Raw genomic sequence first — 72,089 nt, 5'->3', positions numbered from 1 at the left:
TAATATATAATCTATAGCAGCCATTGTTGGCCTTTTTAACATGGGGGGAACCATGGTTCCTAGGGAGCCTGTGCTATAATTACTAAACCCAAAGCTTACAGTACATTCACCAGGTGTTGAAAAGAATCTCATCTACATTGCTGGTCCATGCAAAGAATGTAACCCTTACAGATAGTCATCGTTGTTGTCAGCAAAACTGGGAGTCACAAACTGCTCATTGTTCAAGGAACACCATGCAACCTGTGGAGGAACCCCAGGATTCCACAGACTCCCAGGTTGAGAAAAACTGATCTATAGAATAACCCTGCTTATAAAACAGAAGGACACTTACAGCCTTGACTTCTGACTTTGTAATTCCAGCATTCACATTGTGTCTTTTTAAGTCTGATTTGATAAAAGCTGTAACACAGAAACACAAAAAACAATGACCGATCTATCTAATTAAAGCCAAATTGGATGATGCCTGGTAAAGGTAATATCCCAAATAATATTAATATTATTCCCAGATGGTGCTGAGAAACCAATCAGATTTCAAATAATAAAGGTATAAAACCAGGCTAGAAACCATTGGTGACTGCACACTACATACTAATATATAATCTATAGCAGCCATTGTTGGCCTTTTTTTATGGGGGAAACCCCTGAAATGGTTTTTGGTTCCTAGGGAGCCTGTGCTATATTTACTAAACCCAAAGCTTACAGTACATTCACCAGGTGTTCAAAAGAATCTCATCTACATTGCTGGCCCTTGGGAAGAATGTCACCCTTACAGATAGTCATCGTTGGTGTCAGCAAAACTGAGAGTCACAAACTGCTCATTGTTCAAGGAACCCCCAGCAACCTTTGGGTGAACCCTAGGATTCCACATACTCCTGGGTTGGGAAAAACTGATCTATTAAACAACCCTGCTTATAAAACAGAAGGACACTTACAGCCTTGACTTCTGACTTTGTAATTCCAGCATTCACATTGTGTCTTTTTAAGTCTGATTTGATAACATTACAATGGCTCATAAATTGTTTTAAACAAACACTTGTTTGATCTTTCTTCCATTCTTTGCATATTGCAGGAAGCCATGATACTATTTACACAAAACATTTGATTGCGGAGGCATGGTCAGAGTTGTGCAGACTTGTTTGTTCTCATATTTGGTGAGTGGAAATGAGAGGTAGAAATTCAGAGTTGTACAGATTTGTTTACTTCTTATCACAAACAGGAAGCAATGAAGGAAAAAATTCAGCAATGAGCCAGGATTAGAGAGGAAAAAAAACCCTCGATCCTTATAACCTGAACCCAACACCAAAAATAAGCTGCATAATTTCATTATCTAAACCAGGGAACCAGGGACTGGCTGCACTTCTGCATTTTCATATTGAAGTCAAATAAGGTTCATATGATATGATATTTGTATAAGTACCATGGGCCTTGGAGGGAGGATGCAAGGGAGTAGGAAAGTGTGTAACAACCACAGTTATACATTCCCATGCCTTGGATAGCAAGCTCTGGTGTCCAATCCTTGGGTTTGTAAATATGTGCCAAGCCAGGAGGCCACAATGCCTCCTGGCAATAATATGAACACTACATGTAAATGACCTGTAACAAGCACACAGGAGGTCAAGTCGGGATTCCTTATTGCTAACGATTGTATTATACACAAAGCATTTCCTTGAGAAGCAGGGAAATAGTCTTCATAAAAGCAAAGGCAGCCTACCTATCACACTCATGATTTTCCCTTAAAAAGAGCAGAAGTCACAATGTAAGCATTGAACGTGATGATGTGGAAAACCTCATCATTGCAGATCATGAGCGAAGAAGACTGCAACCAGCAGCCATGAGACCTGCAAGTAGGTTTAATATTTGCATCTACTTCATACTAAAATACCATTACATTACAATATGTGAGTATGTAAGGAGGCTGGAAGTGGCCAGCCTGGAGAAGGCTCTACCAGCACTAACCCTTGCTTGTGATCGGTATGGTAATTGCAGCAACCACTTTATTAGTCAGTACAATACGACATTCTAGTAATAAGGAAATATCCATTACTATGCTCCATGCCTGCAGATTTCCTAAATGTCATTGAGAGTTCTCTCCACTGGCTTTAAAGCACATGATGATCGCCAGTATGAAGATTCTCTGGTGCAGAGTTCTGATAGTAAATGGATGTCTGTATGCAGAATAAGGTGAATCAAAAATCTAACAGAGACCGATCTGTATTACAGCTAGGAGTAAAACCACACAAAGCGACTTTGTGAAAGGAAAAATTAAGTTAGGTTATTTGTCTTCCTTCAAAAATTGACCTTAGACTATATTAATGACATATGACTATGGTAGGGACATTAGATTGTGAGCCCATTTGAGGGACAGATAGTGACATGACTATGGACTTTGTACAGCACTGTGTATTATGTCAGCGCTAAATAAATACTGTGTAATAAAAATAATATATATATATGGATGCTTTACTTATTATATACCCTGGCTCTGATTCCTATTTCACAGTTCTACACAGTGGTTGTACTTTACTGCCCATTGTAACATCACAAGTGTGGAAAACAAATGTCCTTTCCTTCTGTGTTGATGACTTATATTATCAGTTGCCAGGAAAATGTGGTAAAGAGAAGCAAGTAACATGCATTTTACTAATAATTAATTTAAATTATTGAGTTTCTATATGCTAATATTTGCTTTTATATAAAACAACAAGTTTCCTTGTTAGAATGACTTTGCCTAAAGATGTTAATTAGAACAAATGATTCTTCTCTGAAATATGGGAATGTCTTGTTGTGCATAGATAATCTCCTTGTAATTCATGGGGTATCTTGGAGTCTGGAGGTCAACCATGAAGATACTGTGCTCAAACAATAACAATGGTTGTACATACAAAACTAGTCTTAACAAAAAAGTGATTAGAAAAAAAAAATGATTTGATATGAATTTTTTTAAGAATACCTGATGACCCTGACAGTGATTCCCTGGCAATGGTCTAATTTGCTCATGCATGCATTGCAAAAGCATTGCTACTGATTTTCCAAAATAATAATAATAATAATAATAATAATAATCTGCAGCTATGGCTTATTCTGCACTCACCAGAATAGCCTAAAAGGTGGCTGGGACCAGCCCATGCAGTAGGCAGGGGTGGTGTATACTGCTGCAAATTGCAGTGACAGAAGGATTCACTCTCAATCACTCTTACCTGCAATTATCAGCCTATAGTGGGGCGAAAACGAGGAATTAGAGTACTTATGAGCATTTTTGTATACACGGCAGCCATATTTGGTTTGATTCACAATTTAGCTTTGTAAATCTGCCCTTTAGAATTACAATTACCTAAGATCTTCTGTAATCAGTGATGTGTTGTCTGTGCAATTTAGTAATTATATAACCTCATACAGACGCTGAATCCCTGTTACTCAAAATGCACTTTTGTGAGTATTTTAGGTTACAGTAGGAATGAACAAGCAGCCTGTTTGTTCTTTAGTACCCTTCTATGTCCTTTTCTGTAGATAACAATACCTGTGATTTGTGTTGGTCATATAGTGACCCAGATCACTTGACAAGACAGTATACCTAAACTCACCTGTTAAAATAATTCCTACAAACATCCAGGCACAGAGAAATATATTCCCAGCTTGAGGATTGTAGTCTGTTGTCAGCTTTCCCTGAGCCAGGGTGAATAATATTCCAAATATCTGAAAAAGATGGAAATACACACTGTGAACCACTACAAAATACTTAGCTAGGCACTAATCACATGAAAACTCAGGAAAAAAATCTTTACAGAGCATCTACCATCATTCATACATCATCTCCCCTCCTACTGTGTGATACTTCCCCCACCTCCTAGATTGTAAGCTCTTCGGGGTAGGGTCCCCTCATCCTCCTACGTCACTGTCTGTATCTGTCTTGTAATTTGCAACCCCTTTTTAATGTAGAGCACTGCAGAATATGTTGGCACTATATAAATCCTTTTTTTTAAATAATATTATTATTAATAATAATAATAATGATAATAATTTATCCATGTAGAAAAAAAGCTAAAGACAACCAGTCAAGACTGGTTGATACACATTTTACCAAGTTTTGTTCTTATAAGTACACAAAAAGTCAGTTGATCTGTCAACTATTTGGTACTTGTACTTGTAAAGACCAAGCCTGGTAAAATGCATAGGAATCACATGGGAATACATGATAGTGCTGGCTCTGCACTAAAAATCCAACCTGAATAGTCAGCCCTGTCTGCTGGACTATCCTATCCTCTACATGTACAATGTATGGAGCTCCAAGCGGATTCAGGAATTTAGAAAGTCTGGTATTGTTTTAGACTATGTACACATGTCAGATGACTTTGTCCGATTATTGCACCAGACCTTGACGTGTACAGCGCACGTCATCCATCGTTTATGGATCTGCCAGGACGGACACATGAATGACGGATGACAAGTGAGAACCGTGCTGAAAGTACGGCGCTCGTTCATTCTTTTGTCGTTGGATATGATTGTGAAAGATCCTTTCCAACGACAACTACTGGGCATATGTACGCAGCTTTAGAGAAAAGTGGAAAGCAATGAAACGCTAGGACATGACCAAGAAAGGGGGAATTTCAAAATACAATTAAGCAACAAATAGCAAATGGGTTTTAAATAAATGTATGCCAGGTTTGCTGGATCTCCCAGCTTCACTGATGAAAGTGTATTCCTTCCAGCCTTGACACACTATATTAATTTTCCCAATTAGGGAGGACTCATCTTTTCCTGAAGCTTAGGGCCGACAACTGACACTATGTCCAGTCTGCTAGAGGAAATTAAATCAAAAGGCAAAGCCCTTGGTCTTTTTTAATGTAATCCTGACAGCTCCTTTGCTATTTGACACTGTTCTGCATTGTCAGTTTACAGATAATAAATTCAGACAGGAGACAGGAAAATCTGACTTTTCGGCTTTCACATGGAGAGAATACAAATAAAAAAGCAATAACATAAAAAGCATGACTGCATGATTTTAACTATATTAAGAGTTCAGATTAGGATTACAGATAATTCCTATTAGTGACCAATTCTTTTCTAAAAGTTATGGGTTGTGCTTGACAATTTTTCAGAACGCAAAAATAACCTAAAAGAAAAAAAACTTGGATATTGGATATTTAGACAACATTTGCTACTTTCACTTGCTGAAGCTGGTGCTGTATTAAATTGTTCTTCATCCTTCCTTCCTCTAAATGAATCTGAAACATTACAGTACACTTTTACATGTTTATATATAAATATTTGAGTACAAATTTACTAAACTACAATGCTTCACTGTTTTGTTTAGAAATCAGAACTTAAACAGGATCCAGATATTCATTCCTCCATCTGTCTTTTTATTGCAGCATTTGCCCATTGTCAACCTGTGAGTGTGATGCAAATTCCTGCTTCATCTACCACACGCTTCTGAATATTTATCAAGGCCATTGTGCAGTCTGATTTTCCTAACTCATTTGCAAAAGCTTTCGAGTAGATAAAACTGCCTTGCAGCAATATCTCCCAGTGAAGCTGTTTGATCTAGAAAACCTGAAATGGATCTGGTCCAGGATTGAAAACATTTTCTAACAAATAGCAAATCACTTTTAAATACATTTATTCCAGGTTTGCTGGATCTCCCGGCTTCACTGATGAAAGTGTATTCCTTCCAGCCTTGGAGAGCTTTCATGAATCAAGCCCTGTGAATCCCAGCTAGAGTTCTTTAATAGGCAAGCATCATGAAACCTGCTGATTAGAGAGATTTGGCATAGTAGTGAGATATCAGACCACTGCTCTTACAAAGATGTCACCTATACTTTCTGCAGCATTCAGACTGGAGGTCAGACTTTACCTGTCTTATTGTGGCTGATTTATCCCCACTGAATGGGGGAGCTTCAATGATTTCCAGGTCTTCAAGGAGATTTTCACTCTCACCTAGATAACACCTAGATAGCAGCAGTCCTCATATTGCACTAAATAGCAGATTTTGCTACACCTAATATTTAAGCAATTTTTCGGACGGGTTTTTTCTGTTTCTGCAGCTTAAGGATGGCTTGTTTCACCTGCAAGGATAGCTCTTTTGACCCCTCAAATCAACAGCCTTTTATCTGCTTAATTGATAAAGACATAACGAAGGAATGGCCCACAGCAGCCCATGAAATAGCCTTTGAGTCGATTGATTAATTACTACGAGCCCCTGAAAGTGATTGTGTAAAAAAGGCTTTAGTTTGTCACATTTTTATGCAATCTTTTTGTTCAACCCACTGAATTAAAGCTAAAAGTTTGCAGTTCAACTGCATCTGAGTTGTTTGAATTAAAATTAATTGTGGTAATGTACAGAACCAAAGTTAGAAAAAAGTTGTCTCTGTCCAAACATTTATGGACCTAACTGTATGGTCGGGCATTCTATCCAAGTTCCCACAGTTAGTAGGGCAGATATAGCACCTGGCAGAGAGCTTGTAGTTATAAACAAATTAAAGGCAGAAACCAAACCACAAAATAATGTTTATGATTGGTTCCATCTAGGCTAGAGGTTGCTACCTAATTATTCATAAAAAATATATATATTTACCTGGGCAGAGGCATTCAGAAGGCCAGAGGAGGTACCTTCAGACTCTGGATAAGTGATTTCAACAGCAAACTCAAACCCCAGAGGAAGATATCCCGTCATAAAGAAGCTGAGGGGGTAAATAAAAACATGGGTTATTCACCTGAATAGGCTGTTCCTCCAGAAGGTAAAAACTTGATCAATATTAAGTCATTTAGTGGTCAAATGCTGGTACCTTATTATTAATTAGCATACATTGAATTACAAACATTTTATCAATAGATGTTTTAAATTTAACTGACTGAGTTTCTTTTGACTCTGCACTTGATATTGATCACTCTTGGTTGAGTGAATTCAGAAGTAAAGGATTATGCACACTCAGAAGTGTCAGGTTCAATGTGAGTATAGCTAAATATTAGGGATAATATACATCTTTGTCCACCGTTATAGTACCCGAATGAGTAAGCATTGCAGGGGAGTCTATGAGGACAACATACAAGTTTTAGCAAGCAAAAAAAAAGAAAATAAAAAAAACTTACCCAAGTGCGCCTCCCGTCACAAAGACAACATAGAGATTCCCCAGATCCAGTGTAAAGGTAAATACCAACATCCCAATAAACGATAAGATGTACACAATTAAAGTAGTTTGTCTGTAAAAAAAAAAAACAAAAAAAAAAAAACATATATGATGCAGTCTGCCATCAACATACACACAAGTCTTTGTCACAAATTCCACCCCCCCGCCCCACTTCCATAAACTGATTTTGTTACTTATTGATCCTGCCAAACGATCTGCTATTTTCCACCTCTAGAAGAGTAACACTCCTTTTCAACACTACAGCAAAAGCATGCATAAAGTTGTTACCTTGTACATAAGGTATCCTTGTATTTAGAGACAGGTGTGTATTTACAAATCTGCTTTAGGCAAGCAATAAACAAAATGAATGCCAACTCCAGCTACCAGTTACAAGGGGTTCTCCCTTTCTTTTTTTTTTTTCCTTTCAATAGGTTTAAACCACACGAACGAAAGCTGATCCCTGGAAAACATACAGTAGTGTTATATGATTTCCTATATGGTTTGTCCCAACTCTATCACTTATGCCAGACAGCTTGGTATATAGCTATATATAAATATATATATGAAGGCATATAACATAAAAAGACATTCATATAAATATTATCATTTCAAATATATAACCTACAAACCCAAAAAACTGGGCAGACACTGAGGATTTCAACATATTGTTCTAAGTAGTACACGTTCGAGAAGTCCCATCTTGGACCTCCCCGTTTCACATGAATAGGCTTACTTGTAGAAGTAATCAAACCCATTCAGTTACCAGTGTACTATACATTTTGCTGTGGTGGTTTTACAAAAATTTCTAGTTTTCAGATAGACATTATAGGTCTTGGTTTACTGCAATTATAACCAGATATCTATTCAATAAATGGGCAAATAACCAGTGGTTTAGAGTTTACCTACTTGTAAGTTTTAGTATAATCTAGCCACACACCACAGATGACAGAACCAAGCATTCCAGCTATGACCAGGGTGAGGCCAATTCGTCCAGCATTCACTTCTTCTCCCTGTGGGCAATATCATCCAGACAGATTAGTGCTCGTGTCAGCCTTGCTCATTATCAGGCTATGACCAACACACATCATATAAACCCTTTGTAAATGAATAAAACATGGCACGGTTATTAGTGCTTTGTGGCCACGCATAAAGCATGGATTTAATGAACGTGTATTACCACAACAGGTGTGAAAGGGCCCGGCATAGACAAGCAACTATTCCACACATCCAATTTGAAACATTTTACAACTTGATTAAAAGAACCCCTCAGGCCACAAAAATGTTGTTGGTGAAACTGGTAGGCTACGTATGTCAGTGATATTTATATGTTTGTGTGATTCAACAATTGCATATCCCCATCATAATTCCCGCCTTTGTTGCTGCCCACCTGAGAGTTCTGATTGTTCCCATCCATATATGTGTGTGCTAGCTACTCTTATTACATTCCTATTATTATTATCTTACATTTGTATAGCACCGACATATTACGCAGTGCTTTACAAAGTCCATAGTCATGTCACTAACTGTCCCTCAATAATCTAATGTCCCTACCTCAGTCATATGTCATTAACACACTCTAAGGTCAATTTGGGGGAAGCTAATTAACTGCATGTTTTTAAATGTGGAAGGAAACCGCAGTACCCAGAGGTAACCCACACAGACACGGGGAGAACCTGCAAACTCCATGCAGATAGTTTCCTTGCTGAGATTTGAACTTGGGGCCCAGCGCTGCAAAGGCCAGAGTGCTAAACTGGCAGGAAAAGTGTAAAACCCCTCTCAATAGGCAGAATTGGTGTGCAGAAAAAAAATCTAAAACTATTATGGTGTAAATCTTAAAAGGTATTGTAATTCAAATAGAGGCAGCATCACATTTGGGCGTTAGGGCATGCTGCATGATTGATATATATACCTTTTTGGAACTTCCCACAGTCTAATTCTAAGGGTTCCTCCGGAGGTTGCTAGGGGTTTCTTAAGCAATGAGGAATTCACACCTCTTAGGTCACTTACCACTGGCACCAATGATCTTTTTGGCTATCTGTAAGGGTGAGATTTTTCCCAATAGCCAGCAATGCAAGGAATTCTTTCCACTGACCACCATGCTAATATACTGTGAGCTGTGGATATAGTAATTCGAGAAGGGGTTCGCTGAAGACCTGAAAGTTTTTTCAAGGGTTCCCCCATGGTAATAAGGTAAAATTATTTACAAGAAAATAGCCACCAGGGTAAAAGGGGTCATCAGCAATAAAATTGAGCAATATCTCTTAAAGTAAGAGTGCTTTTTAATGCAGCAATTTTACTTTAAGTCTCAAGAATATGCCAATACCAGATCATGTGTTTTTGGTGAACTGACTCTTTAAGAGACCAAAAAAAAAGCATTGCGATTATAATGCAAGTTAAGTTTTTTTGTTTTTAATTCTTCTTTAACAACCCCCAACAGACAACACAGATGTGTGTACATTTAGCAGTGATGCAGAGGAGACTGACCTTGTAATGATGTGTGATCATTTGGTTTAGCAGCGTGGACACGGAATAGAAGGAGCCGGTCATGATCCCTGCAATAAAAGAACAATTTCTTATCTTATGCCTGAACAAATATTTTGCCAAGGCTGATGAGGAACTGTACGTGACACTGCAAATACCTAGAACATGATTCACTGGAGATGAAGGACTGAATCCCTAATCACCAATTCCTCTTTCAGGGAGATTACAACATGGCATTTTTCAAGGAACAAGTGAAAACCTGCAGCCCCTATTCATGGATAACAGAAAGGTATGGATGCCAACAGAGAAATCTCTACAGAAAGAACAATGATGCGTTTGTTCTGTCTTCCTTCTCTTGTGCATGTCACATGTTTATTGTCTAATTTGTTCCAACATATTTTGCTGTGATCATTCCATGATTCCTCCTCCCTGCTTTCACTTCCTTCCTCTTAAGGTTCCCATCCTTATACTAACTCATTTTAAAGGGAATCATACAACTCATAGAAAAGTATTGTGCTTGGCGAATATTCAAAGGTCTCTTTGGTCACACAAACATATATAAGTATAAAGAATACACATGCTGTATAGAATATAAACGCAGGGCCTGATTTATTAAAGTTCTCCTAGACTGGAGAAAATACACTTTCTGCAGTGTAGTTGAGTGATCCAGCAAACCTGGAATGGATCTGGTCCAGGATTCAAAACATTTGTGAACAAATAGCTAATGACTTTAAGGAAATCCATTCAGGTTTGATGGATCGCCCAATCTTCACTGATAAAAGTGTATCCTCTCCAGCCTTGGAGCTTTAATAAATTAGGCCCATAGTATGATATTATTGTTTCAGATGTATAATATGTTAAAGAGACTTATCTAAATAGAAAGGTGCTTATGTTTTTGCACTGATGACAAATGTGCAAAACAGTTTTTTGTTAATGTATTATTCTAGTTCTGAAATTGCATCTGACAATTACAGTATAAAATCTATGGTACCACAGAGGCCGCTGTAGCCTGAAGGTGATCTGTAAGCTAAAGGTTCATTTTGATAGAGAAGGCCCCAGCCGGCATGTGATTACCAAGTCATTGCGACATAGGGGGCCAGATTTATTAAAGCTCTCTAAGGCCAGAGAGAATGCACTTTTATCAGTGAAGCTGGATGATACAGCAAACCTGGAATGGAGTTCTTACATGCCATTTGCTAGTTTTCAATCCTGGACCAGTTCCATTCCAGGTTTGATGGATCACCCAGCTTCACTGATGAAAGTATCTTCTCCAGCCTTGGAGAGCTTTATTAAATCAGGCCCAGGGATTAAGTGATCATTCTGATTGGTTACCAATAGTCAGTGTGGCCTGGACGGTCAGTGACAGCTGGAATTAAAAGCTAGCAATCTCAAAGTATCAAATCTTCTCTCTCTTGCAGTTAGAGGCACCATTAGAATCTTTGGCACCTGATGCATTCTGTTATAGAGATACCAGGGTCTCCTAGCAGTGGGCTGCTATAGCTGGTAACCCTTAAAACTCAATTTACAAAGTGAACACACCAGGCCATAGACTAGTTTTCAGTGCTTATCCCATTGTGATTTGATTATTAAAGTTACTACTATTATTAGTTAGGCTACGTACAAATATGCAATATTTGTCCTTTTAAAAGGACCTTTCACAACCCTTTTCAATGACAAAAGACTGAATGAGCGCTGTACATACAGCATCATTCTGCTCTATAGAGCACCTTCACTTTCATTAAGATTGTTCATCGTTGGTGAATCCACCAGGACGGACCCATGAACAACAAACGCACTGTACATATGCAAGATTCTCATCCAATATCGGCCCTGGGGCAATTATCATCAAGACGAGAATCATCTGAGCCTTATAAAGCTTTCAGGCGAATTTGAGTTTTAAAATAAAAGTTGATATGCGATTTGTTTCTAGGGGATCTAAGCATTAATTGTTGCAGCATTGTGACAAACACACTAGGTTTATCAATATTTATCATCCTACTATATGAGAGGACAAGCGGACAAAGACTGGCAAAGGTGAATAAAACACAGAGCAGTCACAAATAAAGAGACAATACAAGACTTGACTGTATCTTACCATAACTAACCAGAAGAAGAACAAAGGGAACGTTTTTGAAGAGATTCATGATAGAGACTTTGTAGGAGTACTCCTCAGGGGAGGTATTCTTCAGAACTGCTTGTGATTGGCTGGGAGGGATCTTCGGCCTCTCCTTAAAGACTAAAATAAATCAATGAGATTGTCAGAATATGAACATTGAGGTAGATAACGTTTACTGAGAATACAATGGTGATGCAGCACGATCAGTTGGTTGCTGCTTTCCTTCAGATTAATTTTAGGTTCAATTGTTTATTTGGTTTCAGAAATCAGAAATTAAGATCTTGCCTCACGTACCAGCCCTTAGTTATAAAACAACCAATCTGCCTCACTTACGTAGTATGGGCATCCTGGAAAGCAATTATTTGTTAATATACACATTGCAATAAAATACACATTACACACACAACCTTTATGTATGCATTATTCCTATTCATCCCAGCCCTACATTTTACATGTGAACAACCTCTAGATTGGCGAACACCAGATTTTTGCCCCTCCAATATTTGGGTCATAGCTACACATCACCATTACACTATTAAGAATTGCAAATGCTTATAAACTATGCCGAATGTAATTTATCAACACTGACCCCAGAATGTTAGATTTTTGTACACAGAAGATAATACCAACCATCACGGGTTAGCAAGGAACATCAAAGAATAACTAATAATGGCTCACAAATCAGTATCACTCGTAAAATTGTCCACACATATTGATGTAATCCAGATTTGTTTGTCTAAGCTAATACCAGATTAACCCCAATACCTGGATTATAAAAACCTTTAAAGATTTCTCATGAGAAGAGTTAAAATACTTCATGACTTCTCTGCTATTCATGTCTAGGTCAGCAAGAATCTATTATAGTTCCCCATAGATATGAGATAAGGGCCAGGTACGGCCGATAAATGTGATATTGCCTCTATGAATAGCTCCAGCTGATTTATTTATAAATGTGAGCAAGTGATTGGCTGGGTTGGAATTGATTGATGTCAGCAGTGACATCAGATTCATTAATGGATGGAACTGTGGCTAAGTGGTTGACATTTTTGACTTGCAAGGCGTTGCATGGATTTCCTCACAAAAATATACTGTTAGGTTCAATGAATGGATTGAACTATGGCTAAGTGGCTGGCATTTTTAATATGCAGCATCAGGTCTGAATATTACCCAGCTCAATATTTGCAAGGAGTTGCATGGGTTTCTTTACAAAAATATACTGTTAGGTTCAATAGCTTTCCCCTTAGATTTGGTTAGGGACTAAGGAATATGGCTAGGACGGGGATATTGGGATGTAAGCTCCTTGGACAATAAGTGATATGACCATGGAGTCTGTAAAGTCCTGCATATTATGTTAGCACCATGCAAATACATAACAAAATTTGCACAATGTAGAGCAGCCTTTCCCAACCTTTTTTTTTTTATGTGGGGGAATGCTTGAAATAACTTTCAGGTCTTCGCAAAACCACTACTATAATTTCAGTATCCACAGCTCACTGTATATTAGTGTGGTGGTCAGTAGGAAAATGCTTTTTATATGCTGGCCAATGTGAAGAGTGTCATCCTTATAGATAATGAAAATAGATCATTGGCGTCTATTAAACTGACCTGAGAGGCACAAACTGCTAATTGCTCAAGGAATCCCTAACAACCTCTGGGGATCCACAAAACCCTGGTTGAGAAACACTGGTTAATATGCAAACCGTAAATTCACAAATCCCCCTGTATAAATGCTGAATTTTGAAGTGTGAGATTTGGAAAAAGTTTCCTAAAAATATATTTCTCTTTATCTTCCCTGTCACAAAAAGGAGAATGTATAAAGTGACATTGTGATTGTGATTTATGAAAGCTCTCCAAGGCCGAAGAGAATACACTGAACCTGGGTGATCCAGCAAACCTGAAATGGATCTGGTCCAGGATTCAAAACTTGCTAGCAAATGATTTTTAAAAATCTATTCCATATTTTCTGGATCACCCAGCTTCACTTCTGAAAGTGTATTCCCTCGAGCCTTGGAGAGCTTTCATAAATTGGGGCCTGTGTCTTACATTAGCAGTATGGACAGCTTTTGGCCTTGAATAGGCACCCTGTCATCTGACCTCTGACAACTTTCTGGGATCATGCAGGGCATTCACCTGCAATATACAACAGCTACAACAGCTTGCGTCATGCAGCGCAGTGTTTACATTGGGCTTGTTACAAAGATAGCTGGCTGACCTCATATAACGGAGCACATTGCTTAACAGTGGCAGCGTGAAACAGCAAATTCTACAACTCCTAAGCTCCAACAATCAGGAGATGTATGTCAGGCAGGTAGGCGGAGGAGTGCCTAATCCTCAATTACATGTCAGGAGAGATATTCAAATGACAGCAGGATATCCATTTGTAAAATACACCAATTAGATTGCATTCTCAGAGAACAATCAGATGTTTATTTCTAAATAAAGGTTACTGTGAATTCATCACTCCACTTGTGATTAGAAATCTGTGCAGTCAAAAAGACGAAACACACCTACACCTCCCATATGAAGCAAAGCACTGCATATCCAACTGGTCTTTATTGCAACTGCACTGTTCTTCTTTAATTTGTAACAAAGCAATATTAGATCATATAGGGTTACTATATTACGCCTGAACTAGGAAAAAGCATGGCTCTCAAGCTTCGTAAAAGATCTCTATGTTTTAGCACTCCTGCCTTTGCAGCGCTAGGTCCCAGGTTTGAATCCTGGCCTGGACACTATCTGCATTGAGTTTGCAGGTTTTCTCCGGGTTCCCTCCCATATCCCAAAAACATGCAGTTAGGTTATTTGGTTCCCCTCTAATTGACCATAGACTGTGATAATGACATATGACTATGGTAGGGATATTAGATTGTGAGCTCCTTTGAGGGACAGCTAGTGCCATGACTATGGACTTCGTACAGTGCTGAGTAATATGTTGGTGCTATATAGATACTGTGTAATCACAATCATGTTATCCTTTATGGTAGGTGTTCTGACAATTAAAGTTAAATATAGAGAGGTGAACAGATGAGGTGTTTTTGTGTCAAGGCTGTTAAATGTTACATATCACACTGCATGTTCCAAAAACACAAAGTGCATGGTGGCTCAGAAGTCTCTGGGCTTTGCAGCAGATTTGAATTTCGGCCAGGATACCATCTGCATGGAGTTTGCAGGTTTTTCCTATGTTTGCTCCCACATTCCAAAAACATGCAGTTAGGTTAACTGTACTCCCACCAAATTGACCCCAGACTGTGTTAAAGACATATGACTATGGTAAGGACATTAGATTATAAGCCTTTAAGCCTTTATGGGACAGCTAGAGACACGACTATGGACTTTGTACAGCGCTGCGTAATATGTCGGTGCAATATAAATACTGCATAATAACAATTAGATATGTGTTGCAATTTAAAAGGACAATAATAAAGCTGTTTAAACATTCCCCTACCAAATAAATTACCTCACTCCTGGCACTGTATAGCTAAAAGAAATCACCATCAATATCCAGTAATACTCCAACCTGTCATTCTTAGGAAGTTTTCCTTTAATATACAGAAGCACCTACCCATACCCACCTGTGTTTCCAAGAACCCAGGGAACACCAAACCCCTCGTCATCCTAAATTGTTCCAAAAAAACAAAAACAAAAAACAAAACACACTTTTAACAAATGGCCAATCTGGCAGTGATTTTTGCAGAATGGGGCAGGCGATGTCCTTTCTGCAATAATCCCTCCTAACTGCCTCATTGTTCCAGGAAACTCAAAAAAGCTAAGCTGTGCTTTTGGATACCCAACAATCCCAGCTTCCCCTGCGGGTTCCAGGAATGAATGAATGTCAACCCAGCCCAACCAATCAGGATGGTCGAAGATTGTATCCAGAAGAGAAGAAGAAAGATGGCAGCACCCTTCGATGGAATAGGGACAGGTAAGCATAACAGGCTTAGTTCTGCTTTTTAACTTTTTTGAAAGTCACCAAGCTAATTTTGTATGATTTGGGAAATGATTAGGTGACAGAACTTTTTGACATTAATCTACAATATCGCCAATGGCACTGTAAGTGCAAATTGAAGACATTTCACAATGCCACAATAATATTACAAAAAGATTGCTAATGTTTTATGATGAAATTTAGCCACTTGCACAAGACCGAAATTGGGATTCCATCCAGCTAGATCCGTTGGAGTGTGTTACAGCTATGCTTAGATAAAATTATCTATCAAATCCTACAAAGGCCTGAATGGAGAGGTCAGGGGCAGAGGCACAACATGGGTGCTCTGCTACAGTCATTGTGCAGCTGTAAATATAACACCAAAAAGACAGCATGGGACAAAGCTAAGGTAAACATTTCAATTTCCCCTGACAAGGCACAAATGCATTCTACAGTCTGAAGGAAAATGGTTTTGTTTTTCATGCTAACAGTGATTACCTACAACTATGGGTGTATAAAGACTTCTTCCAGGGAAACTTCATCTAATTAAAGAAGTAGTACACCTTTTCCACACACTCTGAAAGTGGTAAATACTGCCAATAACATCCATATTAGGGGTAAGTGGCTTCTATGAGTTTTTAAAGACAAACTGCATTTGCCACTAATATTATTAAACAGAGTATTACAACATATTACGCATATGTAGATTAAATAGGGGTTGCAAATGACTGACAGATACAGAGTTACACAGGAGGAGGAGAGGAACCTTAACCCAAAAAGCTTACAATCTAGGAGGTGGGGGAAGAAACAGACAATAGGAGGGGGAGATATGTAGTGGTGGGGAGTAGTGAGAGTTTTAAGAGACAGAAGACGGGTAGGTGAGGTTGAAAAAAGTACTCTTATAAATGAGCAGAAAGTAGGAACAAGCCCAAAAGGATAAGGAAGATGATTCCAGAGAGTGGGGGCAGCTCTGGAGAAGTCTTGTATCCATGTGTGTGATGTGGTTATGAGTGAGGAAGTCATTAGTAGGTCCATTGGAGGAGTGAAGAGAGCGGTTAGAGGAGGATCAGGTCAGAAATGTAAGTGGGACAAGAACTGTGGAAGGATTTGAAGGCAAAGCACAGGAGCTTGAATTTGATTCCAAGGTGAAATGGAAGCCAATGGGGATGCAGCAGGTTTTTTTTCCCCACTGACCCACAATAAATTGGTTTTAGTAGGGGTTGTCTAACACCTGAACATAATTTGAAGGTTCCTCAGAGATAAAAAGGTTCATAGTCCTTGACAATGAACAGGAACATGGATTAGAAAGAAGTCTGAGGATGTCTGGATGATGACAGGTCAGACCTCTATTCACAGAATTCTAAAAGAGAGAGATATCCTCAGAGGTTAGCACTCTGGCCTTAACAGCACTAGGTCTTAGGTTCGAATCTCAGCCAGGACACTATCTGCATGGAGTTTGCAGGTTCTCCCTGTATTTGCATGGGTTTCTTCCGGTTTCACGGTTTCCTCCCAAATTCCAAAAACATGCAGTTAGGTTATTTGGCTTCCTCCCAGAATTGACCCTAGACCGTATTAGGATATATGACTAAAATAGAGACATTAGATTGTGAGCCCCTTTGAGGGACAGCTAGTGACATGACTATGGACCTTGTACAGCGCTGCCTAATATGATGGTGCTATATAAATACTGTGTAATAATATTATTAATATTATTCCTTACAGGGATTCTTACTCTGACCTTCTTACCCTATGAAAATGGAGGTTTCTTCACTATTTTTAACTAAAATCAAAGATTAGAATTTTATTGGTAGGTCAATTTTAAAACAAACTCCAAAACCAACCAGAAGAGGATATAGGTTAATTACTCCAAAGTGGTTTTCTGCACATTGACTTCTCTTTAGCAAAGAATAAGAAATGCTCTGGATGTATGTACAGCAAAAGAACGCCTTCGATTTCTTATGTAAAGTGCTTTGTAGCCTGCAGTGAAGTGAAAATTAATAAACCATTAGTCATCTCATGAAAGGATTAAACATCTCAGTATATTGTATGACCCAACAGGCAAAAGAAAAATAAACCACACAGGTTAAAAACAAGAGCGTTTCAAATTACATATGTCTGGACCTGCGATAGGAGTGTGGGCGAGATGCTTCACTCAGACACACAAATAGGGTGACTTTATATTTTAGGTTTTTGTATACACATTCTGACATCCTGAAAAACTTGCAACCTGCTAAGACAAGATGTTGGGACATTCTGCCAGTACCTGGTACGCACAGCCAATTCCCACCCTCATATGTACTCATTGTTCCCATACATTGACAGGGATCTCCTCCAAGTTATCTGGTTTCTTCCTATGACTCAAAAACATTTTTATCAGATTATTCAGCTTCTTGCCAACCTACCTTGAGTTTGATTACAAAAGGGCATCAGGAGACACTAAAGGATATAAAAATCCAACAAGCCACCCACAATCATACGACTGCTATAGCTAATCCAGGCAGATGACAATTACACCCACCATGATGTGGGAGATAACTATAACACTCAAAGAAAACCCACACAAAACAAAGTGCAAACTCCATGCAGACCAAGTCCCTGATGTGAACGATGATGACTAAAGCATAGGAACCCAGCTGCAAAAGGAAGAGATAGCATTTGTGTTCTACAGAAGGGAGTCACCCAGGTTTGACTAATTCATTTTTGATGTATGTTCCTCTGAAGGAACGATTTTTAATGTGTCATCTTATTGAGGGTCATACACTAATGGGAAGTGAAATAGGAAGTAGGCCGCATGCCAAGGATGCCAAAGGGTAATATGCCAAAATTTTGGGGCCTCATACGGTCACTCAGTCACCAGCTTCCTACTTTACTTCTCTGGGTTTGCAAAGCACCACCAGTTGTGGTGACTACAGCAACCCTTTAGGACAGGGTTTCTTGATCTTTTCAACATTTTTCAACATGTCTTCAGGGAACCCCTGTGTTGCAGTGCTCAATATGAATGGTATCAAATCAGCACTCATAAACAATCCATTTGGAGATGATGAGTTCAGTCTGGCTGCTTAGTGAACCTCAAAACCAGCTGGTCAGCTGAGTCAGAGGAATTGCCCCCAATGTAACCGTGACATCTCCCGGAGAATAACAGCGGTCACCTGTGAGCAGTGTATTTTCGGAAGCAGGGGGGACACCTGTGTAAGGGGTGGATGCATGGGTGTGGCTGAAGTGGGCAAGGGGTCCTGGAGATATACAAAAAGGGACAACAGGCACAAATTATTATTTTACTCTTAGGCTAGGTACACACGTGCAATAGTTTTCATCCGATAATCGGCTCAGGGCCAATATCGGACGAGAATCTTGCGTGTGTACAGTGCTCGTCGTCCATCGTCCGAATGACCGTCCTGGCGGATCCGCTGATGATGGACGACAAACGATCATAATGGAAGTGAAGGGTGGGAGAATGCAGCGGGGTGCCTCCCCTCTCCATAGAGCAGAACGGTGCTGTATGTACAGCGCTCGTTCATGCATCGTGCAGTCGTTAGTCCTTCCTGAAAGATCCTTTCCAACGACAATTATTGTACGTGTGTACATAGCCTTACTCTTACACTTCTTATCCCTCCTACCTCTCTCTCCAATCTTCTTGTGACTCAGCCAAGGTGCAGGTTACAGAGGACGGACTCTTTGCATAAAGTATCATTTTACTTTGTGTGATCATTATTTAGCCTATTTTGAATAATTGTTGATTACTCGTTGTTATTTTTTTTTTCTCTGATAATAAATATCTTGTCATTTAAGATCTGTGTGATTATTAAGCTAACAGAAACTTATTAAAGATACTGCTCTCAAGAAAGGGGATAACAAAAGGGAAACAGGAATTTTTCCTTTACCCTGCTATAATAACTATATCCACAGCTCAGAGTATATTAGTGTGGTGGTCAGTGGGGAGAATGCCTCTTACATTGCTGGCCATTGGGAAGAATGTCACCCTTACAGATAGCCAAAAAGATCATTGATGTCAGTGGTAAGTGACCTAAGAGGTGTGAATTCCTCATTGTTATACTTATACTGGCCTGAGAGGTGCATATTTCTGGTCGCTCAAGGAACCCCGAGCAACCTCTGGAGGAACCTTGTTTGAGAAAACTCTGCTTTAAGACATTCAATACACACGATTTGTTCTATACTACTAAGATCACATCATGCTACTTACCTACAACAGTAAGAATGAACAGAAGAGTAGATACAGCCGCTGTGCCATAAAACATGATGCTGATGTTGTGTCCAGTCAACTCTACATCATTTGTTCTTGGGACCAACACTGGAGGAAGAAGGAAGCCAATCGCAGTGCCCAACTGTGGAAAGAATAAAATAATATAAGACAAAATAGGTTCATTTTGCAAGAGCCTTTCAGATTTAATTTGCCATACCAGGTTAATTAATATACAGTAGCATTGGTAAAAGAATGATGCAATGGAGATATAGGTCCCTCCAAGGCTGGAGAGGATACACTTTCATCAGTGAAGCTGGGTGATCAAGCACACCTGGAATGGATTTCTTCAAAGTCATTTGCTTTTTGCTAGTTAATGTTTTTAATCCTGCACCAGATCCATTCCAGGTTTGCTGGATCACCCAGCTTCACTAATCAAAGTGTATCCTTTCCAAATAATAAAATCTTGTGGAGGCTTTAAATTGTTTTAAATACTTTGCAAGTTTTATAAAATAATATGCAGTGATCGTGCCATAAAACTCTTGTTCAGGCAATCAGGGTGACACACATGCTCTTGTGTTGTCACACGAACCCCTAATGGAAGGTACAAGTGGTCATACTGACAAATAGGGCCCGATTTATTAAAGTTCCTGGAGAATTGAGTAGATATTATTATTATTATTATTATTATTAATAATAATAATAAACAGAAATTATATAGCACCAACATATTACACAGTGCTGTACATTAAATAGGGGTTGCAAATGACAGACAGATACAGACAGTGACACAGTAGGAGGAGAGGGTCCTGCCCAGAAGAGCTTACAATCTATCGTGGGAGAATCTGGGTCTTTCTGCAATCTTGGAATTAATTTCCTAAAGACCATTTGCTATTACACAAATGTTTTCAATCCTGTACCAGATCCATTCCATGTTTTCCAAATCACCCAGATTCGCCTATGATTATCTATTATTAATAAATCAGGCCTACTCCAGTCTTGTTACTACTAGAAATCCAGTCTGCATCAATATTGTGAAGCAGGCCCTGAAACAAATGTATTTTGACAAGAAGTGGTTAAAAAGGATGATGGTGATTAGCAGCTCTGCAATGTAAAAACAATGGGACAAAAATAAGATATCATGACTACATATTATGCAGTGAATGGGCCTGATTTATTAAAGCTCTCCAAGGCTGGAAAACGTACACTTTCATCGGTGAACCTGGGTGATCCAGCAAACCTGGACTGGATCAGGTCTAGGAATGAAAACATTTGCTCACAAATACCAAATTACTTTTTAAGACATCCATTCCAGGTTTGCTGATCGCCCATGTTCACTTATAAAAGTGTATCCTCCCCAGCCTTGGAGAACTTTAATAAATCAGGCCCATAGTTTCCACCAAATATGAGGGTGACAACCCAGGAGTGCAGCTGGTAAACAGTTGTCGTCCTATGACAGTAAGGCTAGGTTCTCCAGCCTTTGAGAGCTTTAGTAAATCAGACCCAATGTCCCCATCTACTATAAATTGCAATCTTACAGTAATTCAGTTTATAGGAAACTTCTTGCACAAATATACACCAACCTGCCTGATGAATAGGAGATTTATGTAATACTTTCTCCTTTTAGCATCTCTAATACAATCTACTTCCTGTACAATAAACGCACACTGTTATTAGTTCTGCATTCCACTTGATATATATTTACTTTATTATGTAACAGATTCCTTAGCAATTAATTATCACACAAAGCAGCTCCTGAGGCATTAAGAAACTATACATTGTATCTGCACTGATCTAGCAGCAGAACAATGCCATGGCAGGGCCTGTGTGTGTATCGTTACCTCCTCATTACACTTTACCATGTGCGTGCGTTATAAATAATTCATATTACGTCACATGACGGCTTTGTGCTGACTTCCCCACCCCATCACCACATTGCTGCCTTGCACCTCTGACCGTGAACTGATGATCCAGATTTTCATATATTATGCAGATAATAAATATATGACGGATTGTCCTAACACTGAACACTCCAGGAAAAGCTAAGCGTAAATTTTTACCTTAACCACTTACCCGATTCATTTTCAAATGTTTTACAGTAAAATAAATGTCAGAGTAACAATACCCAGTATTGTAAAAACAGAATGTGATAGCAAAAAAACTGGGGTCATTTCTGGATACACCACCCAAAAATAAGTAAAAAACAAGTGCGAGATCTAACTCAACAAAAAATGCGTTCCCCAGTGTAATTTGTTATTACTTGGCAAATGTTTTCAATCCTGGACCAGATGCATTCAAGGTTCACCCAGGATAGTCTATCATCTTCAGTCCTAAAGAGCTGTAATAAATTAGATCCAAGGGGGGAGTGAGTACAAAGAGAAGAGTTCTGGTCCAAGAACGGAGCTTTTGGAAACACCGACACAGAGGAAGTTACCATTTAAAGAAATTTGGAATGAGGAGGTGGATAAATAGGATGTAAATCAGGGGAGCACAGTATCATCATATAATGTACAATATACTATCAGTACACACACCTGGCTCCTTATTTCATACGGCGTGTGTAATATGTGGTCACTATACACACCTGGCTGCATATATGATATATGACAGTGTTGTCCCCAATCCCTTCTAGCTGGGTGCATCACCCGGAACTTTTCAGTAACTATCCGGCTTTTTTTGGGTGGTTTCTAAAAAATTGGGTCACAGGAGCAGGCAACCGCTTACAGTTACTTCCCACCCTGAAAATTTCTGGGAAGGACAATGTATGATGTACAGATGCAGGCAGTAACATTAGGTTGCCTAGAACAAATATATTTTATATTGAATGGTCAATGTACCCATCTGGCTGCCTATAGGATATAGCAGGTATAGAATGCACAAAGGACTCCCTGTATCAGGTATAGTATATAGTAATATACAGCCATTGTACACTTCCTACATAATATATAATATCATGTACAATATACAGTCAGTGTACACATATGGTTGTCTAGGATATATATATTAAATAGTATGCAGGGTAATTCATGGTCAATGTACACACCTGGCTCCCTCCCACACAATACACACCTGTACAGTATATGGTCAGCATACACCTGGCTCCATATATATTGTACAGTATATTTCTGTATGATGTGTAATGTATACAATACACACCTGCCTCTCTATAGAATATATAGGGCGCATTATACACAACTGGCTTCATACGGAAGGCACAGAATACACACCTGGCTCCCAGTATGAGATATAAGGCACACTATACACACCTGGTAGACCATATATTGCACATAACACAAACCTGGCTGCTCATATTTAATAGGGGAATATAATACACACCTGGCTCTATACACATTGCACACTATACACACCTGGCTGTAAACACATTGCACACTATACTCACCTGGCTGTAAACACATTGCACACTATACGCACCTGTCTGTATATACATTGCACACTATAACATAGCACACTTTACACACCTGGTTGCCCAGCACGGCGGTGGCACAGGCGGTGGACACCTCTTTGGGGCCGAACCATACGGAAGCCACCCTGGAGGGGAGGCCGAGGATGAAGACCTGGGCCACCGAGCAGACGATCTGGGCCAGCATGGTGACCGGGAAGAGGTCGTGGCGGGCGCTGGCACACTTCACCCAGGCTCCCAGACAATTGAGCCCGGAGCCCAGCAGGGCGGTGAGGCGGAGCCCCCGGGTGTCCAGCAGCCAGGTGGCCGGGAAGATGAGCGGCACATAGGCCACCATGTACACCACAGACAGCCAGTCGATGTCCTGGTTAGTGACGCCATAGAAGCCGGTGAAGATGGAGGCCAGGATGCTGTATTGGATCCACTGGAAGGCGTTCACCAGCGAGTAGAGCGAGAACACCCCGAGGACCGCAAAGCGCCACCGGTACAGCCGAGTCTCCGGTACCGGAGGGGCCGCCCCGGGCAGCATGGCTTGCCGCTCATCCTGCTGCCCGACACACACCGACACCTCGCCATTGCTGCTGGGGCTGGCCAGCCCGTCCCCGGCTTCCTTAGCCAGCGTGTGCCCGTTGTGCAGGTTCAGTTCTGTGGACACCATGACAGCACAGCAACCCGCAGCATCCCTCGCCGGTCTGAGGAGAAACCACGGCCTGACAGCTCGCCCAACACATCCCGAACCGCTCAGCCGGCACAATATGACCAATCACAGGCCACGTTCTGCACCTTACGAGCCAATCAGCGCCTAGCGCGCCACGCCCACCACATGTGTCGTGACAGAAAAGGGCGATGTGACAGATTCTAAGGAGAGGTACAGAGAAGGGGCGTGGCTACGCAAACACGTGACGCTGGTTGCCTAGCAGTGACGCCCCTTGGTGACTGTCATATGAACCATGTGCCTGGCTGTCTGAGATCTCCAAGCACAGGGCGGTCTCTGGCTGCTATATTAGCCCCTAAATGATACATTTTATACTTTTCATAAAGAAAAGAGTGTATGCACATAAGCATTAGTGAAATACAGCATGCAATGAGCTGCTTTTGAGATGTTTAATAATTGTATGTGTGGCTTTGAGTGGCTTTTAATATAAAAAGGGAATCAGGTAAAAATAAAAGCTCATGTGTAAGAATGTCATTGCAAAACATCAGCCACTCAAGGAGGAAGTAAACCGAAAACTGCCCAAAACAAAAAAAATCCACTTACATTCAATCCCTGCACTGCAGTGGATTAATCCGGAGGTGTCTTCCATCAGTTCCCGCTTCGTCCCGGTATCTGTGTCCGGCGGACCTCTTCTTCCCGGTTCTTCTTCCTACGTCACCCAACCCATGAGTGGGATCGGGTGACATAGGTTGGAAAAACACTTGCCCATCTCACTGCGCATGTGTGAGATTGGCAATTTTTTACCCCTTTCACAAAAAGGCCGAGATGCCCAGGCATGTGCAGAAGGAACACCCATGAGCGTCCTGGGAATGCGTGACATAGATATCCCAGGAGGCTTTGCACTCCCATTCATTCTGAAAGGGGCGGTGCTGCACCCCCCCCTCCCTTTTTTTTTAATGGGTGTTGCATTTAAAAAAATAGAAACAAACAGAATTTTTACCTAAGGGTTGTCTAGCCTTTTATGTAAAGTGAAAATTCTGAGTTGAGGTCACTTTAAATCAGTCCACTTTAATTTAAATATGTAATGCACACCAGAACTAAACTTGTGTACAGAGAGGAGAGCCAATCAGGAGCTATTTCCTTGCAAAATGCTTTCAGTCTGACATGTTTTAGGCTCTGGGGGCTGGGATATTCTATTCATCCAGCATATAGGTGGAGGAGAGCAGAGGGAGGACCTGGCGGCTGTGCTAATATTTATTCACACTCCATTCATCAGGGCAGAAGCCTGATTTTTCCTTCCGGTTCAATTCAGTAACACACACACACACACACACACACACACACGGGTCTTATCCCTTCCCCAGCCTGTGATTGGACAGGGAAGGAGAATCAGCAGACTGATGAGCTCATCTCTCGCTGGCTCTTTCCACCTATCAGAATGCTCCTTTTAGCACATGAGCACCGCAGCACCACTGACTGGCTTTTTGTGCTGCTTCTCCCAGTCAAGCAATGTATTCATTAAGCATTCATTTGCCTTTTTGTTTTGCATTGTCATGGTTGTATATTTGATGCTGATCTCTCGGGACATTCTGGCCGGATCCTTGTGGTCCCATCACATTCCTTTATGCCGGTAGAACCAGTTGCTATGGTCAGGGATTATGTTTCACCGTCATGGCAACGGGACTCATTGTCCTTGCAGGCTAGCGCTCCATAACACTAGACTCATTATCTGCAGAGAGAAGAGAACTCTGATCCCAATGTCTGAGGAGAAAGCAGAAAGATTACAGGAGATGTATGAGCAGCGAGAGAGCTGGTGTATGGTGGAGAGACATCCCACACAATACTGGTGTCGGGCAGAGCGGAGACATTTCCCCCAGCACCTGAGGAGCGTCCTGAATGACCGGACACCCCCATGCTGTGACTCCAGAAGCTCCTGGACTGTGGTAACCCCCAAACACAGGGAGAGAAGGCACTTTGCTGAGGCCGGTAAGTCTATAAAGAAGTGGTTTTGTTATGGAAGGTCAATGAGGAGACATCTACAGACCTTCCAGGTCCATCAACCTACCTGGGCTACAATGAGGAGGACTTCAAGATCTTGGGGCTCTTTATTTGATTGAAACAAAGGATTCCATGCCATGCTGTGATTGTTGGTGAGGGTTTCTTGCTGCAATGTTGAAGATTTTTTTGAGATATCAAAGAAATTTTGAGATATCAAAAATTGGGGGTGATTTAGCCTGACAATTGCCACCCATAATCCACCCCAATGTCACCCCATGACCCACACCAATGTCTACCCCATGTCCTACCCAATCTTCACCCATAATCCACCTCAATGTCCACCCTTGGCCTAACCCAATGTCCACCCATGACCCATTGGCGAGGGTTTCTTTCAGCAATGTTGAAGAGATATCAAAAATTGGGGGTAATTCAGCCATCCTAATGTCCACCAATGCTGTGATTGTTCGTGAGGATTTCTTGCTGCAATGTGGAAGAGATATAAAAAAAATGGAGGGTGATTCAGCCTGCTAATGGCCATCCAAGACCCACCTAATTTCCACCTATAACCCACCCCAAATTACACCCAGGAGCCATCCCAATGTCACCTATAACCTACCCCAATGTCCACCCATGACCCATCCCAATGTCCACCCATGGCCCACTCCAATGTCCACCTATGATCCAACCCAATGTCCACCCATGACCCATCCTATTGTCCGTCCTTGGCCCACCCCAATGTCCTCCCATGACCCACCTATTAGTCCACCCATTCCCCACCCATGACCCATCCCAATGTCCACCCATGGCCCACCCATGACCCATCCCAATGTCCACCCATGCTGAGAACGTTGGTGAGGGTTTCTTGCTGCAATGTTAAAGAGATATAAAAAATTGGGGGTGATTCAGCCTGCCAATGGCCATCCATATCCTACCTAATGTCCACCTATAACTCATCCAAATGTCCACCCCTATAAAATATATATATATGTCCCACTGGCAATTTTGCTATTCTATTTAACCTTTTATCTCGCAATGGCTGACTTTATGTATTAGAATTCCAAAACATAACTCCAAATAGCAGCAATGGCACCACTAAAGGGTTGGAAGGACTGGTTTTGGGATGTGAACAAATCTTGAAATAAATTGCCCAGTGCCCTCCACTTATCCAGGGCTGCAGCTGACAGAATAGTAAGGTTGCATTGGGGGTCTTCACTTCATATTTGCCCAGGAACCCATTTTACCTAAAACGTTTTCTGAGGGTTGGTGTTGGATTTGCCCCAGCATTTGGTAACATAAAAGGCTCCCTTTACATTAGGCAACCCAACTCAATATTTTTCAGGCAAGATTTCATCAACAAAAATATTAGGACCTTATTTACTATCAGAATTAAATATCAGACCATGATAACATAACGTCATTTTTAAAAGCCTTTTTTTGTGGTCCAGTATTCAAAAGGACCATGCAAGGACATGGATATGAAGAGTAAGTTCCACAAGATTGCCATATTACAGTGATTTTTATTATATTTATTATATATATATATATATATATATATATATGCAGAAGATTATACAACACAACAGCCATTGGAATCAGGTCAACCAAGTTCATTCATCCTGTTAAAAATTAAATTCTGTTCCTGGGAACAATTATCAAGCAAAGCCAATAAACTGCCTTCCAGGATGTCAATATTCTCTAGGTAACGGGCTTCTGGATTAAATATTTCCTATCTGTGTTTATTTACAGGTAAAGGACATTTGGTGTAACAGATATTAGAAGCAAAAGGGCGTCGGAGAGTTTGGATAAATGTTCACTGCCATCCACAGACATCCTCCATGGAGATCTTCCAATTTCATTACATGGCTCTCAGCTAATTTCTCTTTCTTTTCAACCATACTCAATAAAGCATATTTGTGTCCATCAGTTGGTTTTATTTCAGTCATAACTGAACTATACCTGAACAGGGTAACAGGCATAACTGAACTATACCTGAACAGGGCTAATTGTGTGATACTTCCCCCACATTCTAGATTGTAAGCTCTTCCTCCTTTGTCATTGTCTGTATCTCTCTGTCATTTGCAACTTATATTTAATGTACAGCGCTGTGTAATATGATGTCGCTATATACATCCTGTTTTTATTATTATAATTAATATTATTAATAATAATATTAAAATAATATCTACTAATAATAACAGCGGGGTGATTTATAGCCCAGAGGACATATTGCTCCTTACTGTACTGCTCTCCATATCGTTACCTGAACTTTATGCACAATTGATTTAAGTCAGACTTTGTGATGGAGCCCAAGGTGTCAAGCAGACTTCTCTCTGCAATACCTAATGGAAAGGAGGTTGGTTGACAGGGTGTACAATCAGTGTCTTCTCCTAGCATTATTTTCGTTCACCTTTGTGAATGGAGTTTTTATACCTGAAGCAAGTGGAGCACAATGCACATTTGCAAAGTATACAGATAAGTAAGTCTATAAACAGAAATAAGATTGTTCAGGTTCTGGAGTCAGTGATGGTTACAGATGGGTTTACCAGGAATTCACTGCAGGAGAATGAGAACATCCAGCCTAGTACGGATGTAGCTGTGCTTTATGTTTGATTCGTGGACTAAGATGTCTACCCAGACGTATTGCTGCTCCTGAAGCATCATTCTATCCGAATAGTCAAGTCTTCTTACTAGGTATAACCAGGGACAGATTTCCATCTTAGGTACCTATAGGCTCAATCCCTAAATTCCAACCTTCAACACATTCTAAAAAACAAGTTATGTTGATTTTCCTCAAAATTTGGCCCTAGACTGTGTTAATAGCATACTGTATGACTATGGTAGGGACATTAGATTGTGAGCTCTTTGAGAGACAGCTAGTGATAGGACTATAGACATTGTAAGGCACTGCCTAATATGTCAGCACTAGGATAGTAATAATAATAATAATAATAATAAATCCACACCACCAAGTCAGGCCACTTTTTTACTCCTAAAATACAGATGTAATTATGCTGAAATGTAAAAAAGGCAAAAAACATGAACATTGCCTTGAGGAAGATCCAGCCCTATACTAAACACCCACATTTCACATGACAACTGACATAATTGTTGTTGTGTAGCAGAACGAAATCAGGAAGGCATTTTAGGGACTTTTTTTTTACAAAGTATTTAATTCACTGGTAGTGAACAGCCTTTTATCTCATTTGGGAGAACTAGAATCTTAGGGGCTTGCTAATGGTCTGAAATACTGGATAAACTATATTGATGTAGAGATTTTTATAACAAGTCACTCAGCAACTATAAAAAGACTGTTTAGGCACCTGCAGTGCTCTCTTCTAATATTATTATTATTATTATATTAATATTATTATTATTAAACAGGATTTATATAGAGTCAACATATTACGCAGTGCTGTACATGAAATAGGGGTTGTAAATGACAGACTAATACAGACAGTGATATAGGAGGAAAGGACCCTGCCCCGAAGAGCTTACAATTTAGTAGATCTCCCCCTAGTCTGAGTTTGATAATATGCACACAGACCTCATTCACTCTGTATGTTGCATTGTTACCTGCATATGTATAGCATTGTTCTTGTATTAGGATAGTGGAACACCACAGCATAAGTACATTGAGCTTAGTAACTGTTTGGCACTGCAGCACATTGGGCATGCTTATTTAAAGCTCTCTAAGGCTGGAGAGAATACACTTTCATTAGTATAGCTAGGTAATCCAGCAAACCTGGAATGGATCTGGTCCAGAATTAAAAACATTTGCTAGCAAATAGCAAATTATTTTGAAGAAACCAATTGCAGGTTTGCTGGATCACCCAGCTTCACTGATGAAAGTGTTTCTTCTCCAGACTTGGAGAGCTTTAATAAATCAGGCCCATTGCACTGCACTGCCATACAGGTACTAAGCCCAACTCACTAAGATAAAGTGGACCCAAACTCATAAAAAACAAAAAGGATGTGGTTCTAATTTACAAAAGAGATATGCAATGCAATAAAGTCCCGGCTCATTGTGTTTTTTTGCTTACGCTCTACAAGGTGCAAAGCATATGCTAGAAACGATATAATGCCTGGACATGCACAGGAGTTACATAGTTAGTATCTATCCAATGGCGGAAGAGGATTGCCGTCTTTTCGGAAATCTTCGCTGGTGAAGATGATGCCTTCCAAAGATGCAGTAATGAGAGGTCTTGGAGCAGTCATCACTGCAGGGCAGCTGCACATTGATATGTATGTGCCATAATCAGCACCCCCCTTTGAGTTTAGTGTCGCTTTAGGATTGCAGGATAACAAAAGAAGTAATGGTCATTTTCAGTGAAGGTTAATAAAACTTGGAAATTACACGGCAAAAATAAAGATCCATATCATTTGGTAAAGCTGTGTAATTTGATTGTGTCCATTTACTACTACTTCCCGGTGTCAAATGGCAAACCCAGCCTGGGGCATAAACCATAGGTGGCACATACTCCCATACTATGACTGCAGGATCCAGGCAGAATATGAATTTCCTCAAAGTAAATTAGTGTAGTTTGACCTTAGAATGACAAGCAATGAGAAGAAAAATGTGCTGTTTGTTTTCAGACACTGCAGGTGATGACAGTGAATTGGAATCAGCACAAAATAGGCGGAAAAGGCGCTATAATGTATTTGACATCATCAGCTATAATTAATCTCTTCCTGGGTATGTTACAGAGAAGATAAAAGTACACAATGACTAACATGAAGAGACCACATCCTTGAAGATTCTAATGGCTAGGCCAAAAGCAAAGCTGAATTCCAGGCAGATAAAAACAAATAAAACACACACAATATTGCAGCTCTGTATAAGTTATCATTAAATATATTTTAGTAAATAAAAAAGTGTACCTCCATTTGATTTAGGAATATTTCTTTTGCAATCTCCCTATAGCAGAATTCACATCGGGAAAATGAGAAGCAGCAGCAGCAGCCAATCAGTTGGTATTATGCACTAATAGGAAACATTCTAATAGGAGGAAAGATCAGATTAATGGAGAAATTAACTTATGCTCTCATTTAACTGTCCAATCACTAGGCTGGAGAAAGGACAAGACCTGTGTGTGTTACATTTACAATTTCCAGGTCTTGTTCATAATGTGTATATAGGGAAATTTGGTATTTTTTTAGTAGATGGCTTGGTAAGTGTTAGACCTTTGTTAGGGTTTATTGCTGTCCATGTCAGCACCCCCTTTTCCTGCCCTGTTAACCATTGTCGCCAAAATAGGGAAAATTATAAAGTGCCCAGGACAAAGGAGAACATTCCCACTTTGGAAGATTTGGAAGTCCTTGTTGTGTCTCTAGGACAGAAAGTGAAGAGATATTTCCTCAGTGGTACACAGACAGCTAAACAAAATGTACCCTGGCTGGGGGTGTAACCCTTTCCCTACTTCCTAATTTTTGGCTATACGTCCACTTTAATTACAGCACAGTAAAATCCGGTTTTCTGACCAGGTAGACAGGGTTGCGCAGTTTGGCACAAATATGGAAATTCTAGCTCTAGAAAAAAGTGTCTGCAGTAAAAACAAAAGCAAAAAATCTGACAACTTATGCCGGGTGATAAATGGCATAACTGATAAAAGGGTGATTTTTAAAGAATAATAAAATAACAATCAGTCTGTACATTCCCAAGCCCAATATTTTGTCATAGGGTTGGGTTATCCATTTTATACAGAAGACAACTACATTCGTTTTGTAACCATTACAGTCTTAGTTACCCAACACGTTTCGTCTAACTTAGCCACCTCAGCGGTATATACTTGGGACTGTATGGTTTGGGTAAAGTAGATTACTAAAGTATGGGAAGAAGTTTAATAATAGTTATTGGATAACATTTGGATAGTACTGAACATTTCTGTAGAAATGTTTGCTTTTTTAGAAAGGATTAAGGAATCCCGGATATTTCTCAGGTAGTTCAATGTAATTCAATCATTCAGGGAATCCTCTGAATACCTAAAGAAATATTTTTTTCTAGGCAGGGGAACTTCCAGATAGAAAGTTGCCAGAGAAAAAAACAGTTAAAGTGTGCCTCTATCAGATGCAGCTGCAGGGACTGTCAGGACGAGAAAGAGGAATAGCAGCCAAAAATACCTACATTAGTCTCCATAGTATTCCCTATGTCCTTCTGGATCTTCCTTGGGCTATTACCCCATATTATACCCAGTCCCTTTACTTCCCTCCAAGTCAAGATGACGCCTCTTCCATTTCAGGCAAAATTCTCTTCGCCATCATTCTATTGTCATGTGGAAGACTCACAATTGTAATTGCAGATACCACAATATGCCTACACTACCACTGTTATATTTTAAACATTCCAAGGCCAGGTCAGGTTTATTTTGAAGGCTTAATATAACAATAAAATCTTGTATTCTTGTAACTGTATAAAGTCACTACATGGTTATATCTTATTCAGTATTCAGATCTGTATTAAAGTTAATTAAAAGCCACATGGTCATCTAAAATATCTTTTCTACACGGTGACAACTCTGCTGCCTAATATCACATTTAAAATTAAAATAGACCCCATAGTTGTTAAAAAAAAGTTTATTTATTCAACTTATGATGCATTTTCTGGAAGAGCCGTAGGGAGTTTTGCGTCGTTACCTCGCAAACTGTCTCTGGAGAAATACCTTTCACTCGGGCAATATATTCACAGGGAATGCGGATGTTCCATGGGACATTTCTTTCCTGAAGCAAATGTGAAACACAGTGTGATTTTTTAGGATTTCGTCCTATGCAGTGAATAAAACTCTAAATGCAATTGGCATGATGGTGCAGTTTGTAGTGCCCTTCATTGCTGAAACTTTACTTTCCACTTTTCTTTACCACTGGCTGATTATGAAGGGTTGGAGTGTTGGCCTGGATCAAAGCTTATATAATCTAAAAATCCTTTATCCTGTCTGTATGTGATAAAGGAGAGGTACACATGTACCCCATACCCATACATATTGGGTATTTTAGGGGTCTATAAGGGACAAATGACACTACATAGCAGGGCATAGACAGCTAATGGTTCCATTTTAAAACTTTGATGCATGAATTTACCAGCATTTACACAGTTGCAAATAATACCTTTACAATTGTTCTTAATAAATGCCAAATATTGTTTTATAATTTCTTAACCTGAATTAAAGTGAAAATACAAAAATGCACCAGAAAGTAGACCTGCAAAAACATGCAATGTCCGCCTGCTTCTGCTGCCTTTTTGTAGTTTCCTCACATTAAACAGCAAATATGCCAAGCGGTGTGGAACCCAGCTCTCTTCCTTTCTGAGAATAGACCTAGATGCTGGAGGCAATGGGCCTGATTTATCAAACCTCACTGGGACTGGAGAAGATAGACTATTATGAGTGAACATAGGCAATCCAGCAAACCTGGAAATGATCTATTACAGAATTGAAAATATTTGTCAAATCTTATTGCAAAATCCATTCCAGATTTACTGGATCACCAGGTTCCCCCCTTGATAGTATATCTTCTCCAGTCTTGGAGAACTTTATTAAATTAAGCTGAAGTAACGAACGGTCGTTAGTCGTTCGTTTCCAACAATAATTATTGCACGTGTGTACGCGGCTTAACACATGCGCATGGCTGCCCAATGGCCAAAGAGGATTGTGTTGGACCAGGGCAAGTTGGAAGCAAAGAAGGCAGCTTCAAAGAAATACAATGGTTACAGGATGCTAGTCATCAGTGCAAGGTGCTTATAAAAATTGCTTCTTTACAGAGCAAATGTAACACAGTTGCCACTAGCAGATTGCTAGGGGTTCCTTGAGCAATGAGCAATTTGTGTCTCAGAGGTCAGTTTAAGTGATACTGAATTTTTTGGTTATCTGTAAGACTGATATTTAGGTATTATCAATACCAATATCAATTTTTCCATGGTATTTAGGTTGAATGTTGAGTTGTCAAGGCATTTTATAGTATATAAATGTATAAAAACCTTGTTTCTCAACCAAGGTTCTATGGAACCCTAGGGTTCTTCTGGAGCTTACTAGGGGTTCCTTGGGCAATGATCAGTTTGTGCCTCTCGGGTGAGTTTAAGTGATGCCAATGATCTTTTTGGCTACCTGTAAGGGTGATATTCTTCCCAATGGTCAGCAGTGTAAGAGGAATTCTTCCACCATGGTAACAAACTGAGCTAGGGGTTATTATTATTATCATTACACAGTATTTATATAGCGCTATCATATTACGCAGCGCTGTACAAAGTCCATAGTCGTGTCACTAACTGTCCCTCAAAGGAGCTCACAATCTAATGTCTCTACCATAGTCATATGTCATTATTGTAGGGATGTGGGAGGAAATCTGACTACCTGGAGGAAACCCATGCAGACACGGGGAGAACCTGCAAACTCCATGCAGATAATGTCCTGGCTGGGAATCAAACCTGGGACCTAGCGCTGCAAAGGCCAGAGTGCTAACCCCTGAGCCACCGTGCTGCTCATATATAGTAATACTAGCCAAGGTTCCCTGAAGACCTGAAAGTTTCTTTAAGGGGTCCCCCATGTTTCAAAGATTAAGGAAGACTGTTATATTGCAATATAAGACAATAGTCATTCTTAGGTTTAGTTGAACTTTAAGCAGATTTTAAAAATAAACAATCAAAAAGAAGACTGTATCTTATCTTTAAAACATGGAATCTTCTGTGTTATATGTTTGCACCAGGTAACTATATATTTTTATGACATGACCTCATGTGGCATTTATTGTACACATGTAATGAGCCACATTGTCACAAGGTTTAATCTACATGTCTGCTGTCTGTTTGTTCTTACCTCTCTGTTTGGCCCGAGCGCTGGTGAATCTGTCTCTAAGCAGATGTTCTCCAGTGGGATCTGCCTTATTAACTTCTCTCTCTGGAGTTCAGAAACAACGAAGCGTAAAGCAATTGTAGCTTTTAATAATCATGGCTTATAATTGAAAATGAGAGCAGTAGCAAAGCTGGATAAAAAAAAAATCACGCCTGATATACAGTAATACATCAAAGAACAATGCGCACAGTAATGTATAAATGATAGGCCACCATTGCTGACACCTTCTGAAAATGACATTCTGTTATACTGACCTAGAACAGGTAATGTTGTATATGAAAGTCAGTATTCAATCAGTAGGGTTGATTTACTAAGGAAATATAGGATATTTACTAGCAAAGTAAATTTTTCACCTTCAAGTGATATTTCACTCAGTTTATTAAATGAGATGAAGCTCTGCTGACATTAACCAAATCCTGTTTTTGTTTAGACTTCCTTGCAGGTGATTGGGTATCCTTTGCACAGTGAATTTTCACCACTTTTACTAAGCTAAGTAAATTATCTTTTGCAAGATGATTTTTCACTTTGGTTAGTAAATGACCTTCAGTAAATCAACTCCAGTGATTACTATAGGGATTATCTACTCTCTCCTATCCCAAGGAAACAATTCATAAAGGTCAATGGGGTCTGATTGTCCCAGGAACAGCTAGAAGAGAGGATCTCAGTATTGTGTGCTACATCCCCATCCTCCTAGATTGTAATCTCTTCTGGGCAGGGTCCTCTCCTCCTCCCGTGTCACTGTCTGTATCTGTCTGTCATTTGAAATGCCTATTTATTGTACAGCTCTGCATAATATGTTGGCACTATATAAATACTTCTTATTATTAATAAAAATATTAATATTATTATTAATAAAATTAATAATAATAATAATAATAATAATATGCAGAAATATGTAAAGGAGGATGGTGGGTTAGGTCTGTATAAGTGAAAGAGGGAAGGGAGGTTATAAGTGCATCCTATATACAAGTGCACATATCCTTTTATGATGCATAGAGAGGCTCTGTGATGAAATCAGTGCTGCTATTCCCTAAAGCATTACATTGTACATGAAAGACACTTCTCAAATGGGGAGGACCCATTGCATCCTGAACCTACCACTATAGTATCAGTCTTTAACGTTAAGCGATAATGAGCATCATTTAACTCAAAAGACTGAGGACATCTTGTAGCCAAAACAATACTGTGCGTAACAGCACCGGAGTAGAGGTCAATATTGCAGCCTGAGCTATACCTATTTACAGTAAAATCAGGATCTATGATGGTGGCCTGGAGGCTGTAGTTTAAAAAGTAAAAAAACTAGCAATGTTAGCCAAAAAAAATTTTTTTTTTTTCTGTCAGTCATGCAGCTGCTTAAGGTATGGAAATCTTTTATAATTCTGGCCCAGAGTAGTGGTAATTCCAAAACTGTACTTAAAATAATATCTTACCTGGTTATTTTTTGTAACTGCAGGAGGAAAGGAGAAGTAGTATCCGGACTTCACACCCTCCAAGGCTGCTGAAGGTCGGCCAGCAAAATTGTGTAGCAAAGCTTTCTCAACACCTGGAATGCATACAGTAACATATCACTACTAACTTTTATCATCATTAAATCCTTTCTCTGACTTTATTTCATTTAAAATTGCTTAATTGGGATAAGCTAAAAATAAAATAGTAGAATAAATGATAGAATATTGCTAATAGTTTGGATTTATCCTTGTGTCAGTAGAAGACTAATGCCCGCCTTGGTGATGGTAGTTGTTTAAAGTCAAGTTCATTCATATATCTCTAGCTATCATTGCTGGTAGTGCTTTCAGGTCTTAGGTCCATTTCAGATTAGCAGTCATATGAAGCTTTGTGCTGCATTTTCAATCACCTTTCCAACCATTGGGAACCATTTATCTGCATAAGGTTGCCAGCATGTTTCTGACTTTTATGTTGCTTTTCCTCTGGAGGAAGAACTGCACAGCAACTGCAAATGCAAGGGCAACATGTGCTAATGCGTTAACCTGCATTACCTGGTTTGCCGCTGGGTGGATAGCAGCACTTTGCTGAAAATATTTGGAATGCATCAGTTCATGTTCACTAGGCTCTGAAGCTCCAAGTATCCCTTATGTGCATAGATTTGCAACTGCCCCCCCCCTAAAAAAAAACATTAATAAAAATATCTAATGAGAAACTCTAGCTGAATTGTTGCTTCTTTTGTCAAATCACCTCCTTCAATCTATTGATTGGATAAAAAAGGAGTAGAGAGTTGTTTCTAGTGGCATTATTTGAGCGTTTGTACTTGGCTGACAGATAAACTGTTATACATTTATAAAACTATTTTACAATTCCTACCTTGTTCCTTCAGAAATGCTATTGTTTGTCTTCCAGCTGAGCGAGAATGGACATTTCTGTCAAATGGTAATGTTAGAAAGAAAAACTCTTCTTAATGCAGAACTGAACTCAAAAAATGTCATTTAAAATACATCAATGGCACGCTTAGTTTTAGTGGTTTAGTAGTTTTATTTCTCTCTGTCCTCTCTATTCCCCTACATTGATCCATCTCCTTGGCGGCACCATGATGCGTTTTATTCCTGCATTTTATATGCCTACTATGTGCAAGTCACAGGGATCTATTTATAAAACAGAGAATCTGAACCTGACATTTCATCAAACATTCCCTGGTGGGAATCAATTGAAATACATGGACCTGGAAGATTCACACCGGAATGTTGCAGAGGATTTCAGGTTCCCTGTTTTTTAACTAGAGCCCGTAAAGTAGTAAAGAGTTTATAATTTTTTTCTACTTTGCTGATTGCTTTCAGAAATTAACTCTGAACTGAATCCCCATAGGGTCTCTTTTTCTACACATTAGGTTTTAGCTACTAAGCTTTGTAAACAGTAAACCTTCTTTAATAAAGGAAATAGGAATACAGGAAAATATACATTTGAAATATTTGTAGGAATTTTGTTTTTCTTATCTAGAAAAGTAAAAAAAAGTTTTCTTTTGGCCCCAAAATAATATGAATACAAGACTATATTTTAGAATTTTCTACTGACACTGGCAGATCCAGTCGTTTGGCAAAATCCAACTGTAGCTTTAAAACTTTTAGCTGCTCTTCTCTCTCTTTAGCAGTTGGCGTAAGCCAAGGAGTAAAGTCTAAGCCGATCTAAGGACAAAAAAAGAGATGGAAAAGTTATATATAAATTAAGGATAAACAGGAAGACATTGATGAGAATTTGGCAAGTCCATTTTTTGAGATGCATTTAACGGGAAACCAATATGTACTTTTAGGTATGAATGATTTTTCCATATCCTCACCTTAATGGCTGTCACTTGCTGCCCTATTGGATATAGGGCAAACAGAAGGAATGTCTTCTTCTTAGTGCCTTCTTCTACACCGGGGTTTCTCTACCATGGTTCAGTCTCAAAGATTGAGCAATGAGCTGTTTGTGCCTTCAGGTCAGTTACCACTGACACCAATGATCTTTTTGGCTATCTGTAAGGGTGATATTCTTCTCACTGACCAGCAATGTAAGAAGCATTTGTCCCACTGACTACCACTAGAATATACACAGAGAATATAGTAATTATAGTTGGGGTTCCCTGAAGACCTGAAAGTTATTATAAGAGTTCCACCATGTTAGAAAGGTCAGGAAAGTCTGATCTACACCATCCAATATGTTTTATTGGCTGTATTGAAACCTATGTAGGGTTGGAATGATGCCTGGCAAAAAAAATCACCAACACGTTTTCTAGTTACTTAGCACAAAAAACGAATTAAACTGTTTAAACAAACAATCTCGAGCTAAATGTCGTTTTTTATGTGCTGACTAGTAGGTGGGTGTTCGATTGCATTTTGATTTTATATTGCGCTGGCTATATATTTGTTAGTTTCAAGACTGCCTGCCATCCCTGCATTGATATATCTACTGGACACATGAAAAGCTGATCACATCCAGGGATCATTGTGCTTCTTATTCACAATATCACACTATTAAAAGACAATGCTATCCAAAGCTGACATTTCAAACTGGAACCATCATGCATCTCATAAACTCCAATGTTCTGCAGTAATTGCATCTTTCTACCTTTCACATTGACATTACACTTTGTTTCAGGTTGTAAACCCAATTATTGGTTTATTAAACCCTAGCAAAAGTGTGTCTGTCCTGGTCACGGAAGGAATCTATGCTGCTAATATCCACACAGCTTGTACTCTTCTAAGTCAGCCTGACAGTGGGCTGCTGGTGCTGCCATTATCAGCTGAGTGGTCGGAACTTCAAAGTAGGAGAAATGTCACCCATTTAGGTTGGCAAAACAAAACAATAGTTTTTGGTGTACACATGGTAAAGACAGGAGCTATATTTCCTATATTAAAGGAAACAGTCCATAAAGGTCATTGGGGTCTGATTGTCCCAGGAGCAGCTAGAAGAGAGGATATCAGTATTGTGTGCTACATCCCTCTCCTCCTAGATTGTAAGCTCTTCAGGGCAGGGTCCTCGCTCCTCCTGTGTCACTGTCTGTATCTGTCATTTGCAACCCCTATTGCTGCATCGCTGCATAATATCTTGATGCTATATAAATCCTGTTTAATATTATTAATAGTAATAATAATATCTCACATTGGCAAGGAGCAGAGCAGGACTTGGGGTCACATTTACAATAGAGAGGAAATAATGCTTTAAAATCTACATTATGATGCACTGTCCTACACACATGATGACCTGTCCCAATTTTTAAGTCAGCTGTGTTTTTGGCAAAGCATTGATAAGATGTGATTGTAGAATAAGATGATATAACGTTTGGTACACTTTCTTACCTCTCCTATAGCAATCAAATCGTTTTGGTGCTTTTCAAACCATTTAAGAGCCGGTTCCAAATCCTTCAAATAAACACACAATATATAAAATGATGACCACATTCATTTAGGACAATTTATGCACAGTCTGTAGGCCTTTTAGTGTTCTCCCCAGACGCTTTTAGCCAGGTGACCACCCAGAACTTTTCAGGTTTTGGATGGTTACTGAAAAGCTAAGTCACAATATAGAGCCACCACCTGTCCACAGCTTCTTGTTACCCGGCTTAAAAAAAAATTCTGGGGCCAATACTGCCTTTGCTGTAATGTTTAAATGGAACTAAGGTCTCTATTGTATAGAGAAGTGAGCTGACTTTACTGTTCTGTCATATGAGATTGTACTAAATGTAGAGATTGGTAAAAAAAAATAATAGAAACTTAATAGAAACTAAAATAGAAACTTAAAAACACTTCTCAAGACCGAAGTGTAATGCGTATGGATCTCCACTGGACAAATCATCATAGGTAAGTGACTTCTGTATTCACAGAATCCACATGACAGCCAGCCCTGCATATATTCAAATTCACATTTCCTAAACGTTGGTATCTAAAGACTTTTACAAATCACAGTGAGGCCATCTGGGATAGTATATCATAAGATTTATCATCACCTGTGCCATAGCTCTCACACCTTTCAGTTAAATAACCCGACAATCACATCTGTCTTATGAATATACCAACCTTCATTGTAACGCTGCGAGGACAATCTGCATCATTCTGAATAGGCTGTACCCCAAAACATGGCATCAGAAAATCAGGATAACTGTAAAATGAAATAAAGTGACACTGTTTATACTTGTTATGGACTTTATCTAATTCTCCATGTACTGGTACTGTGATGCCTTTCACCCACTTATACTATTACCGGTATTATAGTTTGCTCAGCATGTTTAATAAGACAGCATGATAAGATCAATAAAGGAATATATACTGCAATAAATTATGACATCCAAATGTCACTATTCATATAGTAATCTGCCTTCCTAAAATGTAGCACTCATCCCCGGAAGAACAGCTGATTTGTCCCTGTTTTTTTTGGCAGTGTATCATATAGAATCACAGAGGTTCACATTTTGTTGAATCTAAGGGTAGTTTTTTGTAACCCAGCAAGTAGGAGATAGGGTTAGGGCATCAGGGTGTCAGGTACAACAGTTCACAGCCAGTAGAAGTAAATCATAATCAGAGCACACAGCTAATCCGTTGTCCTCATTGAACTCATCCTTTATGATGGCAATTACTAGGGCAATCAAGATGGCCAAAGACTGAAATTAGGAGGAAAAAAAAAGGAAGAAGATGGTTTAATTCCAGAGCCTCCTGGGATACCCACTGTACATCAGAAATCACAGAGGGAGGTTTTTCTTAAATGGGGAAAAAAATGCACAGTGAGATTGACTCGTCACCCGTTCTCGCGTCTGTGCAGTGGGGGATCAGGTGTTGTAGGCAGAAACTGGAAGACAAGAAAGAATATGGCAGCGCCCAGCACTTCCTTCACCCGGGGCCAAGGCAAATAACTGGACGTAACGGTTACCAATCCAGGAAACCCATGGAGCGATGGAGGGATCCGATAGGAAGATAAGGCAAGTGAGTTTTTTATTTTAGTTTGCTTCCAGTTTAAACTGACCTGAGAGGCACAAATTGCTCAAGAAACCCCTAGAAACCTCTGGGCCAGCGGTCGCCAACGTCTGCAAGAAAATATTTGTGGTCAGTGCACCCCCGAGCGGCGGTCAGGAGAAGGACCCCGCTGGGGGGGGCGCACTGCCCAGAGCCGCGGACCACGTCCCCCGTACCGATCCCAGGCTCAGGGAAGTGGGCGGGTTATGTCTCTGGACACAACCCACCCACTCTCCCATCGCAGGCTCAGGCCATCATGATGTCACTATGGGGGAAGTTTCTTCCCCTTTGAGTGACACACCGCTCCCTGCACATGCGAGGTCCGGGGTCAGTAAATTTAGTGGTCCACCAGTCCGAAAGGGTTGGGGACCACTGCTCTGGTTCCACAAAAACCTTGGTTTACAAACACTTTCCCAGAACATTTAACCCTTTCCACTTTAAAAAATGGAGGCTACACCTGCTGTCCTTGGAACCAAAGCACAGCCAATACTTAGCAATATTCTCTCCTTACCTTTCTGATAGCCGAATGAGCCTTTCAAATTCTCCACTGTGTTCTGTAACTGAAACAATAGCACGGACCCCTTCCTAGACAAAACAAAATAAAAAAAAAAAAACCCCAAAGAATTCAATAACTGACGCAAATATTATTCTATTTAGCTTCTGTCATAAAATCAGAGATTTCCTTACCTCCCTTGACCTCTTTAGAATATCCTCTGTGTCCTTAAAAAGGAAATATCAGACATTAGTTTTATAAATACATAAAAAAAGACGCACAGCGGGCCCTTTTGTTTTTTTAGGTTTTCTTGTTCATTAGATCAATTGTTGACCTAAAACAAATATTTATGGAAGAGCTAAAATTGTAAAAGTTCTGAAAAAATGGAAACCAGGGGATTAATGGAAAGGAAATGGTGTAGAACATCCCCGGCATAGCATGAGATTGGAATGTAGACAATGACCTACAAGCAGGTTTTTCCTTTAAACTTCCTGTCTCAGTCATTGGAAGTACAATCCATGAATCGGTGGTCACACCATTGTTTCACTGTATATGATTTATTGTTATTCTGGACTCATACAGAGCTCATAGATTGCTGCGGCTGGGATCTAAAGATGTGCGCACATCAGATGTGTCCCTACCATGCAAACTCCATGCAGATAGTGTTCTGGCTAAGTGTGTGGATTCTCTGCAACAGATAAGCAGATCAGAACTTTTGACTTACATTGACTTTCCATTTCTGCATAACGGCAGGTCAGTGATCCAGGAACTAATAAAGCCCCGGAGTCATTGATGTTTAGGAGGCCAAAACAGCCCCCATATATTATCTCATTGGAATGTTTTCTTTATATTATCTATGTAAAAATAATAATAATGTTATTTTATTGCAGGGATGATTCGGGGAAGGACAATTAATTGTAACATTTTAATGTTGTCATGAGCACAGGAAGTGTTACAAAGCATGCAGTGACAACTGCCAAAAAAAAAAAAACTAAGAAATTATCACTGATTACAGAGCCCTGTCAGCAATCAACAAAATGTGTCTGCACTGTAGGCGCCATCTTGGTGGCGCCCTCTGGCATAGGTATCGCACACTCTAGACTCCACAAAAATGGCGGCAGAGGCAAACTTCGCACACAGTATTGGAGACATATGAATCATATATGTCAGCGTACTGATGAAAGATTTCCCTTTCGTGTAAATGTATATCTCCGAAGTTCCATGGTTACCTGCAAAAACTCATCCGCTGTCACGTGACAGTGACAGTCGACAAAGCCCGCTGCCATTCCTCTCCTGCTTGTTGGTATATGCTGTTATAGTAACGCCCAAAAGGCGTGGCTTGGTTGTGGGCGGAGTTTAAACAGCGCTAGTTATAAAGGACAGGGGCGGAGACACTTTGTGCACGTGGGTTTAAAGGGGCGGGTAGCACGTGGGCCTGAAGTTCACATCAATCACATAAATATTTGATCACCATACATATAATTGTATATATCAATATTATCAATTTATCAATATTTTCACCCAAGATTGCCCAAGAATAAAATAAGCACATTTTACATTGAGTTTATTTAAAAAAATACCAGGTTTTACTTGTCACTCAAACTCACACTTGTCATTCAAAGTGTGAATGTTGGGAGAAGGGGTGAATCTTGGGTAAAAACATGTAAAAATTTACCAACAAGCTTTATAAATGTTATTCTTTTTTCACACAAGATTCAGCTGGAAAAACATAAATGAATTTTGGTAAGAGTTATGTAAATCCATTTTGAGAATGTTGATAAATACAACGTATTCAGGGGTATAGTGGGGCTGGCAAGGGTCGGAACACCATGCCCTCACTTTTTTCAGGAGTGGGCACACGTGCTTGGCATTGATAGTAACTTGACCCCTCTTCTTTTTTTATGACTACACCCCTCACCATATTGTATATTGTATGGGAGGTTGAAGGCTCTTTCACATTGAAAAAGAATATCTGCACATGGTTCGAACCTGGTCAGGAGCCCATAAACCTGCTAAACATATGTAATAAATTGAATGGACTCAATCATTTTTCATACATCACTCAACACTTAAGGCTCCTTAAAATCAATATAGTGTGACCAAGGATAGTGTTTCTCAAACTTTGTAAAATGGGACATCCCTCTATAATAACATTTAGGTCTCCAAGGAACGGCTGTAATAACTGTAACGGCTCACAGTATATTAGTGTGTCGGTCAGTAGGAAGAATTCCCCAATGAATTGCTAATTTCTCAAGGAACCTCTAATGCAGCGGTTGCCAACTGGTGGTCCACAGAAAAATTAGGACATTGGCAATATTTATGTTTTATTAATAATAAAACAAAAATAATATTCCAATAAATTCTTATATTCCGAATGACAATTTTTACCCTTAAATTGCACTCAATTTACAAACTGTAAAGAGACAGAAAAACAAGGGAGGCGCAGAGTGACGTCACTGTAGCTTTAGCTTTAAGTTATATGAGGTAACCGTTGCCGAGCCGTACGCTTCAGTATTGTTTCCACCATTACAACAGTCACCCCGCTCCGCCAATACCGATTCTCATACGATTGTTTTATTCTATTTATTTCCCAAATCCTCTTTTAGGTAAGTATGACCATAACTGTAGTTTCTATAACTGTTATATTTATTGGCATCAAATAGTTTGACTTTGATAACTATCATTTCTTGTTTGGTCTTAGAATGAAATAAACCCGTAATGAGTGAGAAAAGCAAACAAATATTTTGTATTTCCTTAGTAATACCAAAGAAAATACAACTAATGATAATAGTAACAATAGTAATACTTCACCTAACCGTGAGCTGATCAATGAATCAGAGCTGCCACAGTCCTTGTCAGCACCATTAGGAAGATCATTATATTACAAATGTATTTATCTTTTTATAAAAAATTCATATTATTGGTCGGTGGGATTAAAAATTATGAAATGAGTGGTCCGAGAGGTCCGAGAGGTCGGCAACCGCTGCTCCTCTGGAGGAACCCTGGTTGAGAAACACCAATTTAAAAAATGTATTATATGTACTGTAATACATACTGTCAGATGTAAAGCACAGGTCCTTCAATAAAGGTGGAAGGTACCTTAAAGTTAGGGTGGGTGATAGAGGAAAGCTACACTTTGGGATCCATTTCTAAAGCAGTGAATCTAACATTCCTGAAACTATCCCTGGTGCAGAATCATCCAGGTCAATGGCAATAGCAGTAATTGATTTCAAGGCTTGAATGGCTGAAGCTACACTAAAAGGGGTGGTGAACCCAGCAATTATATAGCTATAAATGTTGCAGTACACACTTAGTGACATGCCAAGTGATATAAACTTAGCGGCCAGTATATAGAAACAAGAAAATGTAGAGTTGAATTTATTGCTTTATTGCTGCATAATCTCCAATATTTCTTTTACCACTACTTACTGTATAAAATATCATAAAACACAAGTAATGAAAGCTTTATTGAGGTTCCTCATTACCAATTTACTTATAGCCCTACTTTATAGGTATGGAAAGGTGTTTCTGTATTTATGATGTGGCAATAGGGGTTATTGCAGGCAAAAGTTCACTGCACTAATATTCTAAAAGTGACAATGCCAATGGATGTCAAAGGGCAGAATGCATGCCCTGATGCTTTTTACTGTCTGATAACATGCTGTTATTGTTGTTATCTTCAGGTTACTGCCATGACATCACTGCAATTTGCTGCTCCATATTATTTTTTTCTGAGGTTTAATAAATACTACATTAAGGCTGTGTTAACAATGGCGGTGAGGCTGCAGTGCATTTACCAATTCCTTACGCCAGTGACCTCTACCCCTGGGTAGACGCTACATGGAATGGCAGATCCATAGAGAATGAAAAGGGGCAGCAGTAAGCGGTGATAGTACGGCTCACTGTCACCAGCTGTCCAATGTGCAGATGCTGGTTCTTTAGGAACAGTGACCAGCAATGTGCTAGCCACCAGGATCACAAAAAGTATGAATCTACCTAAAGGGAAGATGGGAATAATAACTGAATACATGCAAGAGGAAGACAACACAAGGTATATATAGGTGTAGATCACTGCATTACTAGTATAATAATACAGCTACAAAGGTTGGGGAAAGGTCAGAAAACATGGAAAGCTTTAATATGTGATCACCATGGATCTCCTGTACATCTTCCCTCCTGTGTATGCTTCCACCATAAGACTACTCATAGGTTTCACAAATCTTTTCTGCCTCTGTAGCCTCTTCTAACCACCAGCCGTGAACACAAAACATTGTCCCAACGTCTACAAAACACATTTTCTTTATTTGAGAACAGCTTGTCGCAGTTGGGGGAACAGGTTGATGGCATTCTGGGTGGTAACTTCAATCACTTCTTCCAGAGAGATCCCCTTGATTTTGGCTATGTATTCAGCAGAACATGTGATATTTTTGGGCTCATTTCTGACCTGTTAAAAAACAAAATATGAAAGTTTTTAGTACACCTAATGATTTTTTCATGTGATTGTTGTATTCTGCTTACAAATTAATATATATATATATATATATATATATATATATATATACACACACACACACACACACACACATATATTTACATTATATATAAATGTGTAAATATCCCGATACACATTACTTCTAATAACATAACAACAGGTCACATCACAGCTTACAGACTAATAGATTCTTGAAGCCTAACTCTGGCCCATATACTGTTTGTTTTAACAGGGTGGGGAAGTGGAAATTTCTTTTGTCAGGTTTTAATCCCAAGCAATCATTGCACAAGAGAGATTTTCCCTGTGGTACAGACAATACAAACATGTCAGACACAATTTTCTCAATTTCTCACTACCCCAGTTAGAATGATTTCCAATCATTTCTTGTCCTGAAAAAGAACTCATGATCTTCCAAAAAAGGGACCAGCAATAAAATTGTGAAAGATTTTCTTACCGTGGAAGTTCACTCAATTATGTTTTGAGAGTTATAGAGGCCAGTGATTGTAACCAGTGAACAATAACCATTTATTATAAAGCAGTGGTAAGCAAGTGCGAACCATGATCACACTTTTCTGATACCATTTTCCAAGTATAATGCACCTCTTTGCATATTCTAAAATATGCTTGTGCTTCGCTTCCTTTAAAACTCTGTAGGCTGGAGAAAGGGGGGGGGGGGTTTACAAGATATCATTAAAAAGCCCCTTAGCAGTGTTCCTGAGTGTGGCTCGGGGTAAGAAAAAAAAAATGCAAAAAGCGGTAATCCCGAGCCACACCCGGTTACATTGGTGCATGCGTCGGTTCATGCGGGAGGTGCGGCAGGGAATTACAAATATTTTGTATTGGATTCAATACAAAATACCCGTAATGAGTCAAATTCAAAGAAATCTTTTAATCAAATTTCATTAAATATAAATAATATATTTGCTACTCCACAGTTATATTACAGGTTTCTGTATTTCTATGCAATCCTAATTTAACAGATTTTTGTGTTTTTGTATTTAAAGTTTATTAATAAATATATTAAATATTGGCCATAATTCGGTCAGTTATGCCTAAGAATTATAGGCCTACAACGTAAAATAAATTTTCATGCAAAACAAAGTACCGCTTATTGCATAAAAATATGTACAATCGGAACGCAAGGCAAGTTAAAGCCTTTATGCTACGTACAACGTCAGATGATTCTCGTCCGATAATTGCCTTTGCCTGATATTGGATGAGAATCTTGCATGTGTACATCGCCCTTCCGACGACCAACCCGGGGGATCCACGAACGAGGGGAGAGAGCTAGCAGGGTGCCGCTCTGTCATTCTCCCCCCTCCCTATAGAACAGAACAGCGATGTATGTACAGTGATCATTCATGCATCGTTCAGTCTTTTGTCGTTGGAAAGGATTGTGAAAGATCCTTTTCAACGAGAATTATTGCACCTGTGTACGTAGCCTTGGAGGTAAATGCATCAGCTGCAATAAATATTTCAACCAGTGTATTCCAGTTTGTGCAGAGGGGACACTTTCCATTATATATGGGCCCTTATGTTTACGGGCTGCCACTGGGATAATGCTGATGGGGCAGCCAGGTGTAAAAGTTAAAAGACATGGTGAGATCCAAGGAGACTAATTAGGTAAGATATGTCCTCCAAATTAGTTTTAGGGGACAGTTTACATTAATAAATTTACCAAGGCAAAGACGACTCCACTTCATTTATGTGCAAAGAAAAATGGGAAAAAATGTACCTGCTTTTCTGGTCCAAGAGCTGGAGAGTCTGTTTCTAGACAGAGGTTTTCCAGAGGAAGTTGTTTTACTAGTTTCTGCTTCTTAAACAAAGAAGGACTGAATCATATATGATATCCATACAAAAGTCTGAATTCAGTCTCTGTGATTACTGTTCTATGATACATGTATTAACAAGACATTAAAATTGAACATCAAGCAGGTATAACAAAACAGCAAATATTACACTTGTGTGTTTATTAGAAATTGTATCAATAATGTTTAAACACAACAAATACAGTAAAAGAACCTTAAGTTGTCTTTTTATCAGCCTACAGTAAAACCCAGTAAAGGATAACTGGAGATAGAAGGCCAACGCTTGAAGCTAATGAGGCTCTGGATTACTACTGTAGTACTACTACTACATGTGCTGACATGGGTACATGATGACTGAAAGTGACAGCAAAGTGCACAAGGTGATCAATGTTTTACTGCTCTATATTCAATCTGAATGTTGTGAAATGAAATAATGTTAAAATAACTTTTAATGGGAAGTCATAAACGTAAGCTTTCCCACTGAACTTCTGAGGTATGCAACAATTTAAACTAGGTCATCTAGTTATGAGCCTGTAAATTAGAAGGGTATAAGATACCATTTGTATTTTTTTAGGCTCAGGTTTACTTTGACTAGGGTTCATGTGCTGGGCCTTGCTATGCTATGTAGTAAAGGTTCCTGGATCACAAACCAGCTTAACAGAATTACAGATCTTTTGGCAACTAAGACAATTTAGACATACCGGTATTTATTTCACTTCTCTTAATATGCTTTCATTGAGTGCACCCCAGGATCTTTCCTAATCTCTAACAGGCACTTGTGAGTGTTATTTTATGTCTGTAGCCCTTGCAGGTCACTAGGGGGCTGATTTAAAATTGGAAAGTGAATATTGTTATCCACAAACTGTTATTAACTGCTGCACTGCATTAATAAAAAAGCAATCCATGGGGTATAGCAAAGCTCCAGGGAATCTGCTCAATTTAGCAAAGAAAGCTAGAATATTGGAAGAGATGTGGAAGAAAGTTGGGCTGTCTTCATGGTTCTTCATCATTCAGTTCAGTTGTGCTGCATCGGCTTCTGGGTGAATGCAGCAAAGACCACATTACTGAAGCTCAATGCTGCGTTTTATAAATTACCATTCAAAACAGCGATATGGCCTTAGTGCAGATTTGTCATATTTTTATATAAATGACTAACTGATTTTGTGCTTAGATAACAGATGTAACTGTGACGAACGCCCTCTCAGCCCGCATGCCTGCACATAGACCTTCCAGCACGCTCAGCAACAGTCCACGCACCAGCAGGCTGAGAAGGGCCGTCATGGGGCAAAGTTAACCACTCTGGTAACCCTTGTCAAACACACCTTCACAGGTAGACTGTCACCACATGCTTAGACGGAAGCACTCAGCATTACCCTTCTTTAGTGTCACCGGCTGCCACTCCAGACAGGGATGTCCCAAAAATCACAATGTTTATAGTAGCGTTTCTGGTTAGCAAGTTACAATATTTCTACTTAGAGCATTCAGAGATTCAGCTCACACTTTGTATCGTGTTTAATAAGTAAAAAACATACAAAAAGAGTGCAAAAACAAATTATAGAAAAATTAGGACAAATCTAAGAAAAAAAAACAGAATAAAAGCAGAACCTTTAGCAACAGCATAAAATAAATGCGAAAACTGTGAAAAAAAACTTAGGGAGAGTTGGTTTGCTTTGGTCTGGGTTGCGGTGTAAAGTCCAAGTTATAAGTCAGAGTCACTGAGCTCCCTGCAGTGCTCAATAGTCAGTGCCGTTGTCCTTAGCAACAAGATGATATCAGTGAGAGCTCCCTCTGCTGGGCTTACATGGCTTTTTTCTATTCCAACAACAAAGGTGGGACTAATACAACAATCCAATGACAGCAGGGTCGGGGCTGTCTCCACATGGAGTATGGACACTTCCAAAATGCCCTTGTTGCCAAATGCCATTATTATTATTTTCATAAGTACAGGTTTTATGAACTGCCAACCCCCGGATTATTAATTACCACAAAATAAGGAGTTCACAGAGACCAAACTTGGTATGTCTGGGACTTATGGTTCACCAGGACAGACTAACTATGGTTTTCAGGCTTTCCTGAGGCCTAGGAGACTAGGTCTTGGTCTCAAAATGCTTACCATAACGATCCAGCTACAAATCAGTCAACTACTAGTTTATACAGAATGGTATATTGAAAATATAAAGAGTGTGAAAAAATGTGTTTCAGAATACATCCAAGAGTTCAATCAAGGCCACTCTTCTAGTCTTATCTGAGTTTTATGACACCTGAAGACACAAAACTCCAACTTTAACAATAGGTGTTGTAAACCAGAGGTTCTGGAAGGAAGGTTGCTTGTCAGATCAAGGAATATCTGATAAGGGGAAATTTATGAATCTGGTCTGTTAGAGAGACCATTTCCAACAAAGACATTTTAAAAGAAGACAATTTTATATTTTAAAGGGGAGATCAGAATTTAATATTTTCCACAATATCACAGTAACCACATTCATGTTTTACCTGCTCACTTCTGATGATTGATGGAGGGATGGAAAAAAAGAATCCAGCTTTCACACCTTCCATTGCCACTGAGGGTTTTCCATCAAATGCATGAAGTAAAACCTTTTCAGCTCCTGCTTAAAAAAAGAAACTCTATTACCATGTCAGTATTGATGCACTATAATACTACTGATCTCCAGGCAATTATATATATGATATATAGTTCAACTACATATTCAATTTGGTCCGACAAAATCATGAGGGAAAAAATGCCAATGTTGGAATTGAACAGTGTTCAATCATTCAGTCTTCAATCAAATCAAATTCTGCAGCCCCACCTAAAAAGGCTTGGGTTGTAGGGCAATATTTACCTTTATGTGATGTGAAACAGCTGCTGTTAGGTTTAGATACTTTAAAGCAGAACTCCAATTTGTATATAGTGATATATAACATGTTTAAAGAAAAACTTCATGGTCAAAGCTTTGTTCTTGGTCTGGGGGCAGCCATTACCCAAATCGTGAAGGTGGTGCTAGTTCCAAAGGACAGCATGGCTTTATTTTTAACATTCTGGTGATAGCAGCCTCTAGCACTAGGCAGCAGCTTTTGTAGGATCATTGGGTATTTTTTTAGGTTTTCTTTGAACAAACAATTGATATATTATAAAGTATAATGATATTAATATATAAGGCATTTAAAGCCTGAGGCAAGACATTCTACCTTGTTCCTTTAACAGATTTATAGTCGGTCTTCCTGCTGATCGTGAGTGAACATTTCTGTGAGTGAACAAAGTGTAAGAGAGATAACAGGAGATCATGGAATGAATCAACATATCAGTGTTTGCTAATGACACATGGCAGTCTCATAACTGGTATCATTATATCAGTCCGCTAATACAGTGAACACAATCCTTATGTACACAGAATTAAAGAACAAACAGAATTTCCTTCCCTGAACAAACAATTAGATTCTCCATCTTATGCTTCTGTATTGCACAGGAAATATGAAGGGGAGCATTCAATGAATGTAAATCTCATCACTGTCTGTATCTGTCTGTCATTTGCAATCCTCATTTGTTGTACGGCACTGTGTAATAGGTTGTCGCTATATAAATGTTTTTATTATTAACAATAATATTAATAATAATAAATGTAACAACTGACATGTGAAAAAAAATACCCTATTCCTATTACATGTTCTTTTATAAACATAGCAACCAATCACAATCTCTGATTTGTTTCAAACCCTGAAAATTAAAAATGACAATTTAGGCAACAGCAAAATTATCCCGCAGAACACTTTTTATCTATCAGTCCACACAATTGTTCTTAGGTTAAGTGTTAGGGATTGGATAGGTATATTGGGCTATTGCTTGGGGTCTCTGTATTTATCTGCAAAGAATGGGACGCAGATAGGAACTTCTATGAGGGAACTTGGGAAACAGACGGCATAAGGTGTGCCAGTAGAGCATCACTAATTCGCTACATACAAAACAATCCATTCAGAGAATAGGTAGGGCAGGTAGGCAGCAGAACAGAAGAGCTCAGTTCATCAGTGGGCAAAAATTGCAATAATTTGGTAATGTTGGCAAATGCAAACAGGGAACTTAACCATAACTCTGGGTGGGGAATGGTCCAAACAATTTGGGTTTAAAAAAAAAAAAAAAAAAAAAAAAGCTAAATGACCTAGCAAGTCAGGATATAATGGATCAGGTAGTTTCACAAAAAACAGAGGGCCACAAAGGGGCAAAAATATTTACTGAGAGTGATGAGCTATGTTTGACAATGTATGAATGATGATATTCCATAACGACCTTACAGTGGTAGCCCTAGATGTTTGGCCAATTCTATCTGTTTGATGAACACTTGACGCTGTTCTTCCTTTTGGTCATCTGTGCTTGCGATTCGGGGAGTGAAATCCAGGCCAACCTGAGAGAAGTCACAGAACATGAAATGTATTTATAATTACAGAACTGAATTTATAAGCATATTTTATCTGCCTAGAGTTCAGCTTTAACTACCATACTCTTATCAAATAGTTTTTTTTTTTTACCAAATCAACTGAAACACTTTAAAAATCAAATCAAGACGGCATTTATTTGGGGGGTAAAGTCATTTGGAAGATTTTATCAAGGGACTTTAACACTGCACAGTTAAATCCTTCAAAATCATCCAAACCAAGAAATCATACAAGAGATAATCTTTACCTCACCAATAGCCACCAACTCATCCTTGTATTGTTCAATTAGTGGTAAAGCATCTTCTAAATCCTGCAATGCATAAAACACATTTCCACTGTTACAATTACGACCTATATACCGGTAAAAGCAAAAGCTGATAAAATCCTACAAGCTCTTTTAACAATTGTTTATTTAAAAACAGATATTTCTGTTATAGATGAAGTCTGGACAGTGACACCTGATTTACTCTTTAATTTCTTGTGGATTTCAGTGGTGAAATGTCCTTGACAAAACTTCCTAATTATTCCCTCCAGCACTGGAGTCCTACATCTTCTGCAACAATGGGTTGGTGCAGAAGCAAGAAAAGACTGCTAGGGATTGATGCTGCAATGCATCTGAGAATTATTAGTGGCATAAATAACACTTGTTCACCAGCAGAAAGGCCACGATAAGACCATACTGCCATAATAAAAACTGGCCCCTAATAAGCATGTAGGCCAGGAGAGAAAGGAGGGACCAGGGAAGGCAAAAAAAAAGTAAATTGAAGTAAAGGATTTAAAGACTTTAAATGTCTCTTCTGACAAAAAAATATCTATTTTCCTTGTTTCAGGAAGTTTTGTATGCTGTCCACAGTCTATAAAATCTCTAAATTCTTTAGAAGAATTTATTTGAGATGAGATTCAGTCATCACTATTAAAAATAATGAATTAAATAATGTTCCTATACAGTAAAAGTTCCTAATATTTAGTTATTGATAAGCTCTAAAGCATTTTACCTTAAGGGTGGCGCTGCGTTGTTGTTCTGAGGCTTCTGCTTGGACTGGATGCACTCCCAAACATGGAAACACCAGCCCGGCATTCCTGTGTACAGTCAGTCACTGGATAAACAATGCATCAACTTATAACTTTAAATTTGTGCTATTACATAGGATCACTGAAAGCAATGGTTAAATCAACACTGACTAAAAGACAAAATCTAATCTTCTGATCAGATTCTCCAGCACTTAACTGTGCAGCCTTCTACTCAGCTACAGTACCCTATTTGTTGTGCAACCAGGTTCACGGGTAACTGGGAAGCAAATATTATATTAGGGCAATTAAAGATACATGCAGGTATGTTCTAGTGCATGCACTTCAAGCTTAACTTGCTACCTTTAGTCTTACACAGTTGTACAGACTCTACTCATGCAATGAACTCTACTCATGCATTGCACAATGTAACCTTCTGCATGTATTAGAAGCTGAAGCAAGTCAGATAGAGCCCTGGAGAACGTTCAGCATTATCTAGACCTTTACGCCTCAGCCTGACTATCCCTGGCCCCTTTCATTCATTGAATTTCTGGCCTTTCAGTTATACAGGCTTGAACCTAACAAGAAATTATTCTATTTTATAGCAAGTTCTATATTTAAACTTGATTACAGCAAAAAGCACATGAGAAGGATGTTCATCATTCATGCTAATACTCTGCAAAAATATTGCTTCTTTAGACAGCTAGAGTCTCTGTTTACTTACTGTTTACTTACTTCAGAAACATGCAGGCTTTCATTGATTATTGTCCCCCTCTGACAACTGATCTACCAGAGCATTGTACTACGTTAAGGTCTCTCGCTTTCACCTAAATAGAACTTATTCTTCCCATTTCATTATTAATATGTATAGTCCACAGTGTTCTCCCCAGCCTCTTTTAGCTGGGCGTACCACCCGGCACTTTTCAGCAACCACCCGGCTGTTTTTGGGCAGTTACTAAAGAGTTGGGTCACAATACAGTGGCTGCCACCCGCCTACAATTTCTTCCTACCCATCTTAAAAAAGATTTCTGGGTTTAGCACTGATCTATCAAACTGTATCAGAATAATTTCATATACTCTTTCATTATCAGCTAGGATCACCCTGTGCTCTCCTTCCTAAGCTACAATTTACTCAAATACTAACTTACATAGGGCTATGACCACTTCCCACTTGATTGAGATGGAACTTGCTCAGCACTATCATAGAGAGCGAGTCACAACTTCTAGATATCCGAAACACCTGGTATTTTAGTTAAGGAAATGAAGTGGCCTGGGGTATGGATATGAAATTAAAGCTGTTGATTTTCCCTGCAGTGGTTTATTTTAAATTGTACCTCTAACTGGAGTTGGTCTTAATTAGGCAAATATTTTAGACTTACCTTCTGGAAAGGTGAATTAATTTTTCAAATTCCGCTGAGTGCTCTGCCACCCCTACCAAAGCCCGGACACCGGCCTGAAACACAGATAAAGGTCCAAAATATAAAATTATATTATTGCTAGAGCCCAAACTGTCTCAAAAACATATCAAGGTTATGGGGTCACTGTGTGGTGTGTGTCACAAACTCCGTGAGAACATACCAGCTCCTTGCTGATAGAGTCCTGGTGGAAATTATTAATATTATTACACAGTATTTATATAGCAATGAAATATTACGCAGCGCTGTACAAAGTCATATAATTAGCGGCCCCTTAAGGGAGCTCACAATCTAATGTCTCTACCATAGTCATATGTCTTTAATGCAGTCTAAGGTCAATTTTGGGGGGAGGAAATCAGCCTAACAGCATGTTTTTGGAATGTAGGGGAAAACCGGAGTACCCAGAGGAAACCCACGCAGACACGGGCTGAACCTGCAAACTCGATGCAGATAGAGTCCTGACCGAGGTTTGAACCTGGGACCTAGAACTGCATAGGCCAGAGTGATAACTTCTCAGCCACCATGCTTGACACTGGATTAATTTACAATCTTGGTGTACCAAGGCAGTTTATTAACCATTGAACAATCTTTTTCTTCACTCAGCCAATTTAATGTGATGATTTTATTTGGGTTGCAAATTACAGACAGGCACAGACAGTGACACAGGAGGAGGAGAGGACCCTGCCCCGAAGAGCTTACAATCTAAAGGTGGGGTAAGTCCCAAACAATAGAAGGGGAGATATGTAGTGATAAGAAGTAGTGAGGGTTTTAGGAGACAGAAAAAGACAAGTAGGCAAGTTTGAAGAAATGGGTTTTGAGTGCTCTTTGTAAGTTTTAGGCTATGTACACACGATAGATGAAAGAACAAGCACTACACACAGAGCACCCATTCAGTTCTAGGGGGAGGGAAGGACGAGCAAGTGGCACCCCACTGTTCTCTCCACCCTTGTCTTGTATAGCAGTCATTCAGGGATTCATCCTTAGGAATCCATGAACGACATGAGGTGAGAATTCATGGATCCATCAGGAGGAATCCATAAATATATGAAGGAGAATGACTGCAATACAGGTCAGGGGAGGAGAGCACAGCGGGGTGCTCATCCCTCCTCCCCTCTCCATAAACAGGATGGGCACTGTGTGTACAGCACTTGTTCCTTTATCTGTCACTGGAAACTAATCCTAAAGATAGTTTCCAGCAACATAAATTGTATGCAGCCTTAGCAGTTATAGGCACAAAGAAAATAATACTTACTGCCTTTGCTCCTTGCAATATGTCATCAATATCCTGCAATGTAGAAGAAACAACAAATAAATGCATGCACAGATTCCAGATACAGACGTCAGTATGTTATGTTTCAGAGCTAAAAAAAAATCCATATTATGTTTGGTATATTTGGGTGACTGGTGATGTGTACTCCTCCTTCTGTAGTTTCTGCAGGGCATTCTTTCAGATCGCCTCCAATGTAAGGGGACATTCCTGCCAATAATACCCAATGTAAGGGGACTTTTTGTAATTATTACTAAAAAGAATTTAGCTAGGTATGCAACATTTCATGTTCATTGATTGGTCTTCTCTCTTATCTTTTACAAACACAATCATGAGGGTTATATATGATTATACATATCTCCCCTCCTATTGTGTGATACTTCCCCACCTCTTAGATTGTAAACTCTTCGGGGCAGGGTCCTCTCCTCCATCTGTGTCACTGTCTGTCATTTGCAACCCCTATTTAATGTACAGTGCTGTGCCATATGTTGGCGCTATATAAAACCTGTTTATTAATAATAATTTTTATATAGCAAATAAAAAACATACAGTTAGGTTAATCGGCTTTCCTTTAAAATTGTCCCCCTAAGACTACAATAATGACATATGACTATAGTAGGGACATTAGATTGTGAGCTCTTTGAGGGACAGCTAGTGACACGACTATGGACTTTGTACAGCACTGCATATGTTTGCGCTATATATATATATATATATATATATATATATATATATATACTGCCTAATAATAATAATACCCTAGAAATTAATTTAGAGGTAACATCTACTAAACTAATATTGTCATTGGAAAATCAAAGGGATTACCTATCAACATACTTGGCAGGGGAAGCAGAACTCCTAAAATACCATACCAACCCATAGGAATTATTAATATTATTGTTAAACAGTATTTATATAGCGCCAACATATTACGCAGCGTTGTATAATAAATAGGAGTTGCAGATGACAGACAGATACAGACAGTGACACAGGAGGAGGAGAGGACCCTGCCCCGAAGAGCTTACAATCTAAGAGGAAGGCTGTGTTATTTTGTACCATTGCAAGTTACATGGAAGACATATAAGAAAGTAATGTCACTCTTACGTGATTAAATTCTGCAGCTGTCAGGTGGCAGTGACAATCTACAAAGCCCCCATTGAGCTCCATGCTGAATCCAGCAGCTGCAACTTCCAAGCATCTGTCAATCTAGAGTAGCTTGGGCATTCACTGCGCATGCGCACCCCCCTCCCTTTCACCGTCCTCCATTTTTGTACACCCAATAGTAACTATAGGAACTTTGAATTTGTCAATTTTTACAGTAAAAGTAAAATAGTTCCACAAAAGTGTATTAAGATAACATAAAAAATAGTTTTATGATGAAATTAGAGATGTCGTGTGTATGAAGATATCGAACCTGCGGCTCCTAACTATAGTTTGGGTGTAGTAACATGGCAACCGGAAAACTTCCGGTAAACCGCTATACAGTAAAATATCACAACATTTGATATTTTTTATCTGTAGTGCATTTTTAGGCACCATTTTTTCTGTATAGAGAGATCTTTTATTGATAAATCCTAAAGTAAATTATATTTCCACCCTACACGGAACGAATGTGTTTGGTAGTGTTTCTGAGGGTGCAGGTTTGGCAACCGGACTTCCGGTGCGGAGCTTCCCGGTTTTTGAAAATGGCGGCAAATGTTGACAGTCCGAAGCGGAGAAGTTTACACGTACAGGATGGGAGAGGTGCCGCTGGCAACGAATCGGTCCTGAGCTCCGCCGAGACTTCTAGAAATGTGAAGAGACTGTCTGCGGAAAAGAGGAAAGACAAAGAGGGCAAAAAAAGAAGCTCAGATCGTATAAAGAGAAAGCAAGACCCTGCGAATGGGCCACCAAATGAAGAGAATGAATCGGACCAGACACCCAGTGATACAGCGCCCCCCACAGGAAGGAAGGAGAAAAGGGACACTGATAGCAGCGTACACTCCATGGCGCTCAGAAATGCCAACAATGCTGCCCCCATACAGCCCAACACCCAAAGCGGTGACCCGTTACATACACCTAGTGCGGGTCATTCCAAAAACAGCTCTGGTGGTAAAATAAAGGACAGCCCCAGAGGAGCTGCTTCATCCAATCAGATTGAGACATCCTTCAGCAGAGCAACCAGATCCAGCAGAGCTAAAAACCATGAGGAGCCCGAAGCCTCCAATGTAGGACGGGGTGTGGAGAAAAAAGACAAAGCCGAGGTCAGCTTTGGAAAAGAACCGGGACCTGGCGCGATCAGCAGCCTCCGTGCAAGGAGAAGCCGCGATGGTACTAATATTACAGGCGAAAACAACCCCAGAGGAGCCGCTAATACATCTTTAAGGAAAGAGACCAGATCCAGAGGAAACAACCCTGAGGAATCTGGAGCTATCACTGGCATCGGAGGGTCCGGTGAAGATTCAAAATCAAGCAAGGAGGAAATAAAAAATAAACACCTGGCTGAGCCCAATTCTCAAAAAGGCTCCGAGGACCCCGGTGGGAGCAATAGAAGTTTACGATCGAGGAGAAGCCGCGAGGGTTCCAGTGTCAATATAAAGAACAGCCCGAAAGTGGCGGTAATGGACACATCAGTCAGCAGAAGGACCAGAGCCAGCAAAGGAAAAGATGTGGAGGAAGCCGGAATCTCTGCTACCGTCAGGGGACAGGAGGGTGAAGGCTTAGACAAGACAAGAAATGACAATCCAATCCTTGCTGCTTCTGGCTCTGAAAAGGTGGAAGCCCTCGGCGGTCGTAATAGAAGGAAAAATGATAGCAGCCCCAATGATGGTCCCAAGGAATCCGCTGGTACCAATATATCAATCAGCCAAGAGATCAGATCCAGCAGGGCTGGAAAAGACTTCATAGATCCTGGGACTTCCATTGCTGTCCTAGATCCGAGTGAATGTGCAGTCAGGAGCAAGAAGGACAACCCACACCTAACCAAGCCTAGCTCTCAAGACGGATCTCAGGGTCATAGTGGAAGTAGCAGCTTACAACAACGGAGAAGCTGTGAAGGTTCCAGAGAGCCCAACTTACCCACTGAAAGCCTCAGGGAAGAGGCTGGGCCTAGCAGACGTATAGACAATGCAGAACCTGGATTATCTACTGCTAACACAAGAATGGACAATGACGCACTTTTAAGCGAAGCTAAAAAAGTTACAGAACCTAGCCACCAACATGAGGAACCATTAACTATCTCAGGTCGGCTTAGAAGCCCCAGTAATAACGTAAGACCAGCGAGAGGCCAAGGTGCTTCCAGCATTGAGGCAGCAAAACAAAGTAATGATTCGCCTTCCAAAGAAAAAAGTGGGAAATCTGAACTGGACGTCCAGAGAGGAGAAATATCCGAGAATTCCAGGAGGAACATTAGTCCTAGAAAAAACATAACTGTTAAAAACCCTCAGGACGCTATTGCAGATAGCAGGCAACCTTCTAATGTGACCGGTGAGACCAGAGACTATAAAGTGCATTGTTGTTCTAAGCAGTTGCTGCAGGAGGTGCTGGGAATGTGTACTGGAATCTGTAAAGAAATTGTGGATAGTCAGCAGTATCTGAACGAGGAGCAGAAGCAGCAGCATCACAAGAACCTTAACTGGGTGAGAAGCGTTATACTATAGAATTTGCAAATCTGTGGGGGTATTAAAGAGAGGTATTTGTTTAAAATAAAAAAACAACTAAACCCAAATTTGAAAAGGCAATTTGTAATACCAATCAGGCTGATAAATAAATGTAATCAGTGTGGGTCAGGTGTACTTTCACATTGCATAACAGCTATTTCTTCTAATCTCTTAAATTTAGCCAGATGTGAGCATGTGATCAATGTTCTCCCCAGCAGCTGTTAGCTGGGCGCACCACCTGGCACTTTTTAGAAAGCACCTCGCTGTATTTGGGTGGTTACTGAAGAGTTGCGACAGCGACCACCACCCGCCTACAATTTCTTTCGACCCGGCTTAAAAAAAAACTGTGTTGAACACTAGACAGCCAAAATAGGAAGAACAATAAACCGTTTTCTCCCCAAAAGATTTTTGAAGGTTGCTGTGAAGAAGCTGTAGATGGGTGGCAGCCCCTGTTTTGTGACCCAACTTTTAAGTAACCTCCCAAAAACAGCTGGGTGGCTACTGAAAAGTGCCGGGTGGTGCACCCAGCTAAAAAGAGCCGGGAAAAACACCTAATAAATGTCAGATTGCATTTCTCCATTGCAGTAGAAAGGTCTGCATGGCAATTGTTAGACCTCAGTCTGTTATTTTGTAAATCAGCTGTTGGCACACAGGGCTTTTTCTATAATGTGCAAATATGCTCAGGATATTTGCATTTTATAACAAATATTTATGGCTAAAGAACCTCTTGCCTGTGATGTGATAGTTGCAATGTCCCTCCGTACTCTCTCTTGCAGCCATTATTATCTTTGTCCAGTCTTCATCATTGCTCATTGGTTAGGTGGGGATAATATAGCTCCCATGCATCCACATAGGAGTGACTTCATCTTGGCAGGAGACCTTTGCTGGTGGAGCACAGTGTACACAAAAAAGCACAACAAATATTGGCTATGTGGATGAGTGCAAGCTACAGCCAAAAGTAGCTGCACAATTAGTTTTCAGTTGCAAAGGTAATACTTCTAGTTGACACAAATTACCACGATTGTTGAAATTATAATTAAACAGGATTTCTTTAGGGCCAACATAATATGCAGCGCTGTACATTAAATATGGGTTGCAAATGACAGACGAATACAGACAGTGACACAGGAGGAGCAGAGGACCCTGCCCCGACGAGCTTACAATCTAGGAGGTGGGGGAAGTATAACACAATAGGAGGGGGTAATTTTTTTTTAAATTGGGGTTTGGTTGGGCTTTGAAGAAAACATTTAAAAAATGAGTCTACTATAGCTGACCTTTTCTACTGAAATACCATATTTAGTAAGATCAGCTATGGCAGTCTATATATATATCTGTACGCTGTGTATTAAGGTCTTTCAGTGACATTATTACTAGGATCCTTGATTACATCTCCAACATGGTCCCTATACTCATTTACTTCCCTGTTGACCTTTACGTGCTTCTAGCAAACCTTTGCATAAAAGCAGAAATTTTTGGCTGTTTTTTTATATTGCATTTCATGTTCAAGTTGGCTAATGGTGCCAATGATCCTTCTATAGCAAGTCTCTACCCTACTATGCAAAATGCCAAACACTTGCTCATAGCATATTTTAGACAAAGCGCAGATCTCCTGTTTATCTGCTATCCCGGCACTAACCCACCCTCCTACACCACAGATGTTTACCTTGATTTGCAAATCACTGTTTATGTCTAGCTGTGTCTGCAGATTACATCTCTATAGATTTCTATGAGCATTATTTCCTTACTTGGCAGGAGAAATCACTGAAAGCCAAAGAGATTGGATCAGTGCTGAAGAAATTGGGGCATCGGGTAGTGGAAGCAAATTATGTTATGTCACCCATTTCTGTGGGAAAAAAAACAAATGGATGCAGCTCTTTTTCCTACAAAACCTCAATATATTTACAATCAGAATTCAAAATTTTTTGTGTCATAATTTAACAGATATTTTGTTTAAACACAGGACTTTGAAACGGCCTTTCAGGAGAACGTCAGCATCAATGGACTATCGTGGCATGAAGCCCCAGATAAAGACTCTGGTAAGAATCACATTATTTGAAGGCCCAACTCCAGATGAAACTATTTTTCCTCTATTGAATGATTGTCTATATCCATTTTAGGGCATTCCTGGGGTTCTATTTATAAAACAGGGAATCTGGCATTCCCTCAAACTCCCTGGTGGAAATCAAAAAATGCCATTGAAACACATGGACCTGGAAGATTCACACAAGACAAGGCAATGTCTTTTTCCCCTTTTTTTTTCCATAACTGGAGCCCCTAGATCAGGGGTCAGCAAACATTTTTGGCTACAAGGCCATTTTAGAAGGTCAAGAAGGCACACTAGGCCGGACTCTCTTTCGAGTCCCACGCTGATGGCTCCGCCCCCACCAGGAATGCCCTCTGAAGGGAAATTCCTCTCCTTCACAATGCATACAGAGGAGAGGGAATGCCCCGGAAAGAAACTCCCTTTCCTCCGCAATGCATACAGAGGAGAGGGAATGTCCCCTTACCCCTGCATGCAGCTCCGGAGCTGCGGGTTGCCGACCCCTGCCGGACAGAGTTAGGCCTGATCGACTGGGGTGGCGTTAGGCCTGAACAGACTACTGGTTAGGCCGTATCTGGCTGACCCCTGCCCTTGATGCTTTGGCCATAGTAAACATCATTATCATGCATCCTTTACCTTGACAATTATTTGCAATAAATAATTTGCATCCCTGTATGGCACATTGTTTTATTAACCCCTTAAAAGCAGTATTTATCTGCAGCCTTTTTTTTAATGAAGCCTGCAGCATACTTTTGTACATTTATAGTTGACACTAATCACATGATTAGAATCCAAGTTCTGATTGTTTGATTTGCTACCGTACCCTTAGTGATATTCGGGATTCAAGATTCAGGACCTAAAACTCAACAAGGTGGTGGCTGCTGGCTTTCTAAAGGCCATATGTATAAACATGTATTGCTATCATCAGCAGACACTGGTTTATAGGCGTGTACATAATTTAATTTAGTTGAGAATTCTCACTTAATAAATGTTTCCTCACCTGGTAGAACCGGACATTAAAATCTTAGAAGACCAGCTGGATGAAACCATGGTGGAAACTGCAATGAAAAGAAAGCGATATCCAAGGAAGATCCTGACACACTTTGTAAAGGCGCTGAAAACGGAGCGTGAAATCCTGGTATGTGTTTTTTTTTTTTTTATAAGCGCAGAGTAAGATTCTTTAAGTAAGTTATTTTTGGATGCTGAAACCCATTGTGGCAAGGCAAGACTAACTACACAGCAGCCACACTGTCACCATTTATTTAGTAGATTTTTAAATTGTGACATTTGATTTGATCATCTTTATTCTTTACTTGCAGAATCAGTACAAGCCTGTTGTGAATCCAGGAAAGATTGCACTGGATCCAGCATTTGGTGAGTTAGATCCCCAATCCTGCTTAGGGTTTCTTGAATGTTTCTAGAACAAAGGCCGGTGTGTGTCCAGGCCGGTGTGTGTCCGACTTTGTATGAAACAGTGTTTGTGCCGGTGCTGGTTTGGGAACTAGACTTCTGCTGCGGGGCTTCCTGTACAAGAAGTTTCAGATTTTTCATTATTATCCCCTAACAATTTAAACACATTGCAAACTCCCCTTTAAATGTAGTACATCATATCAAAAAATGCTATATCTTTAAAACCCACAAATAAGAAAAGAAATCCTACTCAACCAACTAGGTGAGTGGACCCAAGCAGGAAATTACTGGCATACCCACATTTAAAAAAACAGACATTTTTTTTTTTAAAAAATACAAAATAATTACCACTACATGACACTTTTTTCGATAAAAACAAATGTATATGGCTTTAGAGTACCAATTAATTGCATATATCATAGTAAAAAGCTGTCAAACAGACTCTCTTCAAAGTCCTGCCACGTTTCATGGCAACTGCCGCTTCTTCAGGGGGTTTGATAGCTGAACAACATATGCAAGTGTCCAAAAACCAAAATGGTGTTAAAATCCAAGTCTGTACAGGTAGTCTGTGGGTTAAGGACATCCGACATACGGACGACTCCTAGATACGAATGGGGTTTCCCTGCTCATTCTGTGCAGGATGGAGGCTTGAGAGAGCGAAGGGTGGCGGTTTGTATGATTTACAGAAGATATCTTTTGCTAAACACAGCTGAGGTTGTGGGTGATCTTAAGCACTGAGCTCATTCTCTTGTAACTCTTTAATGTCCAAGACAAAATCTGCAGTTGTTTCTTTTTGGATATCAAAGCACAGCTTGCTCCAGAAGTTAATGAATGTCTAGGCTCCATAAAGTTTTGTTTTTTTTGCTTTATTTGTCATTAGCTTACAGTGAGGATTTTATACAGTAACTGACACCGTGCTGTCTAATATTATGTTGAGATTAACATCTGTCCTAATTGCAATCATTAAAATAATGTACCTGTTCCGACTTAGATACAAATTCAACTTAAGAATAAGCCTACAGTCCCTATCTCGTATGTACCCGGGGACTACTTGTACAGAGGTGCATACAAGGCAGACGTCATAACTAACACTGAGTTGGTATCAGGTGAGAATGATGTTTCCAAAGGTTCATCAATGCAGTTACATAGATGAAAACATCAGATGCTGTTTTGAATGGAATCTGACCTAGTGCCCAAAGCATGCTTGTTTCATTTTCCATCATTATCCCCTCTCATATTAAAAAATGCTGTTCTGAGTTTTCTCTTTCATCCAGCACCATTATTTGTATTCAGTGTGAATGTTAAAGGAATTTTACCCTTGACCTGTAAGCGCCACCTGATGATGAACCGACCCCGGCAGTATGTATTGAAACACCCAATACTCACTAACTTGATGGCGCTCACATGCCATTGTGTATAGAGCACTCAAGCTCAAAGAAAGGCTACCACCTCTGATGAAGGAAGAGAAAAGACCCAGGATATCACCAAACTGTCCAGAACAATACAAGGGAAATGGAGTATAGAGTTCTATAAATAGGGTAGGGGCAAATGGGGTCATGTGGCAGAAGTTTCTTTACCCTTTGATTATCCAGGACATATAGGAAACTCCTGGGCTGTGTCATGTGTATCAGTGATCAAACTATGCACATAAGCATTGACATTTCATGACAAGTGCGTTCAATATTCCTTACCTTATCATCTGGTGCCAAGTGTGGTTATAAGAGCTCCCATGATGGACAGGGGTAAAGTCTTTATCCCAGTGTAGACCCCAATCAGGAGCTTACACTTGGGCTTAACAGAACTGGTTTGCTTTAGGTCAACTCATTGCAATTTATGCTGATTGATACTTGATATACTTGTGTGTTTGTGTATATTCTAAAAGCTATCATTGTAATTTGTTTTCTCTATTTCTTGCCCTTTTACAGAATTGCGCATGAAAGACCTCAGTGCAACAACTGCCTCTGTTTCTCAGCACATTCATGAAACCAAGAAGGTAAATCTCACTCTCCTAATAAATACTTTATACTCCATTTTCACCTATAGATTCTGCAGGCTGGACAGTGTCTTAGGTTATCTCTACTTATTTATTTTAGGTTCAGAGTAAAGTAGAAACCTGTCAGGGGAAAACTGTCACTTGTCACTCTCCTCCAGCTCTAGACAACCATAAACTTTTCTATTTCCCATCATTTTCTGTCTCAGTGACAATAGCATTGAGGGCAAACGGTGAACAAAGTCATAAAAAGCAGTTCGTAACAGTTCTGTACTTATACTGAACTTAATAGAAATGATTTTTAATGCAGACCTCACTTTACGTATGCCTTTATTAAGCGGTGACAACCCGGGCACACAAAGTGAGCTCAGAAAGCCATCCTTTGAGCTCTTCCATTTGTATCCTTTTAGTGTAACTAAATAGTTAATTATTAGTGTGACTAATAAAACGGTGCGATAAATATCATATCATTATATCCAAATTAAAATATTTTAGGTTTGGACAGTGTTGAAGGGTTATAACTGCTGTCAGGTGTTCATAGCAGTCTACGTCTTTATCAAGAACATTCACAATCTTCTTGTCCTGTATACAAAATGTAATACAAGTGAGCAGAAATTCAAAATGTTTAATACCCCCTAGAACAGGAATGGAGGGGGGAAATATTTCAATGGGCACATTTGTTTCAATGACAACTAAGAAAAGGTTTTCCTCACATTGGAAAGATGCTGTAAATAATATGAAACACTGTACAGTGAAACTCCAGCTGCAAATATAAAACACCCACCCTTTATATTTATTTAAAGAATAAATATCCCTTATACCTACCTTTTCCTGCAGAAATTTAGACAGACTGGTGACTTCACAGGAAGTTCCTTTTCTTTTGGAACAGCCATACTTCCAGAACCAAGTGGTACTTGTGCCACTCGTCCTGGTGTCTTGTGAGCCCATACTGCATAATGATGTGCCTGATGGGTACATAGTCTGCAGAGAAGCTATGTACAGCATGTCCTTTACATAAAGGAAGAAAATTGCTCATTATTTTATGACAAAAATGTCTCCATTGGCTAAACAAACACAAACTTAAGTGATGTTTAGACAGATATCAGCTTATTGTGCCATTAAAATATTCACATTACAACCACTAGGTGGTGCTCTAAAATAACCTTTTTTATTTTTTAAAAACATGGAATTCACTCATTGGTTTTCATTCATTCTACATGGAAAATGTTTAAAAGTTTATACAATCTAATTGAGTAAAGCTGATCTTTAAATCATCCCAAGTTTATTAGTATATCTTTAGAAACTTTTTGGTTTCATGACCAAAGGTCATTCAAGGGTAAAGTGAGTTTAACAGCAATCAAATCTTATAAATCTTACTTTAAAATCATCAATGACCTTTACCAATCTGGTTGTGATGATTATATATATATATATATATATATATATATATATATATATATATATATATATATATATATATATATATACACACACCTAAGATTAACATATAACCCTCAAACAGAGCCATGTTTTTTAAGTGAGGAGATGATGGTAGAACATTCCTCTGATCTATTATGTATAATGAAGAAGGCACTGTCTAAGAATATAGGATGTACAGAGAGTTTTCCCATTATTTAGGATTTTTTAAGAATGTTTAAGGCTAAAATCCAATTATTGGAGAATGCCTTGTTGCCTTAGACGTTTTGATGCATTGAGATTTGGTCTTTTCAGTTTGCTTATCTATTTTTACTTTTTTTTTTTTTTTATCCCCCGCAGTCATTGCCCGTTCAGTTGGAAAAGGCTGAAGGATTTTCCCAGGTTCTTAATCTCCAACCTGTATTGGAAGGATCTCGCATTCGCAAAGACATTTTCTATAGTCGTGTTGTGATTGAGGACATTTCAAAGAGCACTCCCAAAGTCCTGGAAACTACTCCAACCGAGAGCGAGTCCCAGGACCTTGCCACACCAATGCGCAACCTCCGAAAGCGGAAAGTTTTGCCCCAGAGACATTTATATCCCTTACAGTCAAAGAGGAAAATTACCCTGGAATCCTAACTACACTTTGTATTGTTTTTATAATTCCCATGACCATCAAACCTGGTGCTTTACTTGCATTATAAACTTGAACAGTCTTCTCAATACTGGATGACAATTAAAGAGAACCAGTCACCATCCATGAAAGGCTATGATGCTACTACATCACTACGGGATGACATTTGTCATTGTCCATAAAAATTGAGATGCTATGTGAAAAAGTCTATATTCACAGCGACTTTGTATCTATAGAAACAGCTGGCTTATTGTTTCCAAATTAGGATGTTCTTTTTTTCATATATCCGTGCAGTGAGTAAGGGAAGACGTGAAAGAGGCAACACAAAAAAAAAAATGTATTATATTTTAAAAAATGTTACTGTTGTAACATTCTTTTGTAGGCTGTTTTTTTAAGTGACAGGTCCTCTTTAAGCTGTTGTATAAATGTTACTGGGAGGCTCCAGGTGGTGGTGGCGGTAAAGTTCCACCAGTTTTGCACTTCTTTTCAAAGCAGTAGCAACAGTGATGCAACACCTATTCTGCTTTAGAGGATTCATGGAGGGAAAATATGAATGCTGCAGCAAAATAGAACTGTTCATCATTCAAAAATGAAGAAGACACATTGCAGCCATACTGTACAGCCTGGAGGTTGTATGGCAGGATGCCCATTGGTGTCTGTATGTAATATAGTTTTTGTAAATTAGCTTTATTGTGCAATAGTTTGATATATATGTACATAGATGTGTGAATAGACGTGAAAGCGTGTGTATCTGGGTGAATTTCACGAGGATTCATCATATGACTTCTACATACCTACACGTTGCTCTCCAGCTGTTTCACAAATATATTTTGCAGCTTACTTGGACATCTTTTTCCGGGAAGTGACCACAGCTGTATAATATTTCTATTGGCAAGCTGAATCACATTCTAGCTTTTTACGATCATCAAATTACTAATTCTTCCTAATGGCAACCATTACCTTTTCCCTAACCATATTTATCTGTTAGGGACAAATGTGGCATGTTGGAGTAATCGGCCAAGAACTGGGTAAGGCATGTAGTAATGGTCTTGTCTGTTGGGGGTGGTAAATAGTTTTTAGGGAACGTTGATAAAAAGTTAAAGCTCTAGCGATTTATTTTTAGCTTTGGGTGAAGATGAAAAACTTTTTTTTGTATCTCTGCTGTGTCCCAGGGCCAGGAAAGCATTAATAATATCTCCAAAAGGGACATGGTGATCTAGAAGGTCTTTTAATAATGGCAAGAGTACAACTTTAAACATACCATACAGCATCCATGTAAATTCGAACTGAACTTGTAGTTTCCTTATGTCAAATACATTCCAGGTGTATGAAAACAAAAGGTGTGTAAATGCTGCAGACGCGCTCTTGCTTTCTGTATGCAAGCAGTGGTCTCTCTGCAAAAGCCAAACCCATGCTTTCCAATGACCTGGGAATATAGGCTTTTCTCAACATGTTCCTACTAAACCTCTGCAGAAGGACCAATGCCTTTTTACTCAGACTGTGTCTGCTTTCTAAAGACCTGAGATATACTTAACAGACATAAACTTCAATTTGTCTTTAATTCCATAGTAAGCAATGAACTTTCTGCATTTTGATTGCAAACAGAAACTTCTCTAGCTTCCTCCTTGATGATCAATCGTCTGCTTTCACTTGCTGTTTTCTAAATTACCTTTTGTTACCATTAATATCAGCACTTTAATGTACAGCCATTTGCTTTTATCTTTAGAATTTTCTAAAAGTATTAAATATTTTTTATTGTTTAAAATCTTCATTTAATGATCTCACTGGTCTGTCATTCCAACACCTAACAATAGTGATTTTGTATCGAGACCTGCAAGTGCAACGTGGAAGGCAATGGCCACTTCCTAAGGATGCAACTATTGTGTTTCCTTTTCCTAATGATGGAACACCACTAGCCAGAAATTCACTCCTGTATCATTTTTTTTTGTTAATTAGCTGTTTATAATTTTTTATTCCCTGCAATCGGTATACCAAGCTTGTCACGATTCCAAAAGTTACAATCGTCGATCCAACCCTGCAGTCTGTGCCGGAGCTGACTCTTTGTGATACCATTATTCTATGCAGGCTTCTGGCAATCTGGAGAACCTTACTTCTGGACAGCCTAAGTAGAAAATGTTTACATCACCCATGCAAAGGACATCTAAAGAAGAACCCTGCTCCTCATTGTGGAAAATAAAAGAAGGACATAGGGCAACAGGTGTCCCTGGTTTTAGATATGTTGAATGGGATTTTCAGATTGGGAGTGGGGGATCCCTACTGGGGTAGGATAAAACTTTCCCAAAATAATTATATAGGGCACCATTTTCTGTCTGTAATGCTGAATCTGGCTTTATTACTTCCTGAGTCTTCATCTACATACTTGTTTTAGGTCAATGATGTACGTCAGTGTTTTTCATCCGGAGGTTGCTAAAGGTTGCTCGAGCAATTTCTACCTCTCAGGTCAGTTACCACTGACACCACTGATCTGGGTGATTTGTATGGGTGACGTTCTTCCCAACACCCAGCAAGGTAAGGGGTATTCTAAATTGCCATAATAGTGTACTGTGAGCTGTGGATATAGTAATTATAGCAGGGGTTCCCTAATGGTGAAGTAAGGGAAAAGGGGAGATGGGATTTTGAGTCGCTGCTGAGGGAGGAAGCAAGGTGAGCTGCTAAGTCATGGCTAGGAGGAGGAAAATGGAGAGCTGAGCTGCTAAGGTTATGACCTTAAAAACAGCAATGTTTCTGCTGTGAACATTCAGGTTAAATTGCTCTAGGGCAGTGCTTCTCAAACAGGGATTTTGTGGAATCCTCCAGAGGTTGCTAGGGGTTCGTTGAACAATGAGCAATTTGTGTCTCCTAGGTCAGTTTATGTGACATCAATGATCTTTTTTTTATCATCTGTAAGGGAGACATTCTTCCCATTGACCAGCACAATAATAAATACCATGAGCTGTGAATGTAGTATTTATAGCAGGGGTTCCCTAAGACTGGAAAATAATTCAAGGGTTTTTAAAAAGGTTAACAAGGTCAAGAAAAACTGATCCAGAATGTCTGCAGCAATGTATGTAATTGAAGACTTTTTAAAAAGCTTTTCTACACATACCTTTCTTGTTGTTATGTGTAAAATAAAATCAGCCAGTCTATAAGAAAAAGCAGAACACTTACCTCTCTGATGAATGATGACCTAAATCTTCTCAGCTTGCACTATTTGGCTGGAGTTTTGTCAGTAGATAGCATAAGACAATTCAGAAGGTGTGAGAAAGGAAACCAGGTTTTTGTATTATCCTGTGCATCACTCTTTGATGTATGATGAGTTATTGATACGTCATGTGTTCTGGTTTCAGCAGCTAGTGGTAGCGATGGTGGTCGCTCAAGTAGTGAGTTACTCCACCAGCTAAATCAAAGGGCAAAAATACGTCCTATTCATTCCTATTACCTGTAAATGAATTTACAAATCTATGGATTTTGTTTTTATTTTTTGCCCGTGGCAATGACACCACACTCAGATACCGAATATGTGTGTGTGTGTGTATGTGTGTATATATATATATATATATATATATATAAATATTCATAGTACTGGTGCAGCTATATGCTGGAATTGGGACTGTTATAGCAGGAGTTGCACAATGGGCTACATATTATTATGTCCATCTTTACAACCTGCTAAAAGAAAAGAAATGACTCGGGCTTTTGTACAGAGTGTGTCCGAGCTGCTGCCCTCCCACACAAATCAATGTAAAAGCAATACAAAAGCAGCTTATTGCTTCCCCATGGCGTTTTATTTTCCCCATGTTCTATCCTGATATGGATATTACATCCACAATTATAGAGAGGTTAATAGTTTAGGAGGAAGAAGTGAGAAATGGTGGTTTTGCATTTCATATTAAATGCTCACCTTGAAACTAAATTAAATGAACAATACAATTGGATGTTGGCTTTCAAGAAAGCAGCTTCTGTGGTTTTGTCCCATTGATTCGCTTCCTTCTTGATTTCAGTCCACCTGGAGACACTCACAGTGCGCACGGACACCCCAGAGAACTAACTGAGTTGTAAGTGGTGCAGGGGGGTCTATGTTAGGAGTGTTGGGTAGCAGGGAAATGTAATGTTAGTGTATAAAGTGATGGCGTTCTGGGTTCTTCATGTACTGGAATGTGAAGTCTGTCTACTTGTAAGCTTGTATGGAGGCATTTCGTAGGTGTGTCGCCTAGTATGGTGTAGGTTCTTGCACCACATCATCTGCTGATCTAACGTAAGTGTATGAGTGTTTAGTTAGCATGGGAAGTGGGATCATTGGAATAAAGTTATTTAAACGTAAAGTTAGCCTTTGGCATCCTTCCCACTTATAAATTGCCAAAATGTGTGTTTTACATTTAGAATGATATGCCAATGCACAGGTAAAAAAAGGTTTGGCTCAAACTGAGTGCACCCTATTGCAGGTCCTCTGTATTGGGCTAAGCTGCACTAAAGAACAAAGGACATTTTTTTTCAATTGCATTGGACCTGTAAGAGAATACACTTTCATCAGTGAAGCTGGGTGATCCAGCAAACCTAGAATGGATTTGGTCCAGGATTCAAAACATTTGCAAAGCAAACATAGTACATAGCAAATGACTTTAAAGAAATCAATTCCAGGTTTGCTGGATCACCCAGCTTCACCCAGCTGATGAAAGTGTTTCCTCTCCTCTCTTGGAGTGCTTTATTAAATCAGGACCACTGGGTTAGCATCCCATGCTTGAAAAAAAGACTTCCTTGCCACACAAGGCAATGATAACAGCATAGCGTGTAGGTGGGCTTCAAATTTTGATCTGCACTTCTGTCCTTGTGATGTGCGGATTATAAGAATGTAGGAGGGGG

General features: G+C 39.5%; 4 protein-coding genes across 6 annotated transcripts in view; 1 reads left to right on the top strand and 3 right to left on the bottom strand.

The window, feature by feature from the left end:
* Positions 1-24,058, bottom strand: part of FLVCR1 (FLVCR choline and heme transporter 1) — a 25,631-nt gene extending 1,573 nt beyond the window's left edge. The window contains exons 1-9 of the mRNA XM_072409849.1: positions 23,324-24,058; positions 19,848-19,989; positions 11,701-11,841; positions 9,609-9,676; positions 8,031-8,134; positions 7,087-7,197; positions 6,572-6,677; positions 3,582-3,693; positions 332-399 (exon numbers count right to left, since the gene is read on the bottom strand). Of these exons, the coding sequence (XP_072265950.1) occupies positions 332-399; positions 3,582-3,693; positions 6,572-6,677; positions 7,087-7,197; positions 8,031-8,134; positions 9,609-9,676; positions 11,701-11,841; positions 19,848-19,989; positions 23,324-23,923 (1,452 nt within the window). The 5' untranslated portion in view covers positions 23,924-24,058. The remainder of the gene's footprint in view (positions 1-331; positions 400-3,581; positions 3,694-6,571; positions 6,678-7,086; positions 7,198-8,030; positions 8,135-9,608; positions 9,677-11,700; positions 11,842-19,847; positions 19,990-23,323) is intronic.
* An 8,412-nt stretch (positions 24,059-32,470) lies between these two features.
* Positions 32,471-43,017, bottom strand: LOC140329522 (putative deoxyribonuclease tatdn3-A). 2 transcript variants are annotated; one of them, XM_072409846.1, is made up of 10 exons: positions 42,912-43,017; positions 41,877-41,909; positions 41,701-41,774; positions 40,260-40,341; positions 39,543-39,605; positions 37,780-37,889; positions 37,075-37,130; positions 36,186-36,298; positions 34,720-34,800; positions 32,471-32,632 (listed from the first exon to the last, which is right to left on the bottom strand). In XM_072409846.1, exons 1-10 carry the CDS (start codon positions 42,966-42,968, stop codon positions 32,489-32,491), a joined length of 813 nt encoding a protein of 270 aa, XP_072265947.1. In that variant the 5' UTR covers positions 42,969-43,017; the 3' UTR covers positions 32,471-32,488. The 2 variants fall into 2 exon arrangements, with proteins under 2 accessions (XP_072265947.1, XP_072265948.1); XM_072409847.1 differs by lacking the exon at positions 42,912-43,017 and adding an exon at positions 42,407-42,659.
* Positions 43,018-45,963: 2,946 nt separating this feature from the next.
* Positions 45,964-57,333, bottom strand: TATDN3 (TatD DNase domain containing 3). 2 transcript variants are annotated; one of them, XM_072409844.1, is made up of 10 exons: positions 57,205-57,333; positions 56,086-56,118; positions 54,798-54,871; positions 53,406-53,490; positions 52,658-52,720; positions 52,270-52,379; positions 51,172-51,227; positions 50,476-50,588; positions 47,910-47,990; positions 45,964-46,126 (listed from the first exon to the last, which is right to left on the bottom strand). In XM_072409844.1, the coding sequence occupies exons 1-10, from the start codon at positions 57,265-57,267 to the stop codon at positions 45,983-45,985; spliced, it is 822 nt and encodes a 273-aa protein (XP_072265945.1). In that variant the 5' UTR covers positions 57,268-57,333; the 3' UTR covers positions 45,964-45,982. The 2 variants fall into 2 exon arrangements, with proteins under 2 accessions (XP_072265945.1, XP_072265946.1); XM_072409845.1 differs by having other exon boundaries at positions 47,910-47,987; positions 57,205-57,331.
* A 411-nt stretch (positions 57,334-57,744) lies between these two features.
* On the top strand, positions 57,745-68,998 carry NSL1 (NSL1 component of MIS12 kinetochore complex). The gene is made up of 6 exons (XM_072409843.1): positions 57,745-59,717; positions 61,699-61,774; positions 62,787-62,917; positions 63,099-63,153; positions 65,115-65,182; positions 66,956-68,998. The coding sequence occupies exons 1-6, from the start codon at positions 57,786-57,788 to the stop codon at positions 67,232-67,234; spliced, it is 2,541 nt and encodes an 846-aa protein (XP_072265944.1). The 5' UTR covers positions 57,745-57,785; the 3' UTR covers positions 67,235-68,998.
* The last annotated feature ends 3,091 nt before the right edge of the window (positions 68,999-72,089 follow it).

Source organism: Pyxicephalus adspersus, chromosome 4 (genome assembly GCF_032062135.1).
Source record: "Pyxicephalus adspersus chromosome 4, UCB_Pads_2.0, whole genome shotgun sequence".
Taxonomy (NCBI): domain Eukaryota; kingdom Metazoa; phylum Chordata; class Amphibia; order Anura; family Pyxicephalidae; genus Pyxicephalus; species Pyxicephalus adspersus.
This window is presented reverse-complemented; position numbering and strand designations above follow the sequence as displayed.

Bases quoted from the DNA above. Each gene is read 5' to 3' on its own strand.
- LOC140329522 (XM_072409846.1), bottom strand. From the start codon at position 42,968: ATGGCAGCGGGCTTTGTCGACTGTCACTGTCACGTGACAGCGGATGAG. The intron at 41,910-42,911 runs GTAACCATGGAA...TTCCTTTTTAAG, and splicing joins CAGCGGATGAGTTTTTGCAG to GACACAGAGGATATTCTAAA. The intron at 32,633-34,719 runs GTAAGAACAAAC...CATTTGCTTCAG, and splicing joins CGCTCGGGCCAAACAGAGAG to GAAAGAAATGTCCCATGGAA.
- TATDN3 (XM_072409844.1), bottom strand. From the start codon at position 57,267: ATGGAGCTCAATGGGGGCTTTGTAGATTGTCACTGCCACCTGACAGCT. The intron at 53,491-54,797 runs GTAAGTCTAAAA...GACTGTACACAG, and splicing joins TTAATTCACCTTTCCAGAAG to GAATGCCGGGCTGGTGTTTC. The intron at 47,991-50,475 runs GTAAAACATGAA...TCTTTGTTTAAG, and splicing joins CAATCATCAGAAGTGAGCAG to AAGCAGAAACTAGTAAAACA.
- NSL1 (XM_072409843.1), top strand. From the start codon at position 57,786: ATGGCGGCAAATGTTGACAGTCCGAAGCGGAGAAGTTTACACGTACAG. The intron at 63,154-65,114 runs GTGAGTTAGATC...GCCCTTTTACAG, and splicing joins TGCACTGGATCCAGCATTTG to AATTGCGCATGAAAGACCTC. The intron at 65,183-66,955 runs GTAAATCTCACT...TATCCCCCGCAG, and splicing joins ACATTCATGAAACCAAGAAG to TCATTGCCCGTTCAGTTGGA.